This window comes from Monodelphis domestica, chromosome 1 (genome assembly GCF_027887165.1).
Source record: "Monodelphis domestica isolate mMonDom1 chromosome 1, mMonDom1.pri, whole genome shotgun sequence".
Classification (NCBI taxonomy): domain Eukaryota; kingdom Metazoa; phylum Chordata; class Mammalia; order Didelphimorphia; family Didelphidae; genus Monodelphis; species Monodelphis domestica.
Window position 1 is genome coordinate 740866775 of NC_077227.1, and position 72089 is coordinate 740938863.

The 72089-nt window shown below is 37.9% G+C and overlaps 2 protein-coding genes across 2 annotated transcripts in view; both read left to right on the forward strand.

The window, feature by feature from the left end:
• Positions 1–1863, forward strand: part of ADAM28 (ADAM metallopeptidase domain 28) — a 118278-nt gene extending 116415 nt beyond the window's left edge. Inside the window, exon 23 of the mRNA XM_007477825.3 lies at positions 1–1863. This exon is cut by the window's left edge and continues 1694 nt beyond it. The gene's annotated coding sequence lies outside the window, so the exon portion shown is untranslated.
• A 28225-nt stretch (positions 1864–30088) lies between these two features.
• On the forward strand, positions 30089–59401 carry ADAMDEC1 (ADAM like decysin 1). The gene is made up of 15 exons (XM_056819001.1): positions 30089–30246; positions 33015–33151; positions 36073–36191; positions 38091–38167; positions 40230–40308; positions 45210–45286; positions 47359–47539; positions 47802–47858; positions 49455–49526; positions 50235–50407; positions 51277–51358; positions 53133–53263; positions 53913–54090; positions 55497–55582; positions 58859–59401. Exons 1-15 carry the CDS (start codon positions 30089–30091, stop codon positions 58869–58871), a joined length of 1620 nt encoding a protein of 539 aa, XP_056674979.1. The 3' UTR covers positions 58872–59401.
• The last annotated feature ends 12688 nt before the right edge of the window (positions 59402–72089 follow it).

A 72089-nucleotide genomic window follows, 5' to 3' on the forward strand; every position in this document is an offset into this window, starting at 1 on the left:
AACAAATAGTTTTCCTCTGTTCCTTCTGCCAGGGTGAGCCTTCAACATGCTTGGAGTAGGAATCTCTCCTAACATGCCAACATATTTGAGGCCTGTTGGTTCCCTTCAACCTGGTTTAGTCTATCTAATGAGATGGTTTTATGGGTTTAAATCACAAGTGGGAGTTGGGTAAAAGGTAGACCCCAACCGTAGATGATCAATCCTGCAAAGGACTCACAAGCCTTCTTAGAAGAGGGCTTAATTCTCATTGAAAATCCCACATACCCCATATGGAGTACAGATATGAAAGGGTACAGGAGAGCAAGATCTTAATGTCCAAACAAGTCAGCTCTGTTTCATCTTGCGCTAAACTTGGTTTCTATGTTCTTTGTTTCTGTTAACATTTCAAACTGCCAAAGAGTCACATTTTTCTGTACCCGCCTCAAGTATAATCATGTTCAAACAGAGATGGGAGGAGAAGGGCAAAGGCTCTTGGTTAATTTTTTCCTACCCACATAAGGAAGCTGCTGTTCAGATGAATGGGACAGTCTGTGGGGGGATAGAACTAGGGCCTTCTCTCCCCACCTGGGACAAATCTGAGGCCTGTAAATATTGGGCTAGATCCTTTGTATTTGTTTTTGTTTTTGTTTTTGCTTTCAAGTGAAAGGGCTTGAGAATGGTGGCCGTTTATGATATTTGAAAAAGGCAGGAGAATAAGCCACCATATATCTAGCCAGTAAGGCCTTTGATGTCATTGTTAGAAGCTAGATGGTAAAGTGCGAAGGCTTGTACAAATCTGTCTGCTCCAGTGAGCGGAAAAAGAGAAAAAGGAGCATCTATCCATCTGGAAGTTAGATTCATCTATTCCATTTAGAGGTTAACTTCAGTGAATGCTGTGCAGAAACAACTTTAAGCCCGCTGTTCTGGGAGACCTAGGTAGTACAGGTAAGGATGTGTTCCTCCAAACTCCAAGCAATGGGGCGGTGTGCATGTGGGGTGATTAGACAGATATCACTTCCATGTTACATCTATCCCCATTGTGGCTTCAAAAAATGGTGGGGGCAGCTGGGTAGCTCAGTGAATTGAGAGCCAGGCCTAGAGATGGGAGGTCCTAGGTTCAAATCTGGCCCCAGACACTTCCCAGCTGTGTGACCCTGGGCAAGTCACTTGACCCCCATTGCCTAGCCCTTACCACTCTTCTGCCTTGGAGCCAATACACAATATTGACTCCAAGGCAGAAGGTGAGGGTTTAATTAAAAAAAAATGGTGTGTCAGTAGAAGACATGAAATAAGAGTTTTGGGGGAGGTTGTTAGAAGCTGCAGATGACAGAAAAAGTTGAGAAATTCAGAAATACATAAACATGTATATGTGATTGTATAATACCAACATTTTAATACCAGAAATATACACAATTTCTTTGACTGTAAACACAGCATAAAAGAAAAAGAAAAAATTCAGACCTTCTCTGTTAGGGAGGGCCAAAAATGTTATGTGGATTTTCCAGATCCCTGCGACTCTGTGCCCCTAACCCCTGCAAGGTGGAAGGATTACCTGTAATTATTTTTATTTTTCTTCAGTCATTTTACCCACATCCACTCTTTGTGACCTGATCTGGGATTTTCCTGGCAAAGATACTGGAGTCAGTTGCCATTTACTCCCCAGGCTGATTTTATAGATGGTGAACTGAGGTTAGAAGGGGTAATAAAAAACTGGTTGTCCAAAATGTAATAGTTAAAAATTTGGTTTGAAAAAAATCATGATGGTTAAAAAAAAAGAATTGTTGTGGTCACTCTTTATAAAATTTAAAAAATAAACCATGAATCTGTTAGTAGCTTTAGTTGATTTCTTTACAGCAAGGTAGAGATATTAAAGTGGGAAATGTAGGAAGAAGGTACAAAATAACACCTAGCTAAAAATACCATAAGTGCTAACCCTAGAGCCTGCAGACCACAAATGTGAATCTGAATTTGAATCTCATCAGAATCCAAAGTCCAGATCAGAAAGCTGAAATCCAAAGAGCCAACGATGCTGAAAAAAACCCACCAAGAACCTTCAGTGCACATGAGGACAAGACCACCAAGAATCTCATCAGAGCTCATATTCCATAGGCTAAAGGCCACCAAGAATGAAGAGCCACAGAATGCTCCAAGCATTGAGAGCCCCAAAATGAAGAGAGCAAATCTCTCTCAGGCTCCCATTTATATATGGTTTTCTCCACCCATCAGCTCTCCTTGTCACATGTCAGAAATCAATCACAGCCTTTCAATTTACCTTGCACTGCCCAGGAGGGGACAGTGCTTGTGGCCTGTTAGGGCATAAACTTTCTTTCTTGGTGACTTACTAAGTGGTAAGTAGGGATACTTTAAATTCTTGATTAATTAACTTAAAATGGACAAAGGGAATAAAAAATTCTCTTTCACCCTGGGTTAAGGGACTTGCCCAGGGTCACATAGCTAGTAAATGTCTGAGGTCAAATCTGAACTCAAGAAGAACAGTCTTCTTGACTTCTAGCTCATTTCTCTATCCACTCTACCACCTTCATTTCTTGCTCTAGTTATTCAGTAAACATGACTTTGTTAAAACTGAGATGAAGACTGAAACCAAGACCCAGAGAAATAGAAACAGAGAGGGAGAGACAGAAAGTAGTTGTACCCTTAAATACTTATTCAAGTATTTTCCCATTATTCATGAAGAAATAGGAAATAAAATTATTATAAAATTACTATATTATTTATATATTTGTATAATGATATATAAATATTTTAGATTTATATAGTTATATAATAAGATGTTAAATTTAATTATGGTTGGACTCTGAATATATAATATGTGGTTGCCAGGGATTTAAATTTCTAAATCCCAAATGAATTATTAAAGTAAACTGAATTTATGGTAGTTTATTTACAATATTTACAATAGAAGGAAGATATTAAGGAAAGAGGGAGAGAGGGAAAACTCTGGCTTCTTCTGATATCAGTTAGAATTTCTAAGCCCTAGCAAGGAGAAGAGAGTCTCAAGGGGATGGGCCTTTTCTCAGAGGATACCTCTGAGAAAAGCAGGGTCACTAAGTCAGCCTTTTGCTCACCAATGGTGACAGTCTAAATGGAAAGAAGTCTGGGTGTCTGTCTTCTAGTCGCTCCTCAAGGGTCTGTCCTCTAGTCTCTCCTCCAAGTAGAGCCTCCATCCAACTCGAAACTCAAATCAAATATATTTCCTTCTGGCCTTTGGTCCTCTTAAAGATCTTTTACTCTTGAGTCACCTCCTCTAAATTTTTACATATACCAATCACAGCAGACCCTTTTCTCCAGGACTACCCACTCTTTAGTTCTCACCTTCTTTGGTTAGATTATATCTTTTTGGGTTACTTAACACCTTTTTTGGTAAATCCACCATTTGTAGTTACTTAACACCTTTTTGTGGTTAAAATGGGTAGATGCAATTTAAATACTAAGTTATCACCTTTTGTAAATTAAAATCTAAAAATAGATTGGAGATTACAATTTTAGCTTCACTATAAAGGAAGAGCTAAGTATCTTCATTGTTATAATCAGGGGAGAGCTAAATCCATTCTTCACAAAGATTATTAATGTACTTGATAAAATTATTAACAGATATTGAGAATCCTATTGCTCCTGCTACTATCTAGTCAAGCCAAGTCAATAAATATTTATAGAGTACTTACTATGTATGAGACACTGTTTGGCATCATAGAGATGCCAAAAAAGTCATATAGCCCTTCAAGGAGTTGACAGTCTGATGAGAGAAGGAACATGCAAATAACTATATTTGTAAAACTTACAAAGCAAAGCAATTTTATGAGGAAAGAAATAGTCTTCAGGAGAAGGAGAAAGGGGAAAGCATCATGCAGAGGGAAAGACCAGAGCTGAGTCTTAAAGGAAGAAAATGAAGATAGAAGGTGATGGTGGGGACAGCTGGGTAGCTTAGTGGATTGAGAGCCAGGTCTAGAGACAGGAGATTCTGGGTTCAAATCTAGCCTCAGATACTTCCCAGCTGTGTGACCCTGGGCAAGTCACTTGAATCCTATTGCCTAGCCCTTACCACTCTTCTGCCTTGGGACCAATACATAGTATTGATTCCAAGACAGAAGGTAAGAGTTTCTTAAAAAAAAAAAGGTGATGGTGAAGAGGTAGAATATTCTTGGGATAGGGAGCAGATGATGAACAGGCATGAAGAGGGAAGATGGAAGGTCTTGATTAGGCATAGGGTGTCATCCCTTGGCTGGATGTCATTGGGGAAAATCCAACCCAAGAAAACAGTGAGGCTCAGCTGAGGTAGGTTATCTAGGCAGGATATGATGAAGAAACAGTGACTTATATTGTCTTCAGAATCCACCTAGCAGCAGGAATTCCAGCTCCATGAAGGTGGGTTATGCCCTTAGATAATAATAGCTATAATAACTAGTAATTATATAGCTATGATGTATAAACCACTTAAAATATTATTGCATTTGATAATCTACCTACAAAAAGTTTGTGACCCTAGCTGTGTGACTGTGGGCAAGTCATTTAATCCCTTTTTGCCTCAGTTTCCTCATCTATAAAAGGAAGTGGGAAAGGAAATGGCAAAGCACTCTAACATCTTTGCCAAGGAAACACCACAATGGCATCAGGAAGAGTCAGATAGGACTGAAAACAATAGAACAACAACCAGCACAAGAAGATTGATACTACTGGTGTATACATTTTACAGATGTGGAAACTAGGAGGTAGATAGAGATTAAACAACTTGCCCAGCGTCACAAAGTTATTAAGCATTTACAGCTTAATTTGAACTCAGGTCTTCTTGATTCCCAGTCTCGCATTTTATACACTATTACCATTCAGTTGCCTCCTTAGAGATCCAGGAAGCTGCCAGGACTATGGTACAATCCAGTCCTGGAACCCTTTTGTCTCTTTTCAGTGAAATCTAAAACCTGTCAAAAGAGGGTAGAAGGAGTGCTTGATGTAACCCCTGTTGTAGGGGAAATGATGGTAGATATTAGTTTTATTGTTAGCTTTAGCATAAGCATTCTGTTTATTCTGCCACTGACTGCCTAAAGAGGGTTTTCCTGGTGGGGCTGAATGTTTATGGTTAGCCTAATTGGCCCATTTTATAAAAAAACAAAAACAAAAACAAAACACTCCTTTAAATGAAGATCAGTTGGAGAAAGGGAATATTTAGCCTAGGTAAAAGAAGACGAGGCTTAGAATGAGAAGGCTGATAATGGTCTTAAGGTATCTGAGGGGCTCTCATCCACAGGAAATGTCAGTTGTTGGTCTACTTGGAAATTTGTCACAAGAGAAATTTGGTCTGGATACCCATGGGTGGGAGGGTGGGGGTACAACACAAAACAAAACAAGCAAAGATCTCTTAAGAGTTAGAGCTACCATGAAGTGGACTGGGCTGTCTCAGGAGCCGGTGGGATTCCCTTCCATTGGAAGTCTTCAAGTGGAGACTGGAGAATTGCTGGCCAGGTGCACTACTGTATCTTGTAGATTCCTTTAGCGTTTGGTTGGGCCAATGGCTGTAGAGGTCCCTTCCGACTCTCAGATTCTGTGATCCTTTGTTCTCCCATCAATCCCCATAGCCAACCAAACACCATGTTTTGCTGTATCTACCTCCATAATATACTTCATACTGTCCCATTTCTTCACTTACAAGACTATCACCTAAACAGAGGACTTCACTACTCCCCTGTACAATGGAAACGGCTTCCTGAGTGGCCTCATTGCATTCATTCTTTCTCTTCTCAAAGACATCTTTCATACCTGCAATCAGATGAGTATCCCAAAGGCACCATTCTGGTCTCTTGCTCCCTTTCCTGAAAAGCTTCAGTGGTTCCCAATAGCCTCAAGGATAAAAGGGCTTATCCCCTCTATCTGACAATGGAAATCTGTCATGATTTGCCTATGTTCCCCCCTCCCCCCCATAAATGGGACTATGGTTTGGGCAGAGAAAGTACAACCAGAATGGATTCCAATGGCTCCCGTCTCATGAACACTACACTTCTTTCCTGGAAGGCTGTCCTTCTGTCCCCTACACCATATCGCTTCTCTTCATTTGGCACAAATTTCCAGGGCAGTGTTGAAAAACAACAACACCCACCTCTCTTTTTTAAATGATGAGGAGGGACAGATCGGTAATCTAAATGTTCTATGAACTATGGCTTCAGTTGAAAAGAATAAATAAAACATTGAAGCCCTTAGTAGGCACTTGTGAAATATTTATGCCTAGAAAACTTGGCTTTGGTGGTTGTGAAAGGCTGAGAAAGTCAGAGGAAACAGTCCTTGTTTATTCTGCTTAGTACACATCAGAGATAATGGAATTTGTGGCTTAGGATAGCTCTGGGGGGTCAGAGCTCTTGGCAGGGCTCATCTGGCTCTTTGGGGGTATTTAGAGCTCACTGCTGTATCCACAGGGCTGTGAAAGTCTACTTAGAGTAATAAAAATAAGTAAAATTTCTATAGTGTTTACAATGTGTCCAACTGTGCTAAACACTTTATAATGATTATCGCATTGCATCCCCCTCACAATAAATTGAAGAAGTCAGTGCTAATACTATGTATTCTCAGAGAAAACTGAGGCCAACCAAAGTTATTGCTTGCCTGGAGTCACACAGCTAGTAAGTGTCTGTGGCTGGCTTTGAACTCAGATCTGAAGACTCCAGGCTCAGCGATGTGTTTCTCTTGCCACCTAGCTTGTGTGACATATTTTAGCAACACAGGCATACAGGATTCATCTGTAATTTCATTAGCACCGAGTAGTATCAAGCCAGATCATTGCCTGTTTGGGGCTCAGGAGTTAAATCCTAAGAAACTGAGTGAGGTCCAGAGAGGTGAGATGACTTGTCTAAGGTCCAATAGCTAGAGATTGTCAGACTTGAACCAAAGTATTTCTATGGGCCAGATTTGCAGTTAGAGGTCTTGGGTTCCCATCTTAGCTTGTGTGACTCTGGTAAGTTACTCCCTTCAACATGCACACAAAATCAGCATATTTCAGAAATTCCACTATTAGAGACTCATTTCTTTGAATTAAAGAGCTTCCTATTAAAATGCCTATATGGAAGCAGGAGGACCAGATCTCGGTTTCTAGCTGTACAACCCTTTGCAAGACACTCAACCCCATTTGCTCTCCCTTGCCCTTCTGTCCCAGAATTATTACCAAGACAGGAAGTAAAGTTTTGGGGTTTCTTTTATGCATATCTATTCCTGGTGGGACTAATGTCTTGAACTAAAACAAGACCTTGAGGTCATAGAATAGAGCCCAAGTGTTTGGGATGGGGGAAAAGAGGAAGAGAAAAGTAAGAACAAAAGCTTCATCTATTTCAATTATTCAGTCAATACCTTTTTCTTAAGGATCTCCTCTTTGCAAGGGCCTAAACTGGGTTTGGAAGAGAAAAAGGAAGTCATTGGCCCTTCTTTCCTGGCATCCATTGTTTGGCAGGAATTCCACGTGTTGGTCTAGACATAAAGCTTGATAAGTTTGGGGAAGGGAAGAATTCCTTCTGACTGAAAGAGGCAAAGAAAATAGAGTCATAGACAGGGCTAGAAGATAGCCCAAAGGACTGTACTGTACAGCAAAAAGAGCATTTGAGCTTTGGAGTCACAGGACTGGAATTCAAATTCCACCTCAGACTTTCATTATTAGTATGACTTTGAACAAGTCACTTAACTCTCCTAATTGTAACATCAAAATGAGAAAACATCATCAAAATTGGACTAGGTAGCTTTAAAGGTCTCTACTGCTCTACTGCTTCTAGTTTGTGGGTCCTTACAAAGGGGTCCACAGATCCTCTAAGAGTCAATGAGTATATTGCCGCAGAGAAGTAAGGCAAACTGATTAGAAGGAGAAGCCACTAGATCTTTATTTGCAGATAATTGGTTTCCTTTATAACCGGATGTATTTTAGCTGATGAATTTAGAAATAGGATTTGCCTAGACTACCAAAGAGCCTTATCACACACACACACACACACACACACACACACACACACACACACACATGTTAAGAAACCTTGATCTAATCTAACCCCTCAATATATAAGGCAGGAAGCCAATACACAGGGAAATAATATTATTTGTTCAATGTCACATAAATAGTAAGTGACCGAGGAAAGATTTATTTAGACAAACAATCCTAGATTTAGATATGGGAGGGGCCAGCTCTAAATAGATGAGGAAAAACGAAACCAGAAAGATTAAGCAATTTGCCTAATGTTATATTAATAGGTCAGGAACCAAGATTCATATATGAAGGTAGAAGAGATGACAGAGACTTTTTAGTCTAGTCTTCTCTGTTTATTGATGAATAAACAGATGAAGGCCTTGGTGGGTTAAGTAACTTACCCAAAACTCCCCAGTAGGAAGCATCAGAGGTGAGATTTGAACCCAGGTCCTCAACCTCCAGGTCCTTGAATTTCAAATGTCCTCTGACTCAGATACTGAGTTCTTGCCACCATAACACATGACCTAGGTGTGTTTTGTTGTTTTTGTTGTTGTTCAGTTATGTCTGACTCTTGTATTTCAGTTGTGCTAGGCTGTTTATAACCCTATTTGGAATTTTATTGGCATAGTCTTTGGGGTGGTTTGCCATTTCCTTTTGGAGGTCAATTTACAGTTGAGGAAATTGAGGTAAACAGAGTTAAGTGGCTTGGTCCAGATCATATATCTCTTAAGTTTCTGATATTAGAATTGTCCTGAGGAAGATGAGTTTTCCTGAGTTCAGCATTCTATTCACTGTCACCTAGCTGCTCAACCTAGTTGTACTGTGGATCTAAATCTTTATAGTTTTTTTTTCCCCTGCTACTATAAAGAAAACAGAACTTCTGAATTAAATTTTAAAGGATAAATAGGATTACAATGGATGGGAATGATGAAGAATAAATTCTGACTGGAAGAGACTGAAAGGGAATTAGAATGTAAGCTCCCTGAGGGCAGGAAACATTTTTCTTCTCTCTGACTCTATCTCATCTTCCCTCTTAATCTCTCCTCTATCTCACCTCTCTCTCCTTTTTCCCTTCCTCTCTTGCTTCCTTCCCTCCCTTCCTTCCCTTCTTTGTTTGTTTGTTTGATTCTTTTCCCTTCTTTCTTTCTTTCTTTCTTTCTTTCTTTCTTTCTTTCTTTCTTTCTTTCTTTCTTTCTTTCTTTCTTTCTTTCTTTCTTTCTTTCTTTCTATCTTTCTTTCTTTCTTTCTTTCTTTCTTTCTTTCTTTCTTTCTTTCTTTCTTTCTTTCTTTCTTTCTTTCTTTCTTTCTTTCTTTCTTTCTTTCTTTCTTTCTTTCTTTCTTTCTTTCTTCCTCTCTTTCTTCCCCTCTTTCTTTCTCTCTCTGTCTTTCTTTCTTACTTACTTCCTTCCTTCCTTCCTTCCTTTCTATCTCTTTGTTTTTGTTTGTTTGTACATTTGTTTGTTTGTTTGTTTCTTTCTTTATTCCTTATTCTTTCTTTCTTTTTCCTTCCTTCCTTCCTTCCTTCCTTCCTTCCTTCCTTCCTTCCTTCCTTCCTTCCTTCCTTCCTTCCTTCCTTCCTTCCTTCCTTCCTTCCTTCCTTCCTTCCTTCCTTCCTTCCTTCCTTCCTTCCTTCCTTCTTTCCTGCCTTCCTTCCTTCTTTCCTGCCTTCCTTTCACCCTTCCTTCCTCTTTCTTCTCATTTCCAGACACCAACAGAGTGCTTTTACACATAAGGAGCTTTGGAAGAGTTTTTTTTTTTCTTTTTCCTATTCAATTGCAATATTCATAGAGTCTGGGCTATGTTCTAGGAATAAGGAACTTTCCAATTTCAATAGAGGGAAAAGAATTATGTGGGATGACACTAGAAATATGTTGAAGTCAGATTGTAGATAGACTGGACCAAATAGAATTTCAAATTTATTTACTGCCTAAAGTGGATCCAATGAAGGGAAGTGACATGATCAGAGAAGTACATTTGAAGGATTAATTGATCAGGTGGTCTGTAGGGTATATTATAGGTCAAATGCCTTTCACAGGGAAACCAATTAAGATTTTACCTACTATTATAGTTGATGACACAAGTGATAAGGTCTAAAATAGGGATATTTTGAAGAATCTATATGTCTTGGTGAATGACTTGATGTGGAGAAATATGACAAAAAAGAAAGGAACAAGAAGATCTTCAAGGTACTTGGATGGCTGAATTATTGGCACAATTAGAATTGGGATTGGGTTATGGAGCAGACAGCTTGGAAAAAGATTGATGAGTGATGAATTAAGTTTGAGATGCTGGTAGGATTCTCAGGTCAGCATATTCAACTTTTAGAATTTTTCAACTGCGTCTTGGGAGTTCTCTTGTTATAGATTAATTTTTATTTTCTAGATCATAAGATTAGAGATCTCAACATTTTTTATTGGAAGTATAAAAATTAAAATTAATGTACAATAATTAAAGTATTATATTTTAAAAGATTTATTAATGATCATTAGAAATAAAGGAATAAAAAAGGAACAAATTAAAAACCACATACTATCATAGCTCATCTACCTGTTCAAAAAGCCCACCACCAGGAACCTCACCCAATATATCTCCTTGTCTATGTCACCACATAATGACAGAAAGTCAGTGGGCTCCTGGGAAATGTAGTTTTTTAGGGTAACAAATTTCCAATTAAACAGAAGGAACAAAAAAATTGGAGTCATGGGTTTGTATTCAAATCCCTACTTTGTTATTTTCTAGGGATCGAGTCTTGAGCCTTCCCATATCAGTAGGTCTCATGTTCTTTATCCATGTAAGATGAGGGAAATGGACTCGGTGGTTCAGAATGAGAACTTAAATTTATACATTAAAGCTATAGAGGAAGATGGGTGATGCAATGGTTATTGTTATAAGTCTGTGTCAGAAAGATCTGAGTTCAAATGTGACTGCAAAAACTCTGTGATCCTGGGCAAGTAACTTAACCTCTGTTGACCTCATTTTCCTCATTGGTAAAGGGAGAATGATAGCAACGCCTACCTTACAGGATTATTGGGAGGATCAGATCATTTAATACATGTAAAGTGCTTCACAAACCTTCAAGTGTTGCATCAGTGTTAATTGCCATGCTCATTAGCATTGGTAGAAAGAGATTCCTAATGAGGTATCATGTACACTGATGAAATAACACATCAGAACTAGGAAAATAGAGCCTGTTCTAGTTTGCCAAGTATTTTTTTATGCACACAAGCAGACAATGAGGTATTTTGATTCTTAATATTCTGAACTGACATATGGGGAAAAGGAGGCAAATAAAGTTCTGGGGATTTTCCCAGGGTCACACAGCAAATAAGTATCTGAGGCCAAATTTGAACTCATGCTTTCTTGACTCCAAGACAAATACTCTAACAACCTGCCTCTGAGGTTGATTATTTCAAGGTTTACTCATCATATTCAATTATTATTTTTTAAATAAGGACAATAAAGACTGGAGAATTGAACTTCTTTGCCCCAAGCTGTAGGGTAAAACAGTGACAGAAGGGAACTAGAAGCTGAGTCTCTTGCTATCTTTCCCACTTCGATGTTATTTGACATTTTCTTCTCTTTATGTAGGTTATATTCCCCTTCTCTCTCTGCAATCCAGGCCAGGGGCTGCCTTTATTTCTCCAGGATCTATCCTGGCTTCTTACCAAGGAGTGAGATTGCCAACTTCCTTGACCTTACAGTTGTCTCAGTCTCCTGACTGAGGGTTACAGACAAATGTCATCCTTGAGTAAAAAGTTCCCCGTAAGCAACATGTCTAACCTTCACCCTGGGTGTGGGGAAAAACCCTGGGCTGAAGGCTAACATGCCCTTTTAGCATGAAATGGACACGCTTGAATTGGTGGGATGGCAACATCTCTGCTGCTTTCAGGGCCAGGACAGCTTTTCTGCTGCATTTTCACAACCCCAAGTCCAATTCTGCTTTCTGAGTCTCTCCCAGACGTCTTACCTAACCTCAGTGGGGTAATAGTCAGTCTAGCAGTTGTGAAAACTTTGAGTCACAGAAGTTGAGGCAATCACTCAAGGCCACAGAATAATAATAGAGAGCTGGGATGTGGGGAAGTGACTTTGCTTTCTCTTATCCTAGAATTACATTAACTTACAGAAAAAAATTGTCATCTACTGAACATACTCCCTATTTTTCCTTGCATCTGGGTTGATGGACATCAGGATTCTTGGGTCTTTGCTCTGTATTCTAGCATTTAGCCTGCTTCTATAGGGACAAACTAGCATTCCTGTAAGACCTCACTACTTTAAGGGGCAATGACTCAGTTGATGTAAAGGTGCTCTCTGCCAAGGTAAACATCTCAGTTCATGAAATTATTTCTTTAAACATTCTTAGAAATAGCAATAGCTTCAAAGTCAGAGAACTTGAGTTCAAATCCTTCTTTCTCCTTCAGAAAAAGCATCGCTTATCAGAAGAGGCTATGGCTCAATAATTCACAGTCATGTAGCAAGCTTAGTGATGGGACTCTTTGAGCCTAGGTAGGATTGTTCTCCATAGTGAATTAACAGCCCTTTTGTGGCCCCATATTTGGCATTTTTCCAATTGGGTAAAACCAGGCAAACTATATTCCAGGGGCATTTCAAGAACCTAGGGCCAACTCTGTATCCAAAGAAGGAATCAGAGAGAGACTTTGCATATGTGTATGGCACTGTTTAAGGTTTGTAAGGCACTTCATTTTATTTGAGTCACTCACTAAGAGGAGTGAGGGAGGTGTGAGAGAGACACGTCAGAATTATTGTCCTGATTTTACAAATGATAAAGCTGAGTCAAAGAAGGCTTAAGTAACTTGTCCATGGTCTCACAAGTGGAATGACAGTGAAGCAATGATCCAAACACATATTTCTCTTGATTATAAACTCAACATTCTACTATTATACCACACAGCCTTCCTATATTTATCAACTAGGGTGCAGCTAGGTAGCTCAGTAGATGGAGATAGAGATGGGAAGTCTTAGGTTCAAATTTGACCTCAGACACTTCCCAGCTTTTTGACCCTGGAAAAGTCACTTAATGACTGTAGTCTATCCCTTACCACTCTTCTGCCTCAGAAACAATACAGCCATAGCACTGCTGGGTTGGTACCCCAAAGATATAATAAGGAAAAAAACTTGTACAAAAATACTCATCGCTGTGCTCTTTGTAGTGGCAAAAAAATGGAAAATGAGGGGATGCCCTTCAAATAGGGAATGGCTGAAAACCTTGTGGTATATGTTGGTGATGGGACACTATTGTGCTAAAAGGAATAATAAAGTGGAGGAATTCCATGGAGTCTGGAACAACCTCCAAGTAGTGATGCAGAGCGAAAGGAGCAGAACCAGGAAAACATTGTACACAGAGACTGATACACTGTGGCACAATCGAATGTAATGGACTTCTCCATTAGTGGCAATGCAATGATCCTGAACAACTTGGAGGGATCTACCAGAAGAACACTATCCACATTCAGAGGAAAAACTGTGGGAGGAGAAACACAGAAGAAAAACAACTGCTTGATCACATGGGTTGAGGGGATATGGTTGGGAATGTAGACTCTAAATGATCATCCTAGTGCAAACACCAACAACATGGAAATAGGTTCTGATCAAGGACATGTAATACCCAGTGGAATAGCGCACTGGCTATGGGAAAGGTGGGGGGAGGGGAAGGAGGAATAGAATATGATTTTTGTAACCAAGGAATAATGTTTGAAATTGACCAAATAAAAAAAATGTTACAAAAAGAAACAATACATAGTACTGATTCTAAGGCAAAAGGTAAGGTAAGGGTTTAATATATATATATATATATATATATATATACATGCATATATATATACACATATTTATCACCTGCCTATTTATGTATCTACCTAGATATATATCTATGTATTTATATATGCATGCATGCATCTATCTTCCCATCCATCCATCCATCCATTCATCTGTCTATCCAGCTATTATCAGCCTATCTGCCTATTTATCAACTATCTGTCCATTTATCTATGTACTGCCTCCCTACCTGCCTATCTCTCTCTCTTCTATCAGTCTATATATTATCTATTTATTCATTGATCTACCTATCTACTCACTACTTGCCTATTATCTACCAATCAATCTATCTAAATATCAATCTATCTACCTCCTTGCTGCCTCACTGGCCATCTTTCCATCTATTTCTCTACCATCTGTCTCTCACCTGTTTATTTCTCTTTTTCTGTCTGTTTTCTAGCTTCAGATCTATCTAGCCCTCCCTCTACTATGTCTACTTAGCAGCTTCCCCTCTGCCTAGCTGCTGATGTATCTATCCAGCCCTCCACTATCAGCATATCTATCTACCTGTCTTGCTCTCCACTATCTACCTATCTATCTGTCCACAGAAACACAAACATATTTATGTATTTGGTGGGTGTTTATCCCTACCTCTGTATCGTCTATATTTCTCTCTCCATAGATCTATATCACAGAGTTCCTCTTCATTGATTCACCATTGCCTATGAACTCGATTGAGAATTCACTTCATTCTAGGTCATTTCTAATCCAATCCTTCCATATTATCCATCTTCATTTCACATACCTGCCCATGTCTTCCCAGGATCCCTGGGATTTTCCAGTTTTCTCCCAATGCACCTTGAGGACTTTTAAGCATCTTCATCATCCCTAGAGCTGAACCTTTCCACATGTGTAATTTACTCCTATCAGAGTATGACTGCTCTGAAGGCAGGAGATACTTCCTCCACCTTTTTTTCCAGCAGCTCGAGCTCTCAGCATAGTTCTTTGTCCATAGTAAATGTTTTATAAATATTTGAATTTTTTTAAAAAGTATTTATTTGTTCACTCATCCAATGAACCCCTCCCTTATTCATATATACTCTAATCTCTAGGTCTGATGATTTCTAAAGGAAGTCCCTTTGAAGCCCCACTCTCTCATTCTTTGAGTATCACATTTCAATTCCTATAGAGGACTTCAGTGTTTTATGATAAATGGAATATGGTATAATAAATAGAGTCCTGAACTGGAGTCAGGAGAGACCTGGATTCAAATCCTGATACTAGAGCTTACAAAAGGTGAGGTATTAGTCTGGTTTATCTATTCTCTCTTTGGCAAAGTGGGAAAAATAATAATAATAACTACCAATTTGATGTTACTTTGAAGCTTATGAAGCCCTTTATATGTATTATCTCATTTTTTCTTTACAATAATCATGGGAAGTAGGTGCTATTATCCTCATTTTGAAGATATGAAAACTAACAGAGACAGATAGAGATTAAGTGCTTGCCTCCAGGTCACACTGATTAGTGCTCAAGACAGGATTTGAACTTAAGTTTTTTCACTAATTCAAAGTTCATTGTGCTCTCCGCTGTGCCACCTCACTGCCTCTTAATGCTAGCAAAAGCTGTCCTAACTTGTCTCCTAGCGGCCCAAATGAAATACAGCAGTCTGAAAACCTCTAAGTACTAAATAAATGTAATGAGGATAAAGATATGATATGACTGGTATAGTAACTCAACCTACTAGACCCTTGATAGAAGCAGGGCAGCAAAATCCTGTTTAACTACAGTCCTACCTATAGTCAGTAAGGTCCACAAGGACAGGAAGCACATCCATATTAGTTGCTATATCTCTTCCTTTTTAAGGAAAGTTGGTTGATAAAATTTATTAAGCACCTCTTATTTTATCTGGGCATTGGACAAAAATCAAGAAATTTCAGAATTGAAGCTATTTACTCCAACTCATACTTGACTAACCAAATAATTCATTGGCAAGCTTCTATTCAATTCCTACTTTGTTCAATACTCTATAGTGATGGCAAACCTTTTAGAGACTGAGTGCCCAAACTGCAAACTGCATGGAGAAGGGGAGGGGGAATGGACAGTCCCACACCAAGTCCCTTGAGCTTTCTAGTAACAAATTCTGGTGAAGGTGAGCAACAGTTCTCACCTTCTGTGCTAGAGCAACAGTGGGCAGGCCCACAGAGAGGGCTCTGTGTGCCCCACTCTGGCACCTATGCTATAGGATTGCTAACAAGGCTCTAGTATGTCCTGGAGATAGAAAAAGAAAAATGATATAATACTTTCAAGAAGGTTATATTCTAATAGAGGAATTCACTTTTTTCTTTCCTTTTTTCATCTTTAATTGATAAGTTTTGTTTCAGCTTCCTTTGGCACAAATATTTAGTAAATCAGAAGAATGAGTTGATAAACCAGGTCAGAAACTGTGTGACTTTAGGAAAGTCACTTATCATCCTTGACTCTCACTTCCCTCATCCTTTACATGAAGGAATTGTACCAGCTGACCTCTGCGGTCTTTTGTAGCTGTAGGTTTATAATTATACCATTCTGTGATCCTTTTATCCTGTGAAATTAGGACAGTTGCTTATGTGTAGTAGATGCTGAATCTGTTTGTGTGAATCAATGAAAGTCATAGTCAAGTTATGATCAGTGATGCCCAAGAGAATCTCCCTCCCTTTGCTCTATTCCCCTTGTCCTTCTTCCCATGCTGATACAATCAAAAGAGTCTATGATCATCTTGTTCCAAACAAAGGAAAGTAAAATCAACAACAAAATGAATTAAAAACCAAACAGAAAAGCCCCAAATAAAACACATCATAAAATAAAATAAGCAAAAACATCAGTCCCATAAACAACTCGATAAAATGCCATAAAAAGTGGTTTTGCATGTTATCTTTCCACAAGATATTGACCAATTGATGGAAGAAATTGACACCAAATCCATTAACTTTAAAAGGCAGCACCGTCATTGTCCAGTTGTGTTTACCACTGTTTTACCACTTCTTCATATCAATAATGACAAACCTTTCAATGGGTTTTCCAAGGTGACAAAGAACTTTCCACACATTTCCCAGATGAGAAAAATGAGCCACACAGAGGTGAAACAACTTGTCCAAAATCATATGAGTGGTGAAAATATCAGAGATAAAATTTGAACCAGTCCTGGATTAAAGACTCACATGTTTACAGTGATAAGGGACCTCAGAATTAATCTAATTATTATGCATTTTACCATAATAAATTGGAAGCATTATATTAACTTTGGGGATTTATTGTAATAATTTTTTTCCATTATGGGTAGGGGTGATGGGAGGAGGGATAATAAGTATCTCCTTGAATGACATCTATCACTCACATTCTTCTCAACATAATTTTATATTACCCCTCACTCAGTGATTTTTCTGACTTTCTTGTTGTTCCTTACACAGGCTACTCTGATTTCTGTCTCTGGATATTTTCACAGGATATTGTTTATTTAAGAAAAGTTCTTCTTTCTCACCTCTACCTCCAGGCTTGCTTAAAGTCTCAATAAAATGCTACCTTCTAACAAGAAGTCTTTCCTAATTTCTCCTCATTCTAGTTCCTTCCTTCTGAGACCATCTCCAATTTATCCTGTATATATCTTGTTTGTCTATCGTTGTTTGCATGATGTCTCCTGCATTAGATCATGATGTCCTTGAGAACAGTTACTCTCTTTGGCCTTTTATACATCTCTCTGGCTTAATAAAACATTTGGTACATAACACTAGGTAATGTATTGACTAAATAACTACCTAACGTGAGTTCTAGGACAATCTTAAAAAGTTGAGTACAGCAGGTGTACTCAGGAAAAGAGTGACTTGACCCAGGTCAGAAAGCTAGTGTCAGAGGAAGGCATTATACCTAAGTTTCCTTATTCCAGGTTCAGTAAACTCTGTATTATGCTTGTCCATGGATAATAAGTACATATTTCTTTTACTTTTGTTTACCTCCCCACCCCATTATTCCCCTCTTCATAATTTTTCCCATATATCTTTCACTCTCTGTTTAATTCTGTAACCATACCTTTAGGAACCATTATGTGTAATGTATAGGTACTAAAATTCTAAAGCATTATCTCCAACATAAGCAACCTATTGAAGGACACAAGTCAACAGTCATGTCATAAACAAGGACTGATTGAACCTTTACTGTATATGCCAAGCTCAGCATTGGGGATATGAATATGAAAAGAAAGACTATGCCTGCCCTCAGGGACCTGAGATTCTAATAGAAGAAGACATAGAGAATGAAATTAGATAAGTAAAAATAAGATCATGTTGAAACAGGACTGATAAACAGAGGAATTCTTGATAATATGGAAAGCTATGATTTTTTTTAATTTTCTATATATTTGGAGGTCATTTTTTTTGGCAGAGGTGATTATTGGAAATATAGTTGCCATCCTCATATTCTAGATGCATGTATTCAAATGTATTTTTAAAAATTTACACATAATCAGAATTGTTTTTTTTTTAATTTTTCAAATAGAGAAAAATTAATGAATGCTAGCTTACATTTCTTCTCTTTCTTGACTGGTTAAGGATTTGTCCCCAGTTTACAGCCATAAAAGAGATAATCTTCTAATTCTCTTCCTTTCTTCCTATTGTCTTTCATAATTCTTGAGATTCTTGATTTTTTTTCTTATTCATTCACATAATTTTGATATTTTCCTCTAATTCTCTAATCTGTTTGTATTTTAAGCTATTTTCTTTTTCGCATTACTTTTGTTTCCTTTTCCCATTTTTCTTCTACCTGTCTTATTTGATTTTTTAATTCATTTTTGACTTCTTCCAGTGCTCAAGACCTAGCTCCATTTTTCTTTGAAGTTTTGCATGTGGTTGCTTGGATCTCACCATCTCCTGTTGACTCTGTGTTTCCCTCTTTGTCTCCATAGAAATTTTCTAAACTTAGGTGTTTTTTTGCTCTTTGCTCATTATTTCCAGTCTTTTTTTTTTCCTGTGGCTAGGGAATTCTGAAAGCTTCTAAATCTGTCTTCTCTGAAGATAGCTTGCAGGGCTCTTCACCTTAAGCTATTTAGCCCTGTGGCTATGTCTTCACCTGAGCAAAGCAGACTTGAAAAGGCCAAGCACAATAGATTTTCCTACTTCAATGAAGGGTGGTGCTAGTGTCTCGGAATTCAAGGGGGTGGGTCTGGGGTCTGAAGTGCTCTGTCATTGTTGGTGTAGGCAGGATACCAAGATACTGAAATTGGCTTATGTCCAGGTTCAGCACCAGCCACAGTAGGTGGTTGGCCAGCACTCCTTTGTGGGCAGTTTTGTTTCCCATCTCCCTTGAGAAAATCAATGCCCTCTCTCTGCTTGTCTTTCATATTCAGTGGGAGAGCCCCCTCACTGTCTTGCTGTTGATTTTTGACTCCTGCCATTTTGAGGTCCTTTTAAAAAATTAGTTTGGGAGGACTGTCAGAGAGGTGCCATCTTGGCTCCACCCCCTCCCTCTGTGACCTGTTGGGGTTTTAATGTATATGATATTACATCTTAAAATTAAATTGGGCAGTAATGTCATCTCTAACATATTATAAATATAAAAATATATTATATATTATATTATATATAAATATATAAAATAGATATATATTACATATATAATATTTAAAAAGGAGGGGTGTATGGGGTGCTCAGGGAGGGGTAGTATCTCTGGTATGGAGGGCTTGGCTTGTCATGCCCTCTTAGGACAGCTCTCCAGCCTCTGACCCTCATCTGACACCCAGCTCTCACTTGTGGCTCCCAGTAGCTGCTAGCATGCAGCAGCGGCCACACCTCGGGAAACTGCTTTGACAGGCCGGCTAAACCTTGTGAGGGTAGCCATCGGTTCACCCCTGGTGAACCAGGGCTTTGCTCACCCAGCATGTGAAGACTGCTTCAGCGGAACAGGCGAAAGAAACCAATAAGAAAGTTCAACGGCTGAGAGGGCGACGCAGCAAAGCACTGTGGAGTGCTTAGGGCGTGTTGGAGCACAAAGGACAACACGGCCATCCAATGCAGCTGAGGAAGTCTCCAGGTGTAACGATTTCTCGTGCCAATGGACCCAGGCTTCCAAAGCTGAGAGAGTGGGACTGTCTCTGTGCAACGACTTTTCCACTTAAATCTCCTTCAAGCACAAGTGTCTTTGTGCACACTCATCTATACACCATAGATGAAAATGCACAAAGACAATCGTCATCCTCGGTTACCAAGAGACTACTACTATAACATATTAGACTGACCCTGCCATGAACCCTGATTTTTTTCCAATTATTTAGTTCTCTATACAGCTCCATTAGGAGGCAAAAAGTTTTGCAGTTATAATTATAAAATTAACATTAATGTTATACAATGTTCATGCCAGTGTAGTTGCTACATTATGCGTTAGTTTTAATATTATTTCTCTTTCTGCTTTTTTCCTGGTTTTATCATTATGGTTTGTGGGTTTATTTTATGTCAAGCTACTTTGTTGAAGTTGTTTATTATCTTGAATAGTTTTTGTTGTTGTTGTTGATTCTCTGGAATTTTGAAAAGACTCTGATATCATCTACAAAGATATTTAAGCCTTCTCTCTGCCAATGTTTGTTCCTTTCATTTAAATTTCTTATTTTATTGCTACACTTTTAATTTCTAGAACTACATAAAATAATCATGTGAATAGTTTTACTTTATCTTTATTCTTTATGAGAAAGGTTCTAATGTTTCTCCATTAAAAATAAAGCTACTGGAATTATGCCCAAAGAGTTATAAAACTGTTCATACCCTTTGGTCCAATAATACCACTATTAGGCCTATTTCCCAGTGTGATCAGGGAAAAGAGGGGAGCTTCATGCTTCAAATATTTATGGCTGCTCTCCTTGTGGTGGCAAAGAACTTGAAATTGAGGGGATCATCAATTGAAGAAGAGCTGAATAACTTCTGACATATAAGATTATGTTGGAATACTAAAGAATTGATGAGCAGGTTGATTTTAGGAAAACAAAGAAAGACATGAAATAATGAACAATGAATTGATCAGAATAACAAGAGCATTATATACAATAAGAGTAATATTGTTTGGAGAATAACTGTGAATGGATAAATTATTTTGAGTATCAACTATTCAAATACAAAAGACATATGAAAAAGGTGCTATCTACCTCCAGAGAAAGAACTGATAGATAAAAGTATATATTATTCAGTTCTCTCTCTGTCTCTCTCTGTCTCTCTCTCTCTCTCTCTGTCTCTCTGTCTCACTTTCTCAAATGTTGGCCTTTTCTATTGTAGATCTGAGACACAGAATAAAATTGTAATAACAGTAAAATAGAATTTTTTAAAATAAGAGTAATTCTTGGTTTTCAATAAATATTTACAAAAATATTAAGGGAAGAATATTTTATATTTATCCTTTTTGATATTTTTAACCTAAATGAGTGCTGATTTTTGAAGACTTTTTTCTTTATTAATTGTTTGAATATCAACTGTGAACTCTCTGAGAGTTGGAATGTTTTTTTTTGTTTGTTTGTTTATTTTGTTTTCCTTTTTATTTTGTATCTCTAACCCTTAATATAATACCTACTACAAAGTAATCACCTATTAAATGTGGGCTGAATGAATGCTAAAATATTGTTAATATTGAAACATCTTTGCTTTCTTGAATTGTATACACCTTTTTAACATTACTTTTAGTTTTATTATTGCTAGATATTTTTATTTCATTCTTTAGTTATATTGTTATAGGGTTCTCTTTCTTTGCTGATCCTTCCTTGGTTTGGGTATTAGGACTAATTATATTTCACTGTAGTAATTGGATAGATTTTCTTTCTTACTTTTGAAAATATTTTTAAAGCATGGATCTGAATCAGAACTTTAGCTTCTTCTTCTGAAGACTTCTAGAACATTTCTCTAGACACTAGTCTCCACATCAAGTCAATTAACATATTCTAGGCAATTCTCAATGATTAAGCTGCACAGGAGGTGACAATCTGCATTACTAGAAAAGGATTCCTTAATGTAATGGCTTATATCATCAATGAATTCCCAGACCTATCCTCTAACCCCTATCACATGCCATATTATTATTAGTTGTTCAAGTGTTCGATAGAATTCAGTGATGAAGCTCTCTGGAACTGAAGCTTGCCTCTCCAATTTCTTATCACAAATCATTCATGTCTCACTGATATGCTTTTTCTGAAACTGGATTCTTGGGTACCTACATGAATCAGTCAAGAGAGAACCAGGTTTGGAGAGGGGAGGTCCTGGGTTCAAATCTAATCATATACACTTTCTAGCTGTGTGACCCTGGGGAAGTCACTTATTCCCAACTGCCTAGCCCTTACTACTCTTCTGCCTTAAAACCAATACTTGTACAAAGCACTTGGAATCTGGAGTCCTAGATTTGAATTTCACATTCAACATTTACTAACAATGTGTCTCTGATAACTCATTAAATTTACTGATCTTCAGCTTCCTCATCTACAAAATGGGAACCACAATAGTGTCATCTACCCCATGGGGCTATGATGATAATCAAGAGTCAAGAGTCTCTCTCTCTCTCTCTCTCTCTCTCTCTCTCTCTCTCTCTCTCTCTCTCTCTCTCTCTCTCTATCTATCTCTCTCTCTCTCTCTCTCTCTCATTTTTGCTATAATTATCCTTAGGATATTTATGTGAGAACAGAAGCAATTTTCTTAGAAATCCCATTGAAAGAAGTAGGGGTGTTTAGCCACAAGAAAGTAAAGTTTGAGGGAAAACATTATCATAATCTGAATTGAAGGTTTGTCCACAGAACATAGAGTTTCTCAGTACTTTGGTTTTCAGAGTAAATGTTTAGTATCAATGGATTAAATAATAGAATAGAATATTTTAAAACACATATTTAATTTAATTTTTTTCCAGATTATTTCATACAATTTTTAATAATCATTTTCTGACATTTTGCGATCCATGTTTCTTCCACTCCTCTTCCTTTCCTAAGACAATAGGTAACATGATATAAGTTGTACATGTGTTTTCATATAATAGATATTTCAACATTCATCATGTTGTGAAACAAGATATATTGTTTATAATAGAGAAAAATTCATGAAGGAAATAAAGTGAAGAATGATTTCTTCAATATGTATTCAGATTCTGTCAATTCCTTCTATAACAGTTGATAGCCCTTTTCAACATGAGTAACTTGGAGATGTCCTGAATTCTTGCATTTCTGACAATAGTTAAGTCACTCACAGTAGCTCATCATACTTTATGGCTGTTACAATGTACAGTATTTTCCTGCTTCTACTCACTTCACTTTGCATCACTTCATAAAAATCTTTCCTGATTTTTTGGGACCATCTCATCTATCATTTCTTATGTAGTAGTTGTATTACATTTCAATCATATACCACAACTGGTTCAGATATACCCCAATTGATGGGCATCAGTTTCCACTTCTTTGCCATCACAAAAAGAGTTGTTATAAATGTTAGTTCAAATAGGTCCTTTCCACCTATCTTTGATCTCTTTGGATACAGAGGTAATAGTGGTCAAAGCATAATTTATGATCCCCTGAGCATGGTTTCAAATGGGTTGCCAGACAGATTATATCAGTTGACAGCTCCACCAACAGGGTACTAGTGTCCTATTTTTTTTTTCCAATAGCTCTACAACATTTAGCATTTTTCTTTTTTGTCATGTTAATCAGGCTAGTAAGTGTGAGGTGGTACACCAGAGTTGTTTTAATTTGCATTTCTCTAGTTAATAGTGAATTGGGGCATTTTTTCATATGACTAAAGATATTTTTAATTTTTTTTAATCTGAGAATTGTCTATTCATATCCTTTGAGCATTTGTCAACTGAAGAGTTCTATAAATTTGCCCTGATTTTCTATGAGAAAGGAGAGTTTCTACAAGGAACTTCTTTTAAATGTTTCTTCTTAGTTTGTTGTTTCATTTTTAATATTGGTCACATAGAGTAACAATATAGCAATCATTACATAGAATCACATCCTACTAAACAGAGCTATGTGATCCTAGAACAGATAGATTTGATAGATAATGAACTATCAGGCACCATAACTCTTTAAGAAGATTAGATGATCACTTTGAATGGATATTAGAAGCAACAAAGTTGCAGACAGGAAATAAGCTGTTACTATGGACCAGGCAAGAATTTAGGGTTGAGGTAAAGGGTTAGACATGATGACTTCTCTTATCTTTGAGGCCTTGATTCTATGAAGTTGAATTTCTGAAATGAGTCCATTCTCAATTACACATAGATTGATTATCCGATGAGTGGCTCATACAGTCCTTTGACTCTTTGTTGTTGCTGCCTGCCTTTGGGCTAATCTCTTGCTTGGTAGCACTTTCCCAAGGCAATGTCCCTGCCTCACCATTCTCTGGGCTTGTACCTTGGGAATGGATAGTAATCAAGAGCATCCCCCAATTTAGGACAGTCGGCAGCACTCAGCATGCAGTTTTCTTGGAGTAAACACTTTTCTTTTTCACCAACTCTCATCCAGGGGAGTGTTGTGTTTCATGATGTTCCTTCCAGTAATACAGCTCAAAATATACAAACACACAGTGATTTAGAAGGGCTATAAAATCAAGCGATGATGATATGTGTTCAGCAAAGATCCTACAAGGAACCATGAAAACCTCCAGTGTTACCACAACATAAACTTGGCAGCTGCTCCAGAGACAAATTTCCAAGAATGAAACCCATCCATGGAGTCACCTCAGATGCTGTTTTGACAAGGCGCATAAAAAAAAAAGTAGGAGAAATTGAAAATACAAACAAGATCTCTTAAGTCTGGGGTTTTCACTCCCATTCCCCACCCCCTTCCAAAGGATGAATGAGAAAATCCAGGAAGTGTAAAAAATGGTGGAATGTTATTCAGAGATTCAATAAGGTGCTGGGGCTGGAGTACAGGACCTGAATTTAAGCAGGCATGAATTTGTGTCTTGCCCTTGACATTCATCATCTGTGTGATTGTGGACAAGTAACTTAACCTCTGTCTACCTCGAGTTTTTCATTGGTAAAATAGGATAATAATAACATTTACTTCACAGAGTTGTGGGGAGTCTTTGATGAAGCTATAAACATTAAATACTTGGCCCAAACTTGAACTCTATAAAGATATTGTCCATAATTATTAGTATGTTTTAGCTGTTGACCAGTGCAGGTACTTGTTCACCTAAAGCACTTATTAGCTATCCAACAGGAGGAGCGAAATGGAGCAGCCACTATTGTAGACTCTGAAGTTCTAGCTAGAATAAAAAAACCCTAAAGGTTGAAGTGACAACTGTTCATAGTCAGGGCAAATAGAGACTCACATGCTCACATGTCTTTAGGGATATCTAGGTGGAAGAATAGATAGTTCCAGGTCCAGAATCAGGAAAGCCTGAGTTCCGATCCAGCTTTAGACACTTACTAGCTGACCTAGGCATATCACTTAAGTTCTGTCTGCCTCAGTTCCTCATTCAGAAAATGGTGAAGATGTGAAGATCAAATTTGATAATATTTGTGAAGTGATTTGTATAATATACCTAGCACATAGTGACAAAGTAGGTGTTTAATAATTCTTTTCCTCATATAGACTAAACAATCACCCTAGTGCAAACATTAATAATATGGAAATAGATCTGGATCAATAACATAAGTAAAACCCAGTGGAATTGCTCATTGCCTACAGGGGGGAGGGGAGGGAAAGGGAGGGAAATAATATGAATCTTGTAACCATGGGAAAATATTCTAAATTAATTAATTTAATAAAAAATTTCAAATTTAATAAAAATAAAGAATAAAAAATAATTATTTCCCTCATTTGAAAATATGAGCAATTCAATTCCATTTAATGTATTCCAGTTTAATTAATTTCTATTTAAAATACTCATTAATGCTATGCTTATGAGAGTTGGTATGAAATTCTGGAGCATGCTCTAACATGAGATGAGAATTTTATGCCCAGAAGCCCATCCTTTTAATTCCAAAAGTCTAATAATGCCATTCTACACCAGGATTAGAGAATACAACTGCTGAGCACTTTTTTAAACTCAGAAAGGTCCAAAAAGGTACAAAGTATATGCGAGCAGGCCCTCACCAGTTATATGACCATAGGACTATCTTGCAAATTTCCCAAAGTCCAGTTTCCTCATTTGGGAAATGGGTATGTTAAGAGGAGCTTTGTTGTCAGAAGTTTGTTGCAAAATTGAAATGAGATAATGTTATTGTGAGTGTTTCAAGAATCTTAATCTTAGGGGGCAGCTGGTTGGTTCAGTGGATTGAGAACCAGGCCTAGAGATAGGAGGTCCTGGGTTCAAATTTGACCTCAGCCATTTCCTAGCTGTGTGAACATGGGAAAGTCACTTAACCCCCATTGCCTAGCCCTTATTGCGCTTCTGCCTTGGAACCAATACACAGTATTGATTCCAAGATGGAAGGAAAGGGTTTAAAAAAAGGAATCTTAATCTTAAAACAGTATAGAAGTGTCAGTCAAAATCATTATCATTATTACTATTATTTTGTTCTCAACATTTTTATGATGTCCACATAGAAAGAGAATAAAGGCAAGATGCTAATCTACTATTATTCTGATTTTTTCTATTATTTAATGTTTAATGTTTATTGTACTATTCCACAAGAGTTTTTTCCCATTTATTTGCATTTGAATAAGTTTCTGCATATAAAATGTAGTTCATTGGAAGCTTCATATGGACAACTCTAATAGAGAACAGGATAGATGCCATAAGCACTACATCTAGTCTCCCCTTGATTTCCAATTCTTCCTCTAAGACTAAATTTTATAAAGCTTTTGACTCCAAGTAATTTGGAGGTTATTAGTGTTCGATATTAAAAATGATTAAAATAGATAACATATAATAATAATAATAATAAAACTATCTAAAACATTGTTCCTTGATCTGAAGGGATTCCATGTGAACTTCAATGACCTCCAAGAATCAATGCAGAGTGAGAGGAGCAGAACCAGAAGAATATTATACACAGAGATGGATACACTGTGGCACAATCAAATGTAATGGATTTCTATGCTAGCATCAATGCAATGACCCAGGACAATTTGGAGGGACTTATAAGAAAGAACACTATCCATATCCAGAAGAACTGTGGGAAAAGAAACACAGAAAAAAATATAACTGCTTGATCACAAGGGTCAATGGGGATATGATTGGGGATGTAGACTCTAAATGACCACCCTAGTTCAAATATCAGTAATATGGAAATAGGTTTTGATCAATGACACATAAAATTCAGTGGAATTGTGCATTGGCTTAGGGGAGAGGGAGAGAAGGGAAAGGACATGAGTCATGTAACCGTGGAAAAATACCCTAAATTAATTAATCAAAAAACATTGTTCTTACATGTTTGTAGATTCATTTTATGCCCAGTTGTGATGGTATTCTGGTTCTGGTACAAATCAAGGACATGTTTTTGTTTTTTTTTAAACTTCCATTGGTACTAGGGATTTATCATCTGCCTTTGATGAAAGATAGTAAATTCTGACATATTATTCTGGGGAACCAGACTGGGTGCCAGTCTTAAGTTGGACAGCAGCATAGAAGAAATAAATTTTGAGTTACATTTCATGCCGTATAACAAGATAAGTTCCTAATGGTTATGCAACATATACATGTTTGTATGTGTATATTAAGCTTTCATCATAAATAAATTAGATAAACATGCAAAATTACCTTTCATTTCTATTGCTAGGGGGAAAGTTTGTGAACAAGGGACAGAGAGGATCACAGAAAATAAAATGGATAACATGGATTATGTAAATTTTTAAAAGTTTGTGTTGAAATAAATCTAATAAAATTAGTATTAAAAAGGAAACCATTTACTGATTAATCATTTTTGTCACCATTTTCTCTGACAAAGGTATCAGTTCCAAGGTATATAATGACCTGATATGATTTTTTTTTATGAAAAAGAATTATTTTCCATTTGACAAATAGTTTAGGGATATGAACAGGCAGTGCTCAAGGGAAAAAACTGAGACTATTGCCATAGGGAAAAATGATCTAAAGCATTAATAATTAGAGAAGTGTGAACTAAACCAATTCTGAGTTTCAGGTTTGTCAAATTGGCAAAGACCAAAATGGAAAATGGAAAATATTGGAAGGATTCTGAGAAAACAGGCACAGTGATGCACTGTTGGTGGGCTCATGAAGGGCTACAAACATTCTAGAAAGCAATTTGAAATTATACACAAAAAGTTACTGACTAAACAGCCTATTCCATTTAACCCAGCTATATCACTGCTAGGACTCTATTCAAACAAGATAAAAGAAACAGGAAAAGGTTCTATATGTACAAATATTTATGGTAGCCCTTTTTTGTGGTAGTAAAATAACAACAAACTTTTAAGGAAGGAAACTAAAGCTAAAAGGATGTCTATCAGTTAAGGAATGATTAATGATGAACTAAGAGATTATATAGGACTACAGTAGCATAATATTGTGCCATAAGAAAGAAGAAAAAACAGATGATTTCAAAGAAACATGGAAAGGTCTGTATAAAGTGATTTGTTTTGTTTAACCTCAGAGAGCAGAGCTTGAATCAGTGAGAAGTTTCAAAGAGGCAGATTTAGACCAGCTTTATCCCTTTCTTTGGATCTCAAGCACGTAGCACTGGTGCCTGGATTGCTTTAGGTACTTCATAAATATTTGTTGACTGACTAACTAATATGGGCCCCCCAAAACATTGTGAGATAGATATTCTATGTATTCTCATCATCAATTTTTATAGGTGGAAACTGAGGCTCAGTGATGCTCTAAAAATCACCTGTGGTTCCATAGTTCTAAGTGTCAGAGCAGCCGTTGAACTCAGTGCTCCCAATTTCTGGTCATATTCCTTCTACTCCATTAGACTATTTGTTCATTGTAGGGTCTACTCCTGGGGAAGAAAGAGATTGAAATCTGCAATCCAGTTTGGGGAAGACTGGCCTAGGAAGGATGAGATGGGCAGCCAGGGGTTGGATCCAGTCATTAGGATATTTGAAGGGAGTCATAGTTCTATTTTGAAATGTTCTGTGATACCTCTACTGATACATGATCCTTTATAAAAGTAGGGGGAGACAAAACAAAAGCAAACCATTTTATATTTACTTGTTTTGGTACCTAACTGAATGTATGCAAAATCCATAAGTTAAGGATTATTTTTAATTGCCTTTTATGTGCCAAGTGTTGAGGTCATGGACCACCATTCCATTTCTTAGTTTAGCCCACGTAGCACATTTGAATGATCAATGGAATTTTTATATTCTGAAGTTTTCTTATCTCTTCCAGTTGGATCAGGCTCTTCTCAAATACTGCTACATTTTCCACAAAAATGTTTAATACCGATTGTTCCTTAAGCAGTCAAAGAATCGCCATTATAATTTGATTGTACTATTGAGATATTGCTCCTACTCATTCATCTTTTAGAACTTTGGCCTCACTTCTGTTTGAACCACAAAGATCCTCACATTTATTGGATCTGAAATGTCGAAGTTGGGGGGTGGGGAAGGCTTTCAAATACATAAAAATAATTGTAATATTTAATTTTGGCAGCAAAGAACTGGAAACCCATCAGTTGTCCATTAATAATGGAGTGGCTAAATAAATCCTGCAAAGTGAATACAATGGAATATGACTGTTGTGAGAAGTGATGAATATGATTGAAACAGAGAAACACATAAAACTTAAATGAACTTGTACACAGTGAAATAAACAGAAGATGATATATATGACTACTACAGTGTAAATGGAAGAAAAAATCTACAAAATAATTGAAATGAAATGTTGCTAGATTTTCAAGGCTGTGCTTGAACCCAAAGAAGAGATGAGAATATATCTCCTCCCTGCTTTTCCTTGATTATTGATAATATTACTTTTAACTTCTGATCTTTTTCAGTGTGTTGATTGATTTTGCTGATTGATTTCTTTTACTCTTTTTCATAAAATCTTTTTTTTTTTGTATGAGAGGAATTTCTCTGAAAGACAAGGGGAAAGCATACAGGGAGAGAAATAGCTCATGTGGAAAGTAAAGATAACAAAAATTCATTTTTTAAAAGAAATTATGTGTAAGAGTAGTGTGAAAAATTATCCTAAAGAATAATGTTTTACATTTCAAAAGTCTATATTTTGAGGATGAAAGTATAAAGTTATAAACTTGAGTAAACAGAACTATGCTGTTCTCCACAAAAATAGAGTAAAGGAAAGATGGGCTTTGGTGCATGTTAATGAGTTGTTTTCATGTGTTGGATATTAAGATTTTTATTGCAGATTTTTTAACTTATCTCATCTCCTTTTCTAGATTTAAGCCACCCCCCATCTGTATCTCAGTGATGTTAAAGTTTATTACCACCATTTTCCCATTCTTCTATAGGGATGGAAGCCCCATTGTGCCATGCTGATCTTTGCTGATGTCGATTTCTTCACTCGGCATCTGGCCCCCTTCAGGGATTCTCTGAAGTTGACATTTGCCATCTCTATCTATGTTTACATCTCACTGGATAGGAATGGCCACACTGCACTGCTCTGCTGGCTTTCCAAGTGGAACGACTGGCAATATTTCTTCTCTGATTGTGCTCTTCTCTTTGACCCAAGTTGCCTGGAGCAAGGGGAGGGTTAGGACTCTGCAGGGGTAAAAATACTTGTGGTCAGAGATTGTAGTCATTTTCATTCCAGGCCTCAGTTTAGCCCATGCAGTTCTTTGTGTATTCAATGGAACATTTATATTCTGGCCACTTCTTATTTCCTCCAGATGGATCAAGAAGACAAACGAGCTCTCCTCAAATATTGCCACACTTCTCATTCTCAGAGTTGGATTCATATAAACCGACATCTGCTGAGAGCTTTCCAGAGGCTCACAAGATGATTTAAGACGTTACAGAATCGCTGAAATGCAGAGTCAGAAGGGGTTCAGGGGCCAGCGATTAATCACTCAAAACAAGCATAAGGTCTGAAGCTGAGTCTTCATTAGTTTAAGAACTCCTAAGTAATATCTAATATGAACACACAGAAAAACATTCAGAATAAAAGGAAGAGAGTGAAGGTAGATGTCACAGCTAGCTAGAGGTTAACAGGAAATCCCCCTGTACAATTGGACACTTTCCACCAAGGATTCCAGGAAAGTAGATAGTGAGGGAGAACATTCTAGGCATGGAGGGAGATATGGGAGATGGAACTTCCTGTGTGAAGAATGAATAGTTGACCAACATGGATAGATAGTAGCGTGCCATCTCCTACAATCTATATCTGAACTGGAATCTCTTCTAAAGCATTCTCAGATAAGTCATTGTCCATTTTCTGATTGAAAACCTTCCAAATGGACACAGTGCCTGACAAATAGTAAGTGATTAATGAATGCTTCTTAATTTGACATCTCTGGAAACAGACTTTCCATAGTGGGATAGGACAGAAAGGGAATTTTACTGATAAGAAGTCTAAATCTGCCTTTATGAAATTTGGCTACCCATTATTCTTAATTGTGGCTTTTGAAAATAAGCAGAATAAAGTGATCTCTTTTCCACAGGACGTATTTTTACATCCTTAAAGATGGTAGTCATTATCTCCTCCTTTGCTTCTCCAACATAAATCCCTATAACCGTCAACTATTCTCTTGCAGCCTCAGCTCTAAGTTCTTGGTCATCATGTTTGCCCTCCTCTGGCTTCTCCCCACACCTTTCCTAAAATATATTATGATACTTCACATACATTTTATGTTTTTTTTTAATGAAATGTTTTCCTTCCATTGGCCACTTCTACCCTATATTCTACAATCGAAAGGCACTAGCCCTCTTGTCATCCTTCACACATTCCTCTAGTTCATTGCTTTTGTCCCAGCTGGCCCTGGAGCCTAGAATTCTTTTCCTCCTCCTTCCTGCTTATCAGGCTTTCTTCAGGATTCAGCTCAAATCCTACCTTCTACAAGAGCCTCTTCCAATCCCAACCTCTCCCAGTGCTTCTTTCTAAGAAGCACTTCAATTTATACTGTGTATATGTGAACATGCTTGTCTTATGGGTCTCCTCCATTAGACTATGAACTCACTAAAGGTAGGGACCATTTATCCTATATTTGTATCCCCAACTCCCTAGCATAATATCTGGAACAGAATAAATACTTAGAAAGTGCCTGTTAGCTGTTGATGGTCAAACTGTTCTATATTTATCTTGGCCTCTACAATCTATCTCCCATATTTGTTCTCATGTCAGTTGAGTAAAACTAAATATTAGAAAGTGATTTCCTACAAGGCTGAGGAAATAAGAAAGGGGGAAAATAGGCCTTTTTGTCAAGGAGTTAAAAATAGTATTAAAACAAATGATAGAAATACTCTATGCGGGGGAGGGGGGCAGCTGGGTAGCTCAGTGGATTGCAAGTCAGGCCTAGAGATGGGAGGTCCTAGGTTCAAATCTGGCCTCAGACACTTCCCAGCTGTGTGACCCTGGGCAAGTCACTTGACCCCCATTGCCTAGCCCTTACCACTCTTCTGCCTTGGAGCCAATACACAGTATTGATTCCAAGATGGAAGGTAAGGGTTTAAAAAAAAAAGAAATACTCGATGCCCATTTATCAATCTATTTACTTGCTCTTATTGTACTGTAAACTTCTTATGAACAGATTTTTTTCTTTTTTCTCTCTCCTTCCATCTGTTCCTTCATTCTTTTCTTCATTCCTTCCTTCCCTCCTTCTTTCCTTCCTTCCTTCCCTCCCTCCCAGTGGCTTACATAGTAAAAGCTCAATACATTTTTGCTGAGTTAGATTGAATTTACTTGGCCAAAGTACAAAGATTGTTTCCATTTTGTTTTTATGTTTGTTTTGTTTTTACATGCTCAGAACCTAACACATGCTTAACCCACAGGAGAAGCTACTTGAACCACTTAATTGATCACAGAAAAAATAATTTGAGAGAATGGGGTCATAGATATTTGATTTTCAGTAAGATGAGGAGGACACTGCAGAGGAGAGGCAAACTTCTCTGGAACACTAGCAGGACCGATGAGGAGAACAAGGTCCCTTCATCACCCACATAATGCCTCAGCATGGGAGTCCCAGGTAGCTGGGAACTATCAGAATGAGTCTGACTTTTCTAGGCTCAATCCTTTCACTTCTTTCCCTCTGACCTCAGTTTCCTTGTCTGTAGAAAAGAATGACATTGACTAAGAGCTTTTCCTGGCCCTCTCTATCTCTGCGGTCTTGTTACTGAAGCTGCTCTGGTGTGTTGGGAAGTTACTCAAAGTGATAACGAACTGTTTACAGGCAGCTGAAGGGCTCCATTACGAAACCCTGAAGGACTTAACAGAGGAGACCTTGATTTAACCTTTTGGTTTAGGAGAAGCTCAGAAGATATAAAGCAGGAGTACTCTCAAGGCAGCAACATTTGTGAGAGTAGGATCCATTTATCACACTCTGCCACCATGTCTCTTGGCCTTCTGCTTTTTGTACTGGGGCTCATGGTTCAGACTCAAGGTAAGAACCCTCACTTGTTGGCTAACCCATTTAGTGGAAATGTCCTGGATTGGAAATAAAATGAACTTTAATTAAGAAAAATATAAGCTTTTCCATATGGCTGCAAAGAATCAACTTCTCAAGTACAATTGGGGGAAGCAGAGTAAGATAGATTTTTAATCTTTTTTGAAAAAGATAAGAGTTTTAGGGGACTGAGATGAGATGGTAGTGTGATGGAGAAGTTAAAACAACAACAATTAGTGGAACTTGGGAGGTATTAAAGGAGGCAGAAAAGGGAGGCATCTGTCCAGCTGTCCTCTCTCCTGATCAGACCATATCTTATGGGATATTATATACAGTTCTTGGTGCAAAAATTTAGAGGGAAGTAAAGAATTGATGTGCTATGGGAAAGAGAGAGGAAGGCAACCAGGACCTCAAAGGTCCTTGAATCCCTTCTATATGAAGATTGCTTGAGACAGTTAAAGATGGTTATCCTGGTGAAGAGATTTGGAGGTTCTGTGTGGTAGTGGACAGAGATACTTAGGTTATGCTATGTCATTTTATGTTATATACTTTATTTTGTGATATTTTGATATTATATGATTGTATGATATGGTATGATGTGAGATATAATATTATGCTGTATTCTATTCTATTATTTTATATTATATAATAACATTATGACATACTTAACAAAAACATCACTGATGGGATATAGGAAGTATTTTGTCCACTCTCTCTGACAAAAGGTCTCCTCTACTCTAGGCTGAGGCTTATGGTCCAGAGCAGGCTTATTTCTATGGGAGCCTGGTCTTTGATGGGAGAAGGGGCTGGACCTGGCTCCCTTTTCTCACACCTTGGTTCATAAAACTACACCAGGAACACAGTATTTCAAGTTTAGGATTTTTTTCTTGTTTGTTTATTTTTATTGTTCTTGCTTTAAGTTCATTCCTCTATCTTCCCCAAAGATGAGAGTAGAAAGGCATTCAATAGCCAAATAATATATGGGACAGCTATTTCAGACCACACACACACTAAAAGATAGTAAACATAAAGGATTCCCAAAGTGTATTAAAAAGAATGATATAAAAAGAATTAGTAACAAGATCCAATACAAAGGGCAGCTGAGATTTTATCTTCCTAAGACATAAAGCATTTTACAGGACTGATGATTAGACATTATTTACATTTTCTTTTCATTTCTACTAAATAATAATAATTAGAGACAAATAAAAACATTATTATTCATATAATATCCATAAATGACATTAAATTGCTGGTACCCATCTAGTAGCAAGACCTGAATAAATCTGCCAGTAAAACACTAAATAGCTTTATCAGCTTGTAGAATCTTTCTTCAATTACATCAAAGTGCCATTTGGATGGGATAAAAATAGTGTTCTTTATATTAGTCAAGGTAAGATAGAGAATGGAGTCTTTGCATCTGAATTAGGAGGTCACATGAAACCAATGGATGGTGGTGACACTTATGAACAGGTAAGGTTATCTCAGAAGGGAAGACTTTGGCAACTGGGTGGAGGGATAGTTCTCTCTTAGAAGATGGATTTTGACTTGTCTTGAAGAAATCTCAGTAAAACAAGAGATGGGGTGTGAGGATACAAAACCTGCCAGCCATGGAGGACCGCCAATTCAGACATGGTGCCTAGAGATGGAGAGTCAAGTCTAAGGAATTGAAAGTAGGTCATGCAGCCATATCATTGAGTACATGGAGGGAAGTATACTATAAGAAGACTAAGGGAGTCACAAAGGGCCAGGTTATGAAGAACTTAAGTGTTAAATAAGGGACTTAGTTATATCTATGATCTTGTATGCATTAGGAAGCTGATGGAGTTCATCAATCTGATGAGACTGGGTAAAGTTAATATTGAGTTGGGATGTTTTTATCAAATAAGTTGAAAAGGGAGTTGGGTGCTCACTTTTGTTGAGATCATTGAGAATAACAGGATTTGGGGCAGGGACAAGCAGCCACTTGACCAAATTGAAAGATTAAATTAAGTCAGCAAGTTCTAGCTACAAGGCACTAGGCAGCCATGTTGATTTAGCCATGTGGTGGAGAGGAAGGGGCTTCTTGGCATACTCAAGATCTGCCTCTTACTGTGATGAAATAATGAGCAAGGAGCTGGGGTCTCTAGGTCCACCTTCTCAGTGGTGAATTTCCAATCAGATATGTCTTGGGAAAGGCTTAAGTAGTGACATCACATGGGGTATATATTGCACCACAGTAATGTTCTCTTTTGCCCTGCTTGAGCTCATTGAAATCCATTCAGATTATGGAGGGAATCTCCTAACTAGTTTAATTTTCATGAGTGCCAATTAATTAAATAACAAAAATTAAGAAATACTGCCTCTAGAGAATTCAATCAGTTATGCAAAAGAAGAAGGTAGTCAACAGGGTTAAATGCTATAGAAATATAATAAAAGATGAATATTAGTGCTACTAGAAAATATGTATACATACTGCTATAAATAGGATATAAGGAACCTTTTTTTCCTGCCCTAACCTAGCATTTATCATAATGTCTGGCACAACAGTAGCTGCTCAATAAATGCTAAGTGACTAGTTCTGATTTTGAACCTGAAACTCCTTCCAATAAATTATCTTACTGAGATAGGAAGGACCTGAGATATAATGAAAAGAGGTCCTTAATGATCAAACATGCAAGAAAGGAAAAGAGGCTACCTCTTTGCATTCCCAATCTATAAAGGTCATTGAATCTTAGAGGGTTCTTGAGCACATTCGTATGGCCAGTAGAAATTAGATTAAATTATCTTTTGACTGAAATTTTCAGATCCTGCTGGAGGACTAAATGAGAGAAGGGATCTGGAAGTGTCTAATTTTTCAAGGATTGTTCAGATCATAGAGAATCACAGAAGGACATCAATCTCCACATCTTTGATTCAATATCTCTCTTTCCTTCTAGCAATGATTATAAATGAATCACAGAAGTTCAAAGAATATGAAGTGGTTTATCCTCAAAAACTCCATATCATTCAGGAAAGAGAGATTCAAGGAAACCCAACAGAGTCTAATGGAAAGAAGGTAATCACTGAGGATTCCCCTGTGGGGTAGTTGTTTCAGCCTGGAATATAGAGCCTCTCCCAAATAAAATTTTCTTAGATGGGTAAAATCTCAGACCTGGATCCACGGATCTCATTTGTGATGCCCAAACTCGATGGAATCCACATTCACGAAGTGAGAAAGGACTATCAAATGGCAGAAAACAATGGCTAGCATTGTTGAGCATGAAAAGTTTTGCAAAGTATTTTACATTTATTTTCATTTTGTGCTCACAGAAGGCCTGTGAGGTTGGTGCTATTATTATCTCCATTTTACAGATAAGGAAAATGAAGCTAATAGATGTTAAATAATTGCCCAGGGTCATATAACTAGTAAGTGATTGAGACAGGAGGAGAACTCAGGGCTTTCTGACTTACAGGTCCAGTATTTTAATCCACTAACCCACAAAAAGGCACTGACTATTCCTTGAAGTTAACCTCCTTTGATTTACTGTGTTTTCAGTTGGGATTGCTGACTCAGTATGAATGGTAATCTCCAACTGCATGGATCAACCCATGAGGTTGTGCCCAAGTGAGATGAATGGACTGTCATGTTGGAGTAAACTTTTCCTGAGCAGCAATCATATGTCTAGAACTGCTAGTTACCATCCCCCTGCTTAGCTAGTCATTCCCTAGAAGACATATATTAGCTTGGACCTTTTACATTTGGTCCTACCAGAACTCCATAACTATATACCATTGGTTGCCCTGAATGTCATTCCCAGCTCACTTTATGGCATCAAATTTATAAGGTGAAATGAGAGCCATGGAGACAAAATAAAATGCTGAGGAGGGCAGGCAGATCTTGGCTCAAAACCCACTTCTGCCCCATATTATCCAAGGGATTCTGATCAAGTTGCTTAACCTCTGTGGGTCTCAGATAATGCCTTGGATCATGGGCTCATAACCCCTTTTACAGTTGATGAAGATGACAGGTCCCTTCTCAGAAGGTTTTTAAGGAAAAGAAAAGAAAAGAAAAGAAAAGAAAAGAAAAGAAAAGAAAAGAAAAGAAAAGAAAAGAAAAGAAAAGAAAAGAAAAGAAAAGAAAAGAAAAAGAAAAGAAAAGAAAAGAAAAGAAAAACAAAATCAATGCTATAAATATAATCAGGAATCCATTGCTAGGTACTGCTGAATCCTACTTTTCAATACATGGGGACATTTTATTAACTGGTTCATTTATGCTTAGAACACACAGTCCCATGGTATATAAAAAGCAATGAGCTATAAGTAGCGTTTTTAGAAGTCTTATATAGGACAAAACAGGATGGAAATGACTGGAATTTTTACTGAAGACAAAGATGAAGGTAAAGATTTAAACATCAAAGAACTGAAAGCAAAAGAGGAAGACCTAATCAGGTAAAATAATCAACTGATCAGCAAATACCAGGGGTGAAGCTGATATCTCAAGCTTGAATTTTGCCAATAGACAAAGCGGGATAGCACCAGGATTATAACTAATATCTCAGCTTAATTTTTCAGACTAGCTACTTGTTGTGACTGATTGTCTTAATGAAGTGGTGACAGTACTAAAAATCTCTTACCCAATAATTATATTTCAATCTAGTTTTCAGTCAGTCAACAAGTATTCATTTTTCCCATAGAAGTTCACAGAAGCCATCTGTGGATATCGGTTAGAAAACTCCTCCTCTAGGACTCATGGTCCAAGTCTTTGAGGGGTTATGATATGCTTAATGGTGGGTTCTGCACTGAGACTTTGCCAAGCTAATTAAAGCATAGTTCCTTACTGAAAATGAATTAATAATTGTAGAACTAGTTATTCTATGAGGCACCTTGCAGATTAACGGCTCTGTACACAATCTAGAAGAGATTTTTTTAAAGCTTTTAGTTTGATTAATAATAATGATTACTTTTTTTTTTTCAGGAAAAATATGAACCAGAGGTGCAATATCAAATTACAATAAATGGGGAAAATGTGGTCTTTCAACTCAATCAAAACAAGTAAGTCTGTTTGTCTAAACTGGTCCCATTAAGCTTTAAAACCCATTTTGAATTTTGGAACCTACACTTTCAAATGGAAGATGAAGAAATGAATGAAGAATTAATTGGCGAATCTGCCACTGCTTTCGTTTTTCATGCTGATCTTTTCCAAGAAGAAATAAGGACCTATAAATCCCTGGGGAACTGTTAGCCTGACAGTAGCAGAAGGAATGGGCATCCCTGATGCTAATTCTGGTATTTTACTACTGAACTTAAAGACAGGAAGATTTGGGTTCAAATCTTTTTTCTGTCTGTTACTAGATGTAGGACAATGGGGAAGTCACAACCTCTTTGACCTTCAGTTTCTTTGTCTATAAAATGGTAGTGGTGGTGGGGCCAAAAACAGTACATATTGGAAGGTTCAGGTAGGATAATATATGCATTTGAAACTTAAAAATAATATAAAAATGCCAATTTTTATTATTAAAATTATTGTGGGCATTTTACTGAATAATGGAATTAAAAGGAACTTAGGCAAAAATTACATAAATTCTGAAGAAATGGGAAGAGGAGAAGAGAAGTGGGAATAGAGTTATATGTCCACTTCAGGGAATTCGAGTAAGCTTTTATGTGATCAGCGCAAAGGAATAGTGAATAGATGTATTTGGGGTCATTCTCAGCTTCAGTTTTCACTGAGGTGTTTGGGAAAAGAAGAGTTTTAGCCTAAAGTTAAGGTGATCTCTTTAAGTATCAAATTTGTTGTTGTTGTTCATTCTTGTGATCTAGTTGTAGTTTTCTTGGCAAAGATACAGTAGAGGTTTGCCATCTTTTCCTCCAACTCATTTTATAGATGAGGAATTGAGGCAAATAAGGTTAAGACACTTATCCAAGGTCACACAGCTATTAAGTATCCGAGATTGGATTTGAACTCATAAAGATGAATCTTCTTGATTCAAAGTCCAGTGCTCTATCTACTATTCCACCAGCTGCCCTTGTCTATAAAATAATTGTCTTTAATATGAGGGAATGTAAGAAAAAAGAGATCTTTCTTCAGGGGTTGGGACATGGGTAGCAACCTAGATGATCTTCAAAGTACTCTCATAGAATATTACCCCTGAGCAATATATTGGAGTCAGTTGAACATTCCAAGAGACAAAAACTAGGAGAGTGTGCTTCCTTGGTATGGCTCACTTGTACAGCTTTTTTTTTTTAAACACTTACCTTCCCTCTTGGAATCAATACTGTGTATTGGTTCCAAGGCAGAAGAGTGGTAAGGGCTAGGCAATGGGGGTCAAGTGACTTGCCCAGGGTCACACAGCTGGGAAGTATCTGAGGGCTTGTACAGCTTTTGCAAAGTGATGGAGGGATATGGAAGTAGGCTATAGTTTATATATGGACAACAATAAGTATTTCAATTTGGTTATAATATAGAGTGCATTAGGGAAGTAATGTGAAACTAGTTTAGAAAGACCAGTTGTAGCCAGCTTGTGAAGGGCTCCTAAATGCCCAATGGAAGCATTTTAATTTTATCCTTCAAGCAATTAGGAGCAAATGATGAGCCCTGTGATTTAGTAATATCAATTTTGAAGCTCTATTTATGATGCACAGGAGAGGGCAGAGACTGGAAATAGTGAAAACCATTAGGAAGAAGCTATTATTATAGTCCAGTTGAGAAGAAATGAGTAGGTTAGTAGTTGTGGGAAGGGAGAAAAGAAGCAAGATAGAAGAGATTATGGAAAGAATATTAGCAAGACATTGTTTCTAAAGAATAGAAATTCAGAAATAGAAAAAAAAATCTAAGAGCCCAACTCCCTCATTTTATGGATGGAGGACCAAAGCCTCTAAAAGAATAAGTGATCTGTGCATGAAAGGATTGGGATTTCAAGTGGGATCCTCCAACTCAATTCTATGCTCTAAGATGTGATGTAGAGAAAATTGTTTCTCTGGATAAGAACCGGATTAGCTGAGCATTGGACTCCCTTCCAATTCTAAGATTCTTTGGAAAGTATGAGAAGCAAATCATATAACAGATATCCCCTTGCTTTGATGATAGCATAAGTAAATGCTGGCTTCTTTTCCCTAGTGACCTCACATCGAAAGGCTACACAGAAACCTATTACTCATCTGATGAAAAGAAGATCACCAGCAGTCCTCGGACCATGGTATCTATGAGGGTTTATCTGGGGAACTTCTGGGATTTATTGTTCTTTACTGGTACTCAGACATATATTGCCTACAGCTAGTTTCCTGGAATTCCTGTCTTTTGGTTTTTTCTAGAAATAATGGTCATTGAAGCTTATTGAGTGGGAGGGGAAAAAGCAAACAAACAAACAAACAAACAAAAAAACCCTGGTCAGAGCTTTGGGTTAAGAATATCAGTTTCTGGAATAGATAGTCCAAAAACAAGTTGCCTCATGAGCTGGGTTCAGGAGAACCAGGGACATGTGATGAGACAGGTGACCCATGGCATACTGTCCGTAAGCACGGGAGCTCAGATGTTGGGGGAAAGGACTGGCCTCCAGGAATATAAAGTAGAAAGTGTGTTAGCTGGATGCTTCTAAGGCAGAGAAGGCTATTTCTTCATCCTGTCTGGAAGAATGCCAAAAGACAGGCTATCTTGGAAGCATCCTTCTTTCAAACTCTGCAAAATGTTCACTACCCTGAAAATCCCTCCTTAAGAGCTTTCTGGCCAAAGAGATGTATTCACGAGGATAAGATGTCCTGTAGAAGTCATTCAACACCACGGTGCCTCTTGCAGCTCTCTTAAGATTTTGAGTTGGACAGCAGAGTGTCCCCACCAGAAGCTCCCTGCAGCTTTGAGGTCTCAGGTCTGGTAAGGTTGGTTGTGTTCTCTGGGATGTACATATCTAGGGAAATAAAATATGAAAGCAATGGAATTAGATTAATAAACCATATCAGGGACAATTATGATAATACATATTTCTTATTATATATGTTAAATGTACACACATAAACATGTTTATATATGTACATACATGTATATGTACAAGTGTATGTGAATATAACAAATCTACATAACTATATACCATGTATATACTATATGATATGCACATGTGTGTTTGGCTATATGCATTTATTGACATGATGGTAGATAGATAGATAGAGATAATGATACATAAATACATATAGTAGATAGTTGATAGATACATAGATATATGGATACATAGATACATAGATAGATATTGACAGGTAGATAATGTTGAACTTTAAAAGACACAGACCTATTAGTCAGAAAAAAAAAATTTAAATAAGGAGAGGGGTTTGGCATAATTCTTCAAGGACTTCACACAGAACCCTGAGACTCTGACCACTCTGGACACCAACCCCTGGGAATACCAACCACATGAGATTGACAGTTCCAAAGTACCCTAGAATTTGGGGGACTTATATACCATTTAGGGGATTGAGGGCAGGGGAGTATAGTTTACAATGACAACAAATACAATGAGGAGTCCTAGACAGGATTATCAGTGAGAGGCAGATGCTTTACAATGGACACAAAAGGGAAAGATCCAGCCAAAGGCTGGGCTAACTTGGTAAAGGACTTTGACAGAAAGGGACAAAAAGTGATCCAAAAGGGTTAATTAACACCTGATGGAATTTGCTAGCTAGCTCCTCTTAAACTATTTTAAGGTCTATTGTTAAACTGAAACTTGTGAAGTTGGACTTTCCCTCAGGGAGAAACTCTTATTGGTCAAACGTGAGGGCTTCACCTTCAAGCTAACTAAACAGGGGGGTTGTCAGATCCCTGGAGGCTACAAGTTTGGGGGTTTCTAGATTCCACATTGATGATAGTTAGATAGATAGACAGACAGACAGATAAATAGATATATAGGTGAATGGATAGATATAGAGATGGGGATAGATAGATAGATAGATAGATAGATAGATAGATAGATAGATAGATAGATAGATAGATGGATGGATGGACAGATGGATGGATGGACAGGAAGATAGATAGATAGATAGATAGATAGATAGATAGATAGATAGATAGATAGATGGACAGATAGATGGACAGATAGATGGACAGATGATAGATAGATAGATATATAAAGATAGATAGAGGGATGGTTGTGTAGATGGATAGATAGATAGATAGATAGATAAATAGATATATAGGTGAATGGATAGATATAGAGATGGGGATAGATAGATAGATAGATAGATAGATAGATAGATAGATAGATAGATGGATGGATGGACAGATGGATGGATGGACAGGAAGATAGATAGATAGATAGATAGATAGATAGATAGATAGATAGATAGACAGATAGATGGACAGATGATAGATAGATAGATAGATAGATAGATAGATAGATAGATAGATAAATAGATATATAGGTGAATGGATAGATATAGAGATGGGGATAGATAGATAGATAGATAGATAGATAGATAGATAGATAGATAGATAGATGGATGGACAGATGGATGGATGGACAGGAAGATAGATAGATAGATAGATAGATAGATAGATAGACAGATAGATGGACAGATGATAGATAGATAGATAGATAGATAGATAGATAGATAGATAGATGGATGGATAGATAGAAATACATACATACATACATATTGTTATTCTGGAATATCATTATGCATGAGCTTTTAAAAAAATTCAAAGCCTCTGATAAACAGTTGAGATTTTATTTGTTAAAAGCACTTAGCAAGGAGCTAAATAAAGTAGATAAATATTACTTTTCTCCCCCCCCCCCAATAAATTCTTGTTAGGACTTTTTTTTCCCTTTTTCCTTTTGTAAAATGAACTTAGCAGCTTGTCAGCCCTCTTTATCTCTTTGTGATGATTACTTGACCAAGAAGGAAGAAGGCAGAGAACCAAGAATAAACAATAGAATCAAGTTGTCCTTCTCAATGCCTTCTCCTCTGCTTAATCAAGAAACTTCAAGGACCACAATCCCTGATATTATAAGACAAAAGGAATCATTAGGTTTGCTCTCCTACTCTAATGGCCCTATCAGTCAATAAACCAACCAGCATTTGTTAAATATCTACTGTATGTCAGGCTCTCTGATTAAACAACTGGAATACAATTCTTATGTCCTATGGTCCTGGGATCCCATACAGAGAGGCAGCCCAGACTGAGTAATGAAGAGTGTAGTAACTACAGGACATGTTTATTGATTTCAAACTGCCTCATAGTTTGTTACACATGGTAAGAGAGGAAAAGAAGGAAGGAGGGAGGGACAGTAGCCCAGGATCTGGGGAGGGGTATGGGGATCTGAGGAGTGTGAGACCCAGAAGTAAACTCTATGATTATTTATAATCAGGTCCCAGAAGATCTGAGTTCAAATCATGACTTAGATATGTAAAACCTTGTGTAAGTCATTTCCATTCTTTCCACTTAATTTTTCACCTTTGTAAAATGATGGAGATTGAATCTCAAAGAAACTTACTGACACTAATACTATGATCATATTAGCTGAGTGATGTTGGATATGAATCTCCTATCTGGACCTAAGTTTCCTATTTTATAAAATGAAGATGCTAGAGTAAATGAATTTTGAGGTGTCTTCTGGCTCTAAAGTCATGATCCTATGATCTGTAAGTCCTTGGACATAAATTACTTAATCTCTTTGGGCCTCAATTACCTTGTCTGCAAAATTAAGGAGTAGAACTTGTCCTTCAGTTGTTTCAATATTGTCTGACTCTTAGTGACTCCTTGTAGATTTTCTAGACAAAGATACTGGAGTAATTTTCATTTCTTTCCCCAGCTCATTTTTACAGATTAGAAAACTGAGGCTAAAAAGTGACTTGCTCAAGATAACGTAGCTAAATGAGTGTCTGAGGTCAGATTTGAACACAGGAAAGTATCTTCCTGACTCCAGTTTTGAATTTCATTGGTATAGATGAAGAAACTGCTTCTACCCATAAAGCCTGGCACCTTCTCTGCAGCTGATGGTTATAAAGAATTGCCCAGATCAGTGTGCAGGACTCACTTAGGATCATACTTTCAATTTGTGCCAGAAGCAGGCCTTAAACTCTTTCTGATTTTGACTACTCTCTATCCACTCCACTATACAATTCCTTAGGTCTGGCTTTTAAAGGTCCAGCTCTAAAATCTCATATCGAGTTTTATTTGAGGATTTATCATTTTATTTGTAAAATGTTTTTACATGTTGACACATGTTCTTTCCCTTCCTATCTGCCCCCTTCCCTGAAATGGCAGACAATCTGATCTAGATTATATATGTGCTATCATGCAATATATATTTCCATATTCTTCATGTTGTAAAAGAAGATATGCATGTATATATATATATATTAATTATATAATAAAAATACTGATGTAAGAGATAAAGTGAAAAAATGGTATGCCTCAAATGTATTCAGACTCCATCAATTCCTTCTAAGTGGTGAATGGCTTTTATTGTCATGAGTCTCTTGGATCCTTGCATTGCTGATTGGAGTTCAGTGAGTTGCAGTTGATTATCTTACATTTTTGCTGTTACTATGTATAACTTTCTCCTGATTCTGCTCACTTTACTCTGCATCACTTCATAGAAGTTATTTCCAGTTGTTTTTTGATAATCATCTCGTGCATCATTTCTCATGGCACAATAGTTTTTCATTACAAGAATATGCCACAATTTGTTCAGCCATTCCCTAATCGATGGACATCCCTCCTGTTTCCAATTCTTTGCCACCACAAAAAAAGCCTCTATGAATACCTTTACACAAGAAGATCCTTTTCCTCCATCTTTAGTTTCTTTAGGCTATAGATCTAGGAGTGGCCTTGTTATTTTATAACATCCTTCACATGAATTTCCTTTATTGGAACAATTCATTTTAGTTTCAGAATATGATGGGTAAATGGGAATAGCCCAGGCAGTTCTGGGCTGAAGCATTTTGGGAAATCTTTCATTTCATCCATGAGTTTGGGAGCCCAGCCTTTAGGTTAAGTGGGAGCTATAGACAGCAAAGGTGAGAGGTGGGAGTTTGAGGTACCAATGCCCATTGGTGGCTCTCCACAATGAAAGTCTTTTATTCAAGTTGATTTTCCTTCTCTTTTCTCCAGGGAAACTGCTATTACCATGGTCACATCCAGAATGAAAAGGATTCCATTGCCAGCTTCAGTCTGTGTAGGGGGCTAAGGTGAGAACCTGGGTTAGCGGGATCCAATAGGCCATTGCAATACTGCTGCATGCCCTCAGCCAACTCAACTCTATAAGTATTTATTAAGTACCTACTGTGTACTGTGAGGGAGGCACCAGAATAAAAAGGAAAGCTGTCCCTAACTCCCAGGAGCTTACAGCTAATATTTTATATACTTCTAAGATGTTTTACTTCATAAAATGCAAACTCTTTGAACCCTACCTTTCATCTTTTGGCATCCTGTGCCCAGTGCTTGGCCCAAAGCAAGTGCTTAACTAACATGGGTTTTTTAATTAATGAATGAGTCAGAGGGAGGGGGAGTTTACTACATGTGAAACCATAGAAAGAGATAGAGATGTATATATTCTACTTGTGTGCCATATATATGAACATCTCATACAAATACATCATAATATACAGTATATAGTCATTCTAGAATATATAATATACTGTTCTATCACACATACATGATATATATAGTATTACATATAATGACAGGTAATCATGTAATATATACATACATAAATGAGTTATTGATTTATTATATATTAGTTACTAATACTATTTTTCATTTGCTATAATCTTACTTCTATTGAAATTGATGGTTATTTATTCCATAATTATACATATAAATATAAAATTTGAAGAAGGAGGGAGAGTGCAGTACTAACTGCAGAGATCAGCAGGACAAGCTGCTGGTGGAAGATAGTACATGAATTGACCCTGGAAATAATCTAGGGGTTATAGAGACAGGCAAAGAAGGAGAACATTCCAAAACTGAGAGGCAAACCTGTGCCACGATCCAGAGAGGGGAAATGGAAAACCAAATTTAGGGAACTGAAAAACAAGTCAGTTTGCCAGCAGTATGGAGAACAGGAAGAGGAATGATGGGCAACAAGATGGTGGTGGAGAGGCAGGGACTGGGGTTCCATTCTGCCCATTTCACATGAGATTGGTATATAGCCTCTTCTCCCAGGGACCCTTAAAGATTGAATGAATGAAAACATTTACTAAGAGGTTTTTACATACAAAGCATTTTGCTATGATCTACAAAAAATAACTGACATCACTCTTTTGAGCTCACATTTCAGGAGAGGGAGATAATACATCTCTAGGAGGTATCCACTCACTGTAAGTCAGATGGAAAAGCCCAATAATACTTAGGATGTAGCCACAAAACAAATCCCTAATGTGTCTTCTTTGTTGTTATTTCTGTTAATAAAACAATCACCCATATTTGTTAATGAGCCATTTATTTGTACCAAGGACTTCAGTCATAATAACCCTCTTTGCTGGATTTTTAGTTGCTATGATTGCAGAGGGTGTAGTGGCTTCAGTAGCTAGGGAGGCAGTTTTCATAGTCTTCATCTCCACACTTCCTCTTTCTCCCTCAGAGTGCCTTGATTTTTCAGCAGGGCCACTATGCAGAAATATGGGAATTGGATGAGAGTTGTTGACTGTGCCAGGAAGAACAGTGTAGAACAATAAGGAGATGACAGTTTAAGAAAGAGGACACAACTTATCACATTTCCAGGTTTTCACAGATAAGAATCTCATTTATGAGATTTTCTAGCATGCACTTAAAGACCCTGGCTTTTACCTGGTCTGGGCAGCTGGGGTTTTATCCTAAAATATCAAAATTAAGAGATTACAAGAGATAATAATCAAATATTCCTTCAATCAGTAGAAACGACTAAGCATAGTCCAAGTTAGCAGGGGTCATTTATTAAAATAGAAAGGAACAGGATGGAGGCTCCCTCCCGTTTTGTGACTCCATCTCTTTATGACCACAAACATAGTAGCCTGTTCTCAGGCTATCCTCCTCCAGTAAGAGCCTCCTTTAAAAGGCCTTAAAGTGTCTCTCTCCTAATGAAGCCTTGTATCTCAAGTTTTGAATTCATTACCTTCTTCCCCCTTGAATGGTCTAGTTTAAAAACTTGGCCTGCCTGAAGGAGTCCTTTGTCCTATTTGCCCCTGGCATGTGATATGATGTTTTGCCTTGGCTTCCAGGCTTGCTATTCCAGCTCTGTTAAAGAAATCAGACTTGCATCCTCTACTCTCTTATCTTCCAGGGGCTTCTTCAAGTACCGTAATCAAACATATCTAATAGAGCCTCTTAAAGACAGTGACCTAGGTGCACATGTCATACTAAAATATGAAGATCCCAACCTTGCAAACCAGACCTTTGGAGAAGACAACTCAAACCAGAAGCACATCCTCACCCGGAACCCTCGAGCAGTCTCAGATCCAAATGTGAGCCCATCTTTCAAAATGACATATCCTCATGTCCTTCACCCTGTCTCCACCACTCCGTCTCCCACATTTTTTTAAACCAAACCAGATAGCAACTCTGTGAAATGCTGATTGTCTGAATAATTTTTGAGGTGTCCCCTGACTGACTCATTTTTTGACTGCACAGTCTTTCCCCACTTAATATTATTATTGATATTTTAGAATTTCAATAATCCATATTTTTCAGTCTGTTTCTCAATTTAATTTTTCTTAATACCAACAGAATTTTCTTACATCTCCAAAATACATCAGCCTTTTCTTGGTTCTGGACAAAGCTTTTGTAAGTATAAAATCTATTAACATTTCCTAGATAGCTTTGAGCAGCATCTTCATTAGGAATCAAGAGTGTGATAGAGTGATGATGACTATGGCTAACATTTTAATCTTGATAAAAATATAATAAGAAAATGATAGTGGAACAGAACAAGATTATAAGAATAAAGACTGTTATTTCATTGGTTTAAAGGGAACTCCCATATGAGGAAACTCCATTCCACATGCAAGTGGGCATCTTCACTCCAACCTGTGTAGTCTGAGAGTTGCCCAGAGCTTTAATGGGTTCTGTCCATTAAGTGCCCAGAGACAAATAGCTTGTTCAATGAGAGATGAGTCTAGAGCAATGGTCTTTCTGCATACAAAGACACCTTTTTCTCCAATGTAGAGCATTACTGCTCCAAAGAATCATGGTACAGTGATTTTCAGTCCTGGTCAGAATACTTCTGAGTGCTGGATTGTTTTCTCACTCTCAAGTGCAGGAAGGGCATCGACAAACTGGGCAGCTTCCAGCAGAGAGCAATAAGGATGAGAAAGGGTCTGGAGTTCCTCCTATATGAGGATCAATTGAAAGAACTGGGGGTATTTAGCTTAGAGAAGACTCAGAGGAGACTTGAAAACTGCCATGTAGAAGAAGGCAGTTAGGTGGCACTGCAATGGATAGAGTGCCAATCTGGAGTAGGGATGAGTCATCTTTGTGAATTAAAATCTGGCATCAGACACTTACTAGTTGTATGAACTTCAGCAAGTCATGAAACCCTGTTAGTCTCAGTTTTCCAATCTGTAAAACTAGTCTAGAGAAGGAAATGGCAAACTGTAGGAGTAAAAATGAACAAATACTCCTAGTATTTTAAAAATATATAAAATTTTTAATGCTAAATCCAAAGAGAGGGGAAAGAAAAGATGTTCTTTTAATCAAATAAGCAGAGCAAAGAGAGCAACCTGCAACACTTTACCAAAAGCTCAAGCTCTGAAAAAAAAGCTCCACAGCACGGGTCTCAGCCAAATTTATCTACTAATCATCCTTACTTAAAATGAGGATGTAACTTAAAAGGATGCTGGGAATGTAGCTCAGGTGTTGCAAATTTTCCATCTGCACAAAACCCTCCAATATTTCGCTAAGAAAGCCCCAATGAGTTCCTTTCTAGCTCATTTTGCAGATGAATAAATGGATGCAAACAAGGTAAAGTGACTTTCTCATGGTGTCTGAGGTAGTATTTGAACTTGGGGAAATGAGTTCCAGAATCTAGGCCCAGTACTCTATCCACTGTGCTGCCCAATGTCCTCAGGAGCTTGATACCTGGAAGACTGACCAAAGTTGACTAAATCTCCTCATTTGTAAATGAGGAAGGTGTGGGAGCTGGAGGTACTTGAATTGAATGGTCCTTCTGTATTTTCCAGTTCTAAATCTATGATCTTGTAGTCTCTGATCCAGTGGATAAGATGAAGTCACTCTGTGAAAGGTCTTGAATCCTAGGCAGAAGAATGGGAACTTCACTTGGGAGAAAATAGAAAAAAAACTAGTTGATTTTGTCTCTACATCATCTTCAGTTTTCTCCTTTTTTTGTTGTATTAATCATAATTTTACCTACTTTAATTTTAGTATGATATACACAAAGGCAATCAGACATCAATAAGAAACTTCCTTTTTAACGTGATCAATCTGCTCAATGTGGTAAGTTTCTATTTCCCTGGTTAAGTTGTATACCTACTGGATTCTGGGACTTTCTAACGATTATCTGACCAAGGAGGGAGGAACCCAAGAATAAGGATTTAATAGAATCAAGGTATCTTTCTCAGTCCAAAGTCTCCGGATCACCTATCCAGAGAATCTTGAAACAAATATCCTGGGGAAAGAAGGTACAGAAGATGCCATTCCATTGTACTCTAATATTAATGGCTCCATCACTTTTAAGCACCTATATTGTGTTTGGTGAAGTGATAAACTTTGAGAAACACATACAAAGAAAGAAGTAAGGAAATAAAGATTTATTAAGTGCCTCCTATGTGCCAAGCACTATACTATATTTCCTATCATTCTATCCAGGGATAGAATGAGAACTGGGGAGAAAGACTAAGAGAGATACAGAACTAAAGAGAGACTGAGAGAAAGACAGTGAGATCATAGAAATTTACCCAAAACTTACTAAAATAGAAGAGAATCAAATAATCAATCATTTCAGAATTGCTGTCCACCTAGTGACTGGATACAAGGTACCTCCAAACAAGTCAAAGTCAGCTTTTCCCGTTTTCCCCAATTCCTGTTTTCAGCTGGATAAATTGTTCCTGAGCTGTGGATGCTCAGATATGTGCAAAGAGATGCATTGCCCAGGTCCTCAGTCCTACAAGGCTTCACCCACATGGATTGTTGCTCTTTCCATAGATCTATAATACCTTGGATGTTCATGTGGCCTTGGTGGGCCTGGAGATCTGGTCAGATACCAATAAGATTAATGTGGTACCAGAAGTAAGAACCACATTCAGCAGATTCTTGAATTGGCGCAACAGACAAAACCAGAAGAAGTGGAAGAAGTATGACCATGTTCAGCTGCTCAGGTGAGGGTGCCTCGGAGAGGGAGGCCAGTTCTGCCCCCCATCAGCTCTTCTCCAGCTTTTCACAATGCCTGTTGTTCTGACATTTGGCATTCGGGTCTTTGGGTTTATGAGACTTTGCAATTTGAAGACTGGGAAGGGAGATGTGATCCTCTACTGTTGCAGGACGCCAGGAGGCCTCAATCATGGGCATTCTGTTGCTTCCTGGGAACTAGTCCTCTGAGGTTACCAAGGCCCATGGCGCTAGAGGTGTGTGGCCTTAGAGGGCTGGAGGTTCTTAAACAAGGGTACACCTTCTGCAATACCACAGATTCATGAAAGCCTAGATAAGAAAACTGATGCTGAGGAGTGTCAATGATTTTCTTTCTTTTTTTAAACTCTTACCATCCATCTTAGAATCAATACTGTATATTGGTTCTAAGGCAGAAGAGTAGTAAGGACTAGGCAATGGTGGTTAAGGGACTTGCCCAGGGTCACACAGCTAGGAAGTGTCTGAGACTAGATTTCAACCCAGGACTTCCCATCTCTGGGCCTGGCTCTCAATTCAATGAGTCTCCTAGCTGCCCCCTGTTAATGACTTTCAAAAGAGGTGTGTGTGTGTGTGTGTGTGTGTGTGTGTGTGTGTGTGTTATACATATACATATATGTATGTTTACATGGGCATATATACATATACAAGTATATAAACTTAGAATAAACACTTACCCTGCTTGGGCTTCAGTATTCCTTCTACAAAATATTTAGGTTGGATGAAATGACCCCCAAGTTCTCTTCACACCCCGCCAACCTAGAGTCTGTGTTGCTTTGCTCAAATGAGTAAATAGCCCCAGAGCCAAGGATGGTTATCTGCTCATCTCTCTCTTTTTACACAGTGGGATTGGCTTCAGAGACAAACAGGTGGGGTTGGCTGCCTCAAACTCCATGTGCAGTTCAAGTTCTATCTCAGTGATCGAGGTTTGTACAGGGTGGAATTCCAGGGCCTGTTTATTGCCTTCCTTATTAGAGAAATGTTCCATAAACAGAAGATGTTTAGTAAATATTTGTGGAAGGAAGGAAGGAGAGGAGGGGAAGAAGGAAAGGAGGAAGAGAGGAAGGAAGAAGGGAAGGAGGGAGGAGGGAGGGAGGAAAGAATGGAGGGAGGGGAGAAGAAGGGAGAGAAAGAGAGGAAAAGGAAGAGAAGAAGGGAGGGAGGAAGGGAGGAAAGAAGGGAGGGAGGAAAGGAAGGAGGTTCCTCAAGGACTGGAATAGTTTGATGTGGGAGTGACTAGAAGGAGAAGGAACAAAGAAGCCTGGAATGGATTAGGCAAAAAAGCTCCTATCCATACTACTTCTACTGGTCACCTCCAGTGCAGGTATGCAATGCATTTATTAAGCAGTTACAGAATGCACAGCAGTGAACTAAGGGCTACAGGAAAGATCACACTGAAAGAAGGCATATTCTATGTCAGGTACTCAGTGATTATCTAATTGACTTGAAAAGAGATAGTCTAGGACAATGGCAAGTGTTCTGGGTTTTAAGCTAGAAGACCTAGGTTCAAAGTTTCTTTGGATTCCCTGAAAGAACTTGGGCAAATTATTTCAATCTCAAGACATCAACTGTAAAATGAAGAAGTTGGGACTAGATGATCTCTCCGTTTCAAGTACATAAAAGCTAGATTTGGAGCTAGAGAACAAAATGCTCAAATTTAGCCTCTCCTATTTACTACCTGTATTACTTTGGGCAATTCACTAAGATAACTCTCAGCTGGAGGAATTGAAAGTTAGTGAAAGAGCAACAGTTATAGGATCAGATGACCTGGACTTAAATTTTGCCTTTTCTACACAACCTTTCCTGGCCTCAGTTTACTCACATGTAAAATGAGAGCGTTAAATGAGATGATGTTATGAAATCTCTTCTATATAGAATTCTGTAATCTTAAAAATTATTATTTTTCAAAATGGGAAATATTTATCAGATGATGATAACAATAACTTACTTTTCCCCATCAAAAAATGGGCCTACATTTTGTGAAATTTTCACTTTTCAGTTTAAAAACTTTTGGTAAAAATAAATTCTAGTAAACCCTATAATTCTATAGCAGTACAACCCCAAATCCAACATTCTTTCTATCAAACCCCAAGGATGGGAAGGGAATTCAGTTACATTTTATTTTTTTTTCCTTTTTTAAGGGGAAGTTGTCTAGTTGCTTCCATTGTGTCAAACTCTCCATTATCCCATTGGGATTTTCTTGGCAAAGATACTATTTTGCCATATCCTTCTCTTGTTCATTTTACAGAAGAGAGAAATGGGGTTAAGGATTTGGCTAAGATCATAGAGCTAGTAAATATCTGAGACAAAATTTGAATTCAGGAAGATGAATTTTCCTGATTTCAGGTCCAGAATGCTCTCTACTGTGCCACTTAACTGCACATCCTGGGAAGGGATGCAGATAATAAACATTTCTATAGTATTTACTATGTATAAGGCATTATGTTTAAAATGTTTTATAAATATTATCTCATTTTGATCCTCACAAAATCCCTGGGAGGGAGGTGCAGTTATTATCTCCATTTTTCAGTTGATTCTATAGCTAGGAAGTGCCTGTGACTGGATTTGAACTAGTCTTCCTGACTCCAGACCCAGATCTTTGTGTACCTCTAAGATTGCTTTCCTGTCTAAATCTATGAACCTTTGATCATGCCCACAAACTATTACGAAATAATAAATAGCTTTCTTCTTTTCCTCTAGGCTTGGAGAAAAAACAGTGTGTCACTAGCCGGGGTGATGTCTCATGAGTTGGGTCATGTCCTTGGAATGGCCGATGTGCATTTTAAAACCATATGCCCATCTGGAAGCTGTGTGATGAACCAGTACTTGACGTGAGTCAGTCTCACTACCTGATAAGAGAGGCAAAAACATCAGTGAGGGGGAGTTTGGGAGATGGAGTGTCCCAAAGACAGGCTAAGGAAATAGGACCAGGAGACTAAAGAAATGTGCTAGTCCCATCTTGATTGCTTCCTAGGTGCACAGATTGGGGCAAGTCCTTACACTCTCTGTGTCCCAGTCTTCTCTTCTCTATGAAGAGGAGTATACATAGTATGCTAGTTTAGGGTTAGGGTTAAGGCCCCTTAAGTCTATGATAAGTGACTTGCCCTGGGTCACAAAGCTAGTAAGTGTCTGAGACCAAATCTGACTTCAGGAGGAGTCTTTCTGCATCTAGACCTGATGCTCTCTCCACTATTGTGCCACCTAGCTGCCTACCCTATGATCCTATCAGCTACCCTGAAGAGTTTGAACAGATTCAAATCCAAAGTGAAATTGAGTTCCTTTTATCCATGAGATCCCTTTGTACACAAAGTGCAGCATCAGTAGTTCATGGTTCATATTTACTCACATAAACCCTTAAGTAGGGCCAAATAAAATGTCATGGAGTTAAGCCATCAGGCTAGCTAACCTATTATACCCATAGAACAAGTGAGACACACCCTAGAACCCTACACAGCATCTTTTTATCTCCTGTATCCACAGCTCTAAATTCCCAAAGGATTTCAGCGAATCCTCCCACAAACATTTTAAAAACTACCTCTTATCTCAAAAACCAATGTGCCTTCTCCAAGCACCAGCTCCAGAAGACATAATAACCAATCCTGTCTGTGGGAATAAACTCCAGGAAGTTGGTGAAGATTGTGACTGTGGGACCCTCAAGGTATCTCTCAGTTTTTCTTCCATTTTTTTTTCTGTTTAATTTGGCTTTTCAAAAGGGTCTAGTAATTGTGCTGTTAAAGATGGTGGTATTGACCAAAGAAAGGTAAAATCCATTTCTTGATTGCAGGGACCTTTCTAGCAATGACCTTATATTCTAAAGGGGGAGAAAACAAGCCCATAAATACATCTATTCTATATAGTGGTGTAAATGGAAGCTAATCTCTGAGGGAAGGAGAGTGGAGGGAAGGAAAGAGCAGAAGAGGAATTGGGTGTTATTGAGATGAGTCTCAAAGGAAACCAGAGAATCCAGCAGGCAGAAGAGGGGAGGGAATACGAAAGAACATGCCAGGCAGGAACAATAGCAAATTCTTTTTTCCCCCAGCTTTTAAACATAATTTAATTCATCTTTAAATTATTTTAATAATGAATTTCCACATATGTTTTCTGAAGTTAAATGATTCATGTTATCTCCCTCCCTGCTTCCCTCCCCCATCCTAGAGCTGACAACCAATTTAAGCTGGATTGTACATGTATTATCACACAAAACATTTCCATATTATTCATTTTACAAGTAAATAATTTTATAAAACCACAACCCAAATCATATACCTAAATAAACAAGTTATAAATCATCTATTTCATCTGTGATCTTATTCCAATAGTTCTTTTTCTGGATGCTGATAGCATTATTTATCATAAGTCCTACAGAATTATTCTGTTTCATTTTACTGCTGATAGTTGCTAAGTCTATCACATTTGATCATCCCACAATATTGCTGTTATTCTGCACACTGTTCTCCTGGTTCTGCTCATTTCACTCTGCATCAGTTCATGAAGGTCTTTCTAGCTCATCAATTCATCATTCCTTAAGCCCAACAGTATTCCATCACTACCATTTGCCACATTTTGTTCAATTGTTCCCCAATGGAAGGGCATCCCTTTAGTAAGAATAATTCAAAGGCAGAAAGGTGAAGAATGGTGTATTAGGTGAAAGGAAGAATGATAAGGCCAGTGTCACAGGATCATAGAATGTGTGAAGGAGAAAACATTGCAAGAAGACTGGAAAGATATGAAGTGTTCTTTTAAAGGAGATAGTCAAGGAGGATGTATGAGTCATGTAAAAAAAAAGACTTCTGAATGGTAGATTAAGTTTTTTTTCAGTGAAGCACAAGTAAAGATTCCCAGGATCCAGGTTCAAGTCCCATGTGGCATTAACTATCTCTATGACCAAGTCGTTTAACTGTCCTCAGCCTCCCTTTGCTCTGTCAAATGATAGTTGGACTAGATGACCCCTGAGGTCCCTCTAATCTCTTGATTGCTAAGCCCCCAATGTTAATGTCCAAGACAGAAACGCTCTAGTTGGGAGAAAGAGAAATAATTCGATTTCTGCCTTTGTGTTTGTCTAAGGAATGCACAAACCCTTGCTGTGATGCAAAAAGCTGCAGATGGAAGCCTGAAGCCCAGTGCGAAGGAGGCATAGCAAGACATGCAAGGTAAGAACAGCTCTTGTTCTTTCCTTTTGTTTTATTTGTCATTTGTTAAAATGACAAATATTCAGGAGATGACTGTTTTTTTTTTTTAAACCCTTACCTTCCATCTTGGAGTCAATACTGTGTATTGGCTCCAAGGCAGAAGAGTGGCAAGGGTAGGCAATGGGGGTCAAGTGACTTGCCCAGGGTCACACAGCTGGGAAGTGGCTGAGGCCAGATTTGAACCTAGGACCTCCCGTCTCTAGGCCTGGCTCTCAATCCACTGAGCTACCCAGCTGCCCCCGATGACTGTTTTTTTAGTCAGTGTGTCAATGTGTTGATTAGGCTGGCATTTAACCAGTAAATTGGTTTTATATGATCCTCTCAAAAATAAAAAAAAAAACAGGAGGTTCCTTCAGGCTGGTCTAGCTGGTCTATATATGCAATTTGGGAGCTCATAATTCAGTTGCTCCCTTGGACACCCAAGACATTTCTGATTGGTGAATAGATAATAAAGAGGTGGATTTATTCCCAGCGGTGTGACCCTGGGCAAGTCACTTGACCCCCATTGCCTAGCCCTTACCACTCTTCTGCCTTGGAGCCAATACACAGTATTGACTCCAAGACAGAAGGTGAGGGTTTAAAAAAAAAAGAGGTGGATTTAGAGACCTCAATTCCTCCCTCATTATTTCATCATAGGAGATGCCAACATAAGGAAAATGCCAGTACATCCTTTCACCAGCCATGTGGCTGGCCCATTGTTCTTTCAAATGAGTCAAAATTTAATTTCTGATGATAAGCCATGTCTTTTGTCCTTTTAAGGTATTATTAAAAGATAAAAGGCCCCAGCCTCATATGATAGCTTGGGGGTCTAGGTATAATCTGAGCTTAGAAGCAGGCTGTTTCAGCCTGACTTTGGGAGGCTAAGGGGAATTTCACATAGAAACATTATCAATGAATAATATAATTCAATAATCATTTTCCTCTAACTTTCTGCTGATTGACAAGTTGTCCAACTCACAAAGTTGTAAGGGGTAAAAATTAGGGTTGTTGACTGAATTTATTACAATAGTGGTCACCAGGGGTTAATTCAATCCAAATAAATTGCTCAAGTTAGTTTGGGATTTTTATGGTGGTTTAATTACAATAGAAGGAAGAAATTAAGAAGAAAGAGAGGAAAAGGAATTGGACTGCTCTGGCAAGCCAGATAGAAGTTCAGAGGCATCGGCCAAGGGGCCTTCTCAATTGAGCTTGGCTTCCAGTCACGAGGCCTCCTCTGAGATGAGGGGCCTCCTAGGGGGATAGCACTTTAGGAGGTAAAGGAAAAAAGGAATAAGCCTAAACCACTCACCAAGCACACTAAGAACACCACCATGAGCTCCCAACACTGAAAGAGCCCAACATCTCCGCCAGAGAGAGAGAGATCTGAGAGAGGAAGTGACGCGAAATATGTGGACTGTTCTTTGCATCACTTCCTGCATCTCACATGTACCAATGGTAGCTTAACCTTGACTTAGGACAGCCCAGGGGGGATCTGTCAGTTGTTTCTTATTTGTCACTTGCTAGCACATGTCAGTCACAGGCCATCCTCCCCAACACTTAATCCTTAAGTAGGGGTGTAGACATTCCTGGTTCTAGGATTTTAAAGACTAATCAAGGTGGAAAAAAATCTAAAATTCAGAAAGCCAGTAAATGTTGGAGGCAGGATTTGAACCCCGGTTTTCTTGACTCAAAGGTGACTTTTCTGTGCACTGAACCATGGCTGCTTCCAATGCATCAATAATACCTAATTTCAGGAACCCAAGGATTGGGGTTTGGTTGCAGTTTCTATTTGTCCTCTCTTTCATAGGATAACTTCATCTTCAGCCCCTACCAAGGCTATAAATGAATCAAATTCATTTATTATGCAAATACAATGTGCCTTGTACTATGCCAAGAACAGAGGCTATTCCTCAGAGCTCTTGCTCTGAAGGAACTTCAATTCTAATACAGGGAGTTTATACATAAAGGGGAATGCTGAGCAACCAAGCAGGACAATTTTCAATTGGAAAGACATAAGGATGGTATGGATCCAGGGGAAGAGATCCAATGACAACACTCATTTGATTTTGGTTCCTGAACAAGAAAGTGGGAGGGAGGTGGGCATGGGAATAATGGATGGATTTGGAACCTCATATGGACTTAGCTCCAATTTCACCACTGCCCAATTTAACCCTACTCAATCTCACCAACTCCTACCACTTCTATTGTCTACTTTCCCTTGACTTTGTTAATACAATAGGGCTTCTTTTCTTAAACCTTACTTTCTGTCTTGGAATCGATAATGTGTATTGATTAGTTAGGCAATGGAGGTTAAGTGACTTGCCCAGGGTCACACAGCTGGGAAGTGTCTGAGGCCAGATTTGAACCCAAGACCTCCCATCTCTAGGCCTGGCTCTCAATCCACTGAGCTACCCAGCTTCCCCCAGTGCTTCTTTTTAAGCAACTAATATATTCCAAAACTCTTTATGTAATTGGAAAATTGTGCATGATCACATTCCCCATTATTTAATAAGTATTTCTTATACGAACATAACTGGGCACTTTCTGATTTTTCTTAGATCTATCAGAGTTACCAGCCTCACTACTCCTGGACTTTGGGACTATTATTAACAATGAAATAGCAAGAAAAGCTCTGCTCTGACACAGACATGACTTGTTACAAGGGAGAACTCTAGACAAGGAATGATGAGGAGTGAAATAATGTAATGGCTCACATGAATGCTTCTCAGAGCAAGAATGAGCATAGTTGGCAAACTGCTGCACTGTCTGCCACTTGGGAAAATGGAAGAAATTTAGACCCTATTTAAAGTCTTTACTTTGCATAATTTATTTATTTATTTATCTATTTATTTATTTATTTATTTATTTATTTTTCTAATGCCAGTTGTGTAGAGCTGAACTCACATGTATTGAGTTGGTGTAAAGCGAGGTCCTGTTGTATCTTTCTTTTATCCAACTATTTACATATTGTTTTCCTAACTAGAATGTGAGCTTCTTGGGGATAGGAACTGTCGTGAGCAAACGTTGGATGGGTATATTTTTGTTTTGTTTTCATCTTTCTCTAGATCTCTAGCACTTGGCACATGGTAAGTGCTTAAGCAATAATTCTTCATTGACTGAGGGCGTGAGGGAGAGAGGAGGAATTATGATATGAAATGGTTAGGACAACAATTCTATTTCTTTAGCCTAAGCAAAACGACAGCTGTCAATAAGAGAGGCAGGAGTTCAAGTTCTGATATTCTTATCTCCATTTTCTAGACGAAGAAACTAAGGCTGAGAGCTGAAGGAGCTTATTTGCCTAAAGCCACAAAATCCATGTAAGAGAGGATGCAAGATGAGAACTCCATTTCTTCTAAGACCAATGCTATTCGTCATACTATGGTTTCCCTTCTGGGTGATGAAGAGGCATTATTAGTGAAAATAAGAAAGAAATGAATTCAATGTGCTTCTGTTCCTTTATTCTTTGGAGTACGCTTGAGGTCCATTTCTTGAATGCTCATAAACAAATCTTTATTGTGATTCCAATGATAGATCTATGTACACCTTTCATATATCTTCCATAATCCCTTGTGATAGTAGGTCTGTGATGATTTCTTGTGATCTGTCTATATTTTTATGTGACTATTGAAGAAGTCGGCGGTGGTGGTGCCTTGCTCTCCATCTATTTCTTCTAAGATTTAAAGCTCATTAGATAGAAAGTAAACTCAAAAGAAAAGCAAATTATAGACATAATGAATAAAAAAAAATCATGTGCTTGAGGATTTCCATCCTCATCATTATCATCCTCCAATAAAATGAAAATCAAATATATTTATTAAAGATGTTTGTGTATTGCAGTCCTTTCTTTTTTATTTTTTTTACTGCAGTCCTTTTGCAAAGAATACCTCCATTTTCTGCCTCTTCTTAACCCCCTCCTGGTCCCCTGCCCCCAGCTGCTATCATTTATGCAACTGGCTCCCTGCCCCAGCCAGGGTGTGTCTCAGAGTATGCTGTCAAAACTCGCTTAGGATACGGAATGCTTGAATCCCCAAGTGTAGCCAAGAAAGGAAAAGTAGCTGTTTGATCCCTTTACTTCTCTAGTCATCAGTTTTTTGAATTAAAGTTCAAAACAGTGACTTCACAAGGTCAAAAAGGGGAAAGTGAGGCAAGGACAGGCAGCATTAAATCTCCAAAAAAAGGCTTTTTTTTCTGGCACTACAGATCTGGTAGAATTCAGCGGCACATCATGGTAGCCAAAGAGCTTCAGTGATGTTCATCTTCAGTGAGGAAGCTAGCTTTCAGAATGAGGGAGGTGATAGTCCCTCTGTTTTGGTTACAGCATATCTGAAGTATTGGGTTCAATTTAAATTCTAGTATTTCAGACAAGACATTGGTGAGCTGAAGATGCTTGCTTCAGACAAAATCACTGAGGTTACTAAGGGGCTTGGAGATCTTCCCACATAAGAGCTAAGTGTAGGAACTGGGGGTGTTGGGATTGGAGAAGCTGAAGGGGAGAGGTGATAACTGTCTTCAAAAATATGAGACTGGCATATTAAAGAGAGGCTTCAGCCCTGGGAGTAATTGTGGATTTAGGCTTGATATAACAGGAAAGTTGTTAACAAGGAGACATCCAAGAAAATGGAACTGCCTCTTAGAGGAGATAATGAATTCCTCTGGGGTTTCTAAGTGAAGTCTGGTTGGCTACTTGAAGGAGAAGTAGAAGGACATTCCTCTTTGAGGCTAATTGGACTGGGTGGCTTCTGAGATACCTGCCTATCCATTTTGGGATTCAGACATTTGAAAAGCATTCTCATTAGCCAGAGACTCCCTTTTCAATTTCAAGCTACCCTTTAGAGAATGATGGTGCCCAAAGTTCAGCACCATTCATCCAGAGTAGCCCTTTGATTATACTCCTCCTTAAAGAGCACTGGGTCGTATCCTCACTCCCCTTCACCACCACTCCAAAGGAACTATTCCAGGACTACACATGCCAGCCAGGCACGTCTGTATTCACATAATTGGGAGCTCCCCTTCAACTACTTGGGTCTTTCTCGAAAAGTCTGCCCATTTGGATGTAAACCTGGAAAGCTGTTTCTTGTCTGTTTCCCAGTTAGAACAGATTAAAGATAGGGAAATTGTGTGTGTGTGTGTGTGTGTGTGTGTGTGTGTGTGTGTGTATCTTCCTGTAGATAGCCAAGAAAAGCTATGGGGCTGGCTTCAGAAGGGAGATGGATGCTGCTGAGAATCAGCTGACTTATTTTTTTTTGTTATTTCCATCCTGCTTCTCATCTATCCAAGTGATTGTCTCCAATAAGACTCTGCTCATCATAACTGACTTGGATTTCCATTCTCCCTACTAAATCAACTGCTTCTTTTATTCCTAATCAGAGTAAATAAACTCTGATATTTCTACCCATTCCTCATTTTTTTCTCTAATACCACTCTGGCTTCTCTTCAATCCCTGAACCTTGTGATTGCCCTCTATTGAATCCCTCATTTTCTAAGTCCAGAAGATCCTCTCCAACCTCTGCTTTTTTATGAAATTCCCCATTCCCCTGACTTTTCTCAGAAGTCATGAGATGTCCTGAAGTCTTCTCTAAATGTTGCCTCATCTTTTTTTCTACTTTCCCCACCTCAGAGGAAAAGAGAGGCATGAGGATGGGAGAAGGGATTGGCTTACGTTTTACTTCCCATGGCCAACTTCAAATAGTCATTGTGCCATCTTTTTTCTCTCAAGTACTGTGTCAGCCTGCTGAGTATAACCTTCCACAAACTTCTTTCTTTAATCATTCTGTTCCTGACTCCCTTCTCCCCACTGCTCAGTCTCCTTTAGTCTTCCTTACTTTAACTTCAAACTCTCCTTTGTGTGACTATAATCAGGTTCCTTCATCTCTTTGTACCTCAGTTTACTTACCTGTTTTGTCATCATATTTCTTCCACCTTAGCAGTTTTAGTGACCATCTCTAATTACACACTAGAAGAATTACTTTTTTGGACTTGAAACTTGAAATCATTTTATCTCTGTGATATAGTGTCCTGAACTTCCACCAGCCCCATTCACAAACATGGGCCCCCCTCCTTCCTGCCCTTGGGACTTCAACATCTCCAAATTCTTAGACCATTATCCTCTTTCTCAATTTATTTCTTCTATCAACCCACCCTAAATGCTATTATGGGTAGAGTCATCCATCCTGTTCTATGGTTCCATAATCTTATCAGTTCTCATGGGTTCAACTATTATCTCTCTATGGAGAACTTCCATTTCTAGATAGATGATTTCCAGCATCTCATCTTATCTGGACTTTCTTTCTCTGTCTCTGTCTCTGTCTCTGTCTCTGTCTCTGTCTCTGTCTCTGTCTCTGTCTCTCTCTCTCTCCCCCATAAAGTTTAATCTCCAAATGTTTAATGAATATTCCATCCAGATGCACAGATGTACAGATGAGTGAGATTCTAATCCTTCTACTTTCTAGATGTGTGGCCCTAGGAAGTCATTTAATATCTGAGCTTCAGTTTTATCATTTAGGGAGAATATTATCTATAGGACCCACATGATAGGATCCTTGGGAAGCTTGGCTACAGTGTCATATTGAAAATGCATTTTAAGCCTTAAATGAAAATCCCAGAACCTGAGAGTTGCGGGGAACCTCAGTGGGCAGCTAGTCCAACCCATACCTCTAAAGAGAACCTGGTTGTCTATCTTCTGCCTGATTTCTAAAGAGGAAGGATATCATTACCTTTGACCCCAGGCAATTTTTTTATTAAATTAATTTATTTAGTCAATTTAGAACATTATTCTTTGGTTACAATAATCACATTATTTCCCTCCCTCCCCTCCAACCACTCTTCTCACAGCCAACACGAAATTTCATTGGGTATTACTTGTGTCCTTGATCAGAACTTATTTCCATGTTGTTGGTGTTTGCATTAGGACATTCATTTAGAGTCTAAATCCCCAACCATATCCCCCCTCGGCACATGCATTCAAGCAGTTGTTTTTCTTCAGTGTATCTACTCCCACAGTTTTTCCTCTGACTGTGAATACTGCTTTTTCTCATAGATTTCTCCAAGTTGTTCAGGGTCATTGCATTGCCACTAATGGAGAAGTCCATTACATTCGATTGTACCAGAGTGTATCAGTCTCTATGTACAATGTTCTCCTGGTTCTGCTCCTCTCACTCTGCATCACTTCCTGGAGGTTGTTCCAGTCTCCATGGAATTCCTCCAGTTTATTATTCCTTTGAGCACAATAGTATTCCATCACCAACATATACCACAATTTGTTCAGTCATTCCCCAATCGAAGGGCAGCCCCTCATTTTCAAATTTTTTTGCCACCACAAAGAGCACAGCTATAAATATTCTTGTACATGTCTTTTTCCTTATTATCTCTTTGGGGTACAAACCCAGCAGTGCTATGGCTGGATCAAAGGGCAGACAGTCTTTTAGCACCCTTTGGGCATAGTTCTAAATTGCCCTCCAGAATGGTTGGATCAATTCACAACTCCACTGCAATGCATTAACTTTGCCACATCCCCTCCAGCATTCATTAGTTTCCCTTGCTGTCATGTTAGTCAATCTGCTAAGTGTGAGGTGATACCTCAGAGTTGTTTTGATTTGCATTTCTCTGATTATAAGAGATTTAAAACATTTTTACATGTGCTTATTAATAGTTTTGATCTTTAAATTAAAATTGCCTATTCATGTCCCTTGCCCATTTATCAATTGGAGAATGGCTTGATTTTTTTTTGTACAATTGGTTTAGTTCTTTATAAATTTGGGTAATTAGACCTTTGTCAGAGATTTTTGTTCTGAAGATTGTTTTTCAATGTGTTGCTTCCCTTCTAATTTTGGATGCATTCATTTTGCTTGTATAAAAACTTTTTAATTGGGATGTAATCAAAATTATTGATTTTACATTTTGTGATTTTTTCCTAGCTCTTGGTTGGTTTTAAAGTCTTTCCTTTCCCAAAGATCTGAAATGTATACTATTCTGTGTTCACCTAATTTGCTTATAGTTTACTTCTTTATATTCAGGTAAGTCACCCATTCTGAGTTTATCTTGGTGTAGGGTGTGAGATGTTGATCCAAACCTAATCTCTCCCATACTGTCATTTTTTCCAATTTTTCCAGCATTTTTTATCAAATAGTGGATTTTGGTCCCAAAAGCTGGGATCTTTGGGCTTATCATAGACTGTCTTGCTGAGGTCATTTGCCCCAAGTCATTTGCCCACTGATACTCCTTTCTGTCTTTTAGACAGTACCAAATTGATTTGATGACCACTGCTTTATAGTGTAGTTTGCGATCTGGGACTGCAAGTCCTCCTTCCTTCACATTTTTTTTCATGATTTCCCTGTATATCCTTGATATTTTTGTTCCTCCAAATGAACTTTGTTATATATTTTTTTCTAATTCAGTAAAAAATATTTTTGGTAGTTCAAGGGGTATGGCACTAAATCAGTAAATTAATTTGGGTAGGATTGTCATTTTTATTATGTTAACTCCTCCTACCCATGAGCAATCAATGTTTTTCCACTGATTTAGATCTAGTTTTAATTGTGTGGTGTGAATTTCAAAACTATTCCACCCTAAACAGACCATTCTTTAGAAGATCTGATTTAGCTATTTCCTGATCAATAAAAATAGATATTTGGAATAACAGAATCAGGTCTTGGAAACTACATTTCTCCTCCCTTCTTAGTTTAACAAGATTAGGAAGGTCTGTATCAAACTCAAGATTTAATTATCTGAGAAAATGGCCTTCAACAGACATGTGCAAAAAAAGGACAGACCCCTGAGCTGTCCTAAGTCAAGCTTGAGCCACCATTGGCACATGTGAGATGCAGGAAGTGAGGTAGGGAACAGCCTCTGGAGTTCTCCTGACTTCTTGTGGAGAGGGCTAGATCCTGGAGCTTGAGCTTGGAGGAGCCCCACAGACAGCTTTCCTTCAGACTGGTCACGTGAGTAATAACGACTGACCCCTTTCTCTGCCTTGGCTCTCCATGGCCTTAAACTCCCACTTTCACTCAGCCTGAGCCAGAGAAGTTTTTTAACTCCTTTCCTTCTCTTCCTCTCTCTCTCTTCCTCTAATATTTTCTTCCTCCTGTTGTAATTAAATCACCATAAAATTTGGCAGCTGACTTGGGTATTTTATTATTTGGGATTTTCCTTGGCAACCACTTAAATTTAGATTTTTTCAGTCTCCGCTATAATTTCATCCTTTACAGTGGAGAGTGTTTTGTAGATGTGTTCATATAGTTCCTGTTTTTGTCTCAGCAGATAGATTCCTAAGTATTTTATATTGTCTGGGGTGATTTTAAATGGAATTTCTCTTTCTAATTCTTGCTGCTGAAATAGGTTGGAGATATATAGGAATGCTCATGACTTATGTGGGTTTATTTTGTATCCTGCAACTTTGCTAAAGTTATTTGCTAAAGTTATTGATTATTTCAACTAGCTGTTTGGTGATTTTCTAGGAGTCTCTAAATAGACCATCATATCATCTGCAAAGAATGATAGCTTGGTCTAGTCATTGCCTATTTTAATACCTTCAATTTCTTTTTCTTCTCTAATCACTATAGCTAGTGTTTCTAGTACAATATTAAATAATAGAGGTGATAATGGACATCCTTGTTTCACTCCTGATCTTATTGGGAAGGCTTTGAGTTTTTCCCCATTGCAGATGATGTTTGTTAATGGTTTTAGATATATACGGTTTATTATTTTTAGGAAAGGCCCTTCTATTTCTATACTTTCTAGTGTTTTCAATAGGAATGAGTGTTGTATTTTGTCAAAGGCTTTTTCTGCATTTATTGAGATAGTCATGTGATTTTTGTCTGCTTGCTTGTTAATATGGTCAATTATGTGAATGGTTTTCCAAATATTAAACCATCCTTGTATTCCTGGTATGAATCCTACCTGGTCATAGTGAATAACCCTTGTGATGACTTGTTGGAGTCTTTTGTTAGTATCCTATTTAAGTTTGTTGCATCTATATTCATTAAGGGGATTGTAGTTTTCTTTCTCTGTTTTGACCTGCCTGGCTTTGGATTCAGAATCATATTTGTGTCGTAAAAGGAATTTGGTAGAACTCCTTCTTTGCTTAGTCTGTCAAATTGTTTGTATAATATTGGGATTAGTTGTTCTTTGAATGTTTGTTAGAATTCATTTGTGAATCCATCTGGACCAGAGGATTTTTTCTTAGATAGTTCTTTAATGGATTGATCAATTTCTTTTTCTGATATGGGGTTGTTTAAGTAATCTACTATTCATCCATATCACCTAGATTGCCATATTTGTTGCCATAAAATTGGGCATAATACTTTTTAATGACTGCCTTAATTTCCTCTTCATTAGAGGTGAGATCTCCATTTTCATCTTGGATACTGTCAATTTGATTTTCTTCTTTCCTTTTTTAATTAGATTTACCAGAACTTTGTCTATTTTATTTGTTTTTTCAAAGTACCAACTTCTAGTCCTATTTATTAAATCAATAGTTCTTGGACTTTCAATTTTATTAATTTCTCCTTTGATTTTTAGGATATCTAATTTAGTCTTCATCTGAGGATTTTTAATTTGTTCACTTTCTAGTTTTTTTTTTTAATTTGCATGCCCAAATCATCAACCTCTGCCTTCTCTAATTTGTTAATGTATGAACTCAAGGATAGAAATTTCCCCCTGAGTACTGCTTTAGCTGCATCCCATAGGTTTTGAAAGGCTGCCTCATCATTGTCATTTTCTTCAAAGAAATTATTAGTTGTTACTATGATTTATTCTTTAACTAATTGATGTCGGAGAATCGTATTGCTTAATTTCCAGTTAATTTTTGATTTGCCTCTCCATGTACCTTTACTAATTATTATTTTCATTGCATTGTGATCTGGGAAGGTTGCATTTATTATTTCTGCTACATTGCACTTGTTTGCAATGTTTTTATGTCCTAATACATGGTCAATTTTTGTGAATGTAACATGTGCTGCTGAAAAGAAGTTATATTTCATTTTGTCCCTATTTATTTTTCTCCACATATTTACTCACTCTATTTTTTCTAAAATTTCATTCACTTCTCTTACCTCTTTCTTATTTATTTTTTGTTTTTATTTATCTAGTTCTGATAGAGGAAGGTTCAGGTCTTCCACTAGTATAGTTTTTCTATCTATTTCATCCTTGAGCTCCACTAGTTTCTCCTTTAGAAATTTGGATACTATGGCATTTGGTGCATATATGCTGAATACTGATATTTCCTCATTGTCTATACTGCCTTTCATTAGGATGTAATTACCATCCCTATCCCTTTTAATCAGATCTATTTTTCTTTGACTTTGTCAGATATCATGCTTTCTACTCCTGCCTTCTTTTTATCAGTTGATGCCCAATAGATATGGCTCCATTCTCTTACTTTCACCCTATGCGTATCTACCTTCCTCATGTGTGTTTCTTGTAGACAGCATATGGTAGAGTTTTGGATTCTAATCCACTCTGCTATTCACTCACATTTTATGGGTGAGTTCTTTCCATTCACATTCATAGTTATGATTACCAGCTGTGTATTTCCCAGCATTTTGATTTCTACTCCTGGTCCTGCCTTTTCTTCTTTCACTATTTCCTTCTACACCAATGTTTTGTTTTTTAAGTCAGTTCCCTAATTTCCACCCTCATTTTACTTCCCTTTCTACCCACCCCCCTTCTTATTCCCCCTTATTTTCTTTACAGTTCTTTTAAACTACCCTCCACCCTCTCCCTCCCTTGTACTGCTTCCCTCCCCATGAGTCCTTTTGTTACCCTTGTACTTCCTTATAGGGTACAAATCAATTCTCTGCCCTAATGGATTCGATTGTTCTTCCCTCTTTGGGTCAATTTCAATTCAAGTACGAGTTGAGTATTTCCTATCTCCAACTTCTTTACCCTTCGAGTGTATTGATGTTCTCCCCACTCCTGCCATATCTTTGTGACATATAAATTCACCCCTTTCAGTTTCTTTTCCCATTTCTTTAAGTATTAACCTCTTCTTTTAGTTCTAGTTGTATATATATATATGTACATATATATGTACATATACATATAAATACACCCATATATATGTATTTATGCATATATATATATATATATATATATAGCTCTATACATATTTATGTCTTGTCATTTAATCCTATACAGTTTGTCACTGTTCCTTCTAAGTGTACTTTTAGCAGCCCAGGTGGTAATAACAATTTTTAAGAGTTACCAATGACCTCTTTTCTTATAGGCATACATATTTTAACTTATTGGATCTCATAAAAAAGTTTGTTTTTTTCATTTTGTTTTGTTTTTCTTTCTTCCCTTTTTTTAAAATTACCTTTTGATGATTCCCTTGAATTCTGTGCTTGGAAATCAAAATTTTCATTCAGGTCTGGTCTTTTCTTTACAAATGCTTTGAATTCTTCTATTTTGTTAAATGCCCATACTTTCCCCTGTAAGAATATGATCAGTTTACTGGGTAGTTGATTCTTGGTTGTAGACCAAGTTCCCTTGCTTTCTGGAATATTTTATTCCATGCCTTTTGGTCCTTCAGTGTATATGCAGCCAGATCCTGTGCTATCCTCACTGTGGTTCCATGGTATCTGAATGACTTCTTCTTAGCAGCTTGTGATATTTTTTCCTTGGTCTGATAGTTCCTGAATTTGACTATAACATTCCTGTGTGTTATCAGTTGGGGATTAAGTACAGGAGGTGATCTGTGGATTCTTTCAATCTCTACTTTTCCCTCTTGTTCTAGAATATCAGGGCAGTTTTCTTGGATAATTTCCTGTAGTATGATGTCCAGGCTTTTCCTTTTGTCATGGTCTTCTGGTAGGCCAATGAATCTTAAATTGTCTCTCCTGGAAAGATTTTCTAAATCTTTTGTTTTGTGAATGAGATGCTTCATATTTTCCTCAATTTTTTTCATTCATTAAATTTTGTTTTATAGTGTCCTGCTGCCTTGTTAAGTTACTTAATTCTAGTTGTTGTATTCTGGTTCTTAAAGACTGGATTTCATCCCTGGCTTTTTGTTCATCCTTCTCATTCTGGTCTTATTTTCTTTGGAGATCATCTTTCATCCTCTTTACCTCATCTTTCATCTCCTTTGCCTCATTTTCAAGCTGGTTGATTTTGGCTTTCAGGATACTATCTTCTCGTTTTAGTTCAAGTGCCTGTTTCCAGATGACTTATCTTAGTTTTTAAGTTCTTTTCCCAATTGTCTTCAGCCTCTCTTAATTGTGTTTTGAATTGTATTTTGAGTTCTTCAAAAGCCTGTGTCCAATTCACTGGGATTTTTGTTTTATTTTTTTGGTGTTTCCTCCTTCTCTTTTACATTTGCCCTTTGTTCATTGCTTGTATAGAAGCTGTCAATTGTAATTTTTTTTTATTTTTCTGTTGTTTGCTCATATTATCCCCCTTCTTTCCCCCCTCTGTATTTGCCTGTACTCCTGTTCCTCTCATTATGTGTTGAATCTGTGGGTTAAGACTTTTCTGCCAGTCTTCCCTCTTGGAGTTTTGTCAGCAAGTTTCTCAGTGAAATCTGTGGGGGAGGGGTATTGGAGCTTTTGCTTCTCTGTTCTGTGGAGGCTTTGGTTGGATTAAAGCCCAGCAGTCTGTAAGGGAGGGGTGTTGGATCTTGAGCTTCCATGACCTCTGAAGACTGTTGATGGGATTAAGTCCTACTGGGTTGGAATGGATGTGCCCTGAGGCCAAAACCTCCTGGAAGGGGGAGCAATATGGAGGGTCTCCACTGCTGCAACCAGACTGCCTGCTCTTTGCTCCCTCTCCAGCTCCTTCCCCACCACTTGTGTTTGACATTCTGAGCCTGGCACAGCCCTATCTGCAAGGTACTACCTCCAGACCAGCACTTTTGCCTACCCAGAGGTTCCAGATGCCACTGGAGGCTTAGTTATCTAGGTGGTGGTGGGGGGGTCCTGGGATCTTTCTTCTCCCTTCCCTTTAAAACCGAGTGTTCCCAAATTCTGGCTTTTGGGGTGTGTCTTTTAAATTGAGTCCAGGTAGAGAGTTCCTTGGCTCTGTATTGTTGTTAGGTTTGATTTTCAGTCCCCTGGTAGAATTTAGTTTGTAATTGTAAGGAAGGGTTTTCAGAGGTTTGAACTTTCACTGCCTCTATGCCACCATCTTGATTCCATTTGTTTTTGTTCACTTTTTGTAGTTACTTAACACCTTTTTGTGGTTAAAATGGGTAGATATACTTAAAATACTGAGTTATCACAGTTTGGAGATTAAAATCTAAAAATAGTTTGTGGATTACAATCCTAACTTCATGATAAATGAAGAGCTAAGTATCTTCATTGTTATAATCAGGAGATATCTAAATCCAGTCTTCACAGAACCAATACACACTATTGATTCCAAGACAGAAGGTGAGGGTTTAAAAAAACAAAAAAGAAAAATTTTCCTTCACAATCATCTCTGTAGGGAGGGGGCCCAAGAAGAATTGACACAATACTTCAATAATACAACAACAGCTAAGTGTCAGTGATCTAAACTCATCCATTCTCCTGGCCCAAAACTCAGTGTTCCCTTTGTTGAATTATCTAGCATCTTCCCAGTAATTTCTTAAGTGTCCACAATTTCCTGTGTGAGATGTTAAGCAGGGCCTTTCAGTTTAGGAAATTCCCTCCATACAGTCCATCTCTGGCTTGGTATTGAACTCTTAAGGAGTACTTTTCCTAAGATCGACAGATTTAAAAAGAATGTCCTAGAATTTCCCAGCTAATAAGTGTTAGAGACTGGATTTGAATGACTTTTCTTGACACAGGGGCCTGCACTTGGTCTGCTGTACTATGATTACTATAGCCACAGTATGTCTCATCTTTAGGACACATTGGGAAATGATAAATAAAATCCCTAGGATTGAGGGATTAAGGAAAGACATGGAGGAAAAGGAGGAAGGGGGAATAACATTCATAGTTAAGAAAACAAGATACAGGTGAACCAGCCATTCTCAAAGATGGAGAAGATAAGGGACTCTCATATTCCAGAGATTTGGCAACCAGATCCTTATCCAGGTGCCAGACTGCTGCCAGGGAGATTTTGGAGTCCAACTTTGTTCTTGTTTGCTCCCAGTGAAAGGCCAGGCAGAGTAGTTTATAATCTTCTGGGGGACTAGAGTAGCTGCCCCTAGAAGAAGCCCTGGACTTTCTTGAGTCACTTTTGTGGTTAGTGACAGAAGAAAGTATGGGCAGGGACCCAGCTTCTCCTCCTCCTCCTCCCTGCAAAAAAAACCCTTCAGTAAAAGTAGAAACATCTGTTAGTTTGAAAACAAATTAAGATTCTGGAATCTTTGTAGAACAAGGGAAACTAGAAGACTATTAAACATTCAACAGGTATTAAGGAATAAGTGTCTATGCTATGCTGGGCACTGGGGATACAAATTTAAAGGGAAAAAAATCAGCCCTTAGCCATGAAGGGATTACATACTATCCACAGAAAACATTTGTTGGCTTTCTACAATGTCCCAGGAGCTGTTCTAGGTCCTGGGGACAGAGACAAAAATGAGAAGGTCTTACCTCAAAATGCTTACATTCTATTGGGGAGACCAGAGAGAGAGAGAGAGAGAGAGAGAGAGAGAGACAGAGAGAGAGAGAGAGAGAGACAGAGACAGAGACAGAGAGAGAGAGAGAGAGAGAGAGAGAGAGAGAGAGAGATAGAGAGAGAGAGAGAGAGAAAGAGAGAGAGACAGAGAGAGAGAGACAGAGAGAGACAGAGAGAGAGACAGAGAGAGAGAGACAGAGACAGACAGACAGAGAGAGAGACAGACAGACAGACAGAGAGAGAGAGAGAGAGAGAGAGAGAGAGAGAGAGAGAGAGAGAGAGAGAGAGAGAGAATAAATCCAAGGTGATGGGGGAGGAGGATATATCTGGTTGAGAAGGGAAAATCAAGAAAGGATTTCCTTCTCTACTCACCTTCCCTTTTATCTTCTCAGAACAAAATGGCTACACTTCACTTTAGGTGTTGTCTTTCCCTTTTTGAAAGTAAGCTCCTCATGGAAGGAAAGAAATAAGCATTCATTTAGCTTCTATTACATGACAGACTGTGTGATAGCACTTTACAAATATAATCTTATTTTATCTTTATAAAACTGCCAGCTAAGGACACTAATATTATTATTATCCCAATTTTACAGTTGAGGAAACTGAGACAGAAGCAGCTGAGTGATTTACCCAGAAACATCCAGATAATAAATATCTGAGTCTACAGTTTTCAAGTCTGATAACCATGATATTCCACCAGGTTCTGTCTGACATCCTTATCTCTTTTCTCTCTACTTTACCTTATCTGATATTAGTTCTCATGATTTCAGTTGTGATCTCTTTGATCTCCTATCTGCTTATTCAGCCCATTCTTCTCCACTAACTTACAGTGCCCCATCTCCAGCTGTCTACCAGACATTTCAAATCAGGGGTCCTATAAGCATCTTAAACTGAAATCTCCCCCTTCCAAACTTCCCTTTTTATAAGAGCACCAAAGACTTCACAATCTTCAAGC

What these genes read in the sequence shown, in the direction of transcription:
- ADAMDEC1 (XM_056819001.1), top strand. Translation starts at nt 30,089, where the DNA reads ATGCTGATCTTTGCTGATGTCGATTTCTTCACTCGGCATCTGGCCCCC. An exon ending in GCTCATGGTTCAGACTCAAG is followed by an intron (nt 33,152 to 36,072) that starts GTAAGAACCCTC and finishes CTTTCCTTCTAG; the next exon opens with CAATGATTATAAATGAATCA. An exon ending in GTGATGAACCAGTACTTGAC is followed by an intron (nt 53,264 to 53,912) that starts GTGAGTCAGTCT and finishes CTGTATCCACAG; the next exon opens with CTCTAAATTCCCAAAGGATT.